This window comes from Erpetoichthys calabaricus, chromosome 8 (assembly GCF_900747795.2).
Source record: "Erpetoichthys calabaricus chromosome 8, fErpCal1.3, whole genome shotgun sequence".
NCBI lineage: Eukaryota > Metazoa > Chordata > Cladistia > Polypteriformes > Polypteridae > Erpetoichthys > Erpetoichthys calabaricus.
The window spans coordinates 762,794-831,050 of NC_041401.2; the positions used below are offsets into that span (position 1 = coordinate 762,794).

At 54.0% G+C, this 68,257-nt stretch overlaps 4 protein-coding genes across 7 annotated transcripts in view; 2 read left to right on the top strand and 2 right to left on the bottom strand.

The window, feature by feature from the left end:
• The first annotated feature begins 4,261 nt into the window (after positions 1 to 4,261).
• glsb (glutaminase b) lies at positions 4,262 to 35,252 on the top strand. Of its 3 annotated transcripts, none has more exons than XM_028806098.2 (18): positions 4,262 to 4,778; positions 19,512 to 19,608; positions 20,129 to 20,250; positions 21,045 to 21,174; positions 21,814 to 21,893; positions 26,380 to 26,543; positions 30,991 to 31,049; positions 31,135 to 31,167; positions 31,255 to 31,313; positions 31,491 to 31,557; positions 31,637 to 31,687; positions 31,777 to 31,953; positions 32,098 to 32,229; positions 32,321 to 32,413; positions 34,326 to 34,387; positions 34,476 to 34,552; positions 34,635 to 34,698; positions 34,778 to 35,252. In XM_028806098.2, the coding sequence occupies exons 1-18, from the start codon at positions 4,468 to 4,470 to the stop codon at positions 34,932 to 34,934; spliced, it is 1,935 nt and encodes a 644-aa protein (XP_028661931.2). In that variant the 5' UTR covers positions 4,262 to 4,467; the 3' UTR covers positions 34,935 to 35,252. The 3 variants fall into 3 exon arrangements, with proteins under 3 accessions (XP_028661931.2, XP_051787314.1, XP_051787313.1); XM_051931353.1 differs by having other exon boundaries at positions 4,331 to 4,778; positions 19,518 to 19,608; XM_051931354.1 differs by lacking the exons at positions 34,326 to 34,387; positions 34,476 to 34,552; positions 34,635 to 34,698; positions 34,778 to 35,252 and adding an exon at positions 33,067 to 33,560 and having other exon boundaries at positions 4,330 to 4,778.
• Positions 35,189 to 44,869, bottom strand: LOC114655250 (signal transducer and activator of transcription 1-alpha/beta-like). Its single transcript, XM_028806095.2, has 24 exons — positions 44,732 to 44,869; positions 44,337 to 44,468; positions 44,113 to 44,257; positions 43,931 to 44,029; positions 43,726 to 43,815; positions 43,576 to 43,654; positions 43,402 to 43,493; positions 43,011 to 43,162; positions 42,765 to 42,923; positions 38,072 to 38,164; positions 37,938 to 37,997; positions 37,832 to 37,861; positions 37,656 to 37,749; positions 37,540 to 37,581; positions 37,124 to 37,207; positions 36,954 to 37,052; positions 36,725 to 36,860; positions 36,586 to 36,638; positions 36,415 to 36,506; positions 36,193 to 36,332; positions 35,924 to 36,112; positions 35,771 to 35,846; positions 35,578 to 35,680; positions 35,189 to 35,492 (listed from the first exon to the last, which is right to left on the bottom strand). Exons 2-24 carry the CDS (start codon positions 44,462 to 44,464, stop codon positions 35,469 to 35,471), a joined length of 2,259 nt encoding a protein of 752 aa, XP_028661928.1. The 5' UTR covers positions 44,465 to 44,468; positions 44,732 to 44,869; the 3' UTR covers positions 35,189 to 35,468.
• An 8,153-nt stretch (positions 44,870 to 53,022) lies between these two features.
• stat4 (signal transducer and activator of transcription 4) lies at positions 53,023 to 62,556 on the bottom strand. 2 transcript variants are annotated; one of them, XM_028806097.2, is made up of 24 exons: positions 62,490 to 62,556; positions 59,528 to 59,656; positions 59,231 to 59,366; positions 58,991 to 59,089; positions 58,645 to 58,737; positions 58,485 to 58,563; positions 58,319 to 58,404; positions 58,091 to 58,242; positions 57,009 to 57,167; positions 56,822 to 56,914; positions 56,210 to 56,269; positions 55,593 to 55,613; positions 55,399 to 55,489; positions 55,275 to 55,319; positions 55,100 to 55,183; positions 54,923 to 55,021; positions 54,714 to 54,849; positions 54,573 to 54,625; positions 54,399 to 54,493; positions 54,161 to 54,297; positions 53,891 to 54,082; positions 53,729 to 53,771; positions 53,545 to 53,653; positions 53,023 to 53,469 (listed from the first exon to the last, which is right to left on the bottom strand). In XM_028806097.2, the coding sequence occupies exons 1-24, from the start codon at positions 62,510 to 62,512 to the stop codon at positions 53,443 to 53,445; spliced, it is 2,241 nt and encodes a 746-aa protein (XP_028661930.1). In that variant the 5' UTR covers positions 62,513 to 62,556; the 3' UTR covers positions 53,023 to 53,442. The 2 variants fall into 2 exon arrangements, with proteins under 2 accessions (XP_028661930.1, XP_028661929.1); XM_028806096.2 differs by having other exon boundaries at positions 55,399 to 55,492; positions 62,490 to 62,554.
• A 3,775-nt stretch (positions 62,557 to 66,331) lies between these two features.
• atic (5-aminoimidazole-4-carboxamide ribonucleotide formyltransferase/IMP cyclohydrolase) overlaps positions 66,332 to 68,257 on the top strand; it is a 4,246-nt gene continuing 2,320 nt past the window's right edge. The window contains exons 1-6 of the mRNA XM_028806099.2: positions 66,332 to 66,479; positions 66,578 to 66,704; positions 66,786 to 66,862; positions 66,936 to 67,002; positions 67,078 to 67,166; positions 68,129 to 68,257. The exon at positions 68,129 to 68,257 is cut by the window's right edge and continues 23 nt beyond it. Of these exons, the coding sequence (XP_028661932.2) occupies positions 66,347 to 66,479; positions 66,578 to 66,704; positions 66,786 to 66,862; positions 66,936 to 67,002; positions 67,078 to 67,166; positions 68,129 to 68,257 (622 nt within the window). The 5' untranslated portion in view covers positions 66,332 to 66,346. The remainder of the gene's footprint in view (positions 66,480 to 66,577; positions 66,705 to 66,785; positions 66,863 to 66,935; positions 67,003 to 67,077; positions 67,167 to 68,128) is intronic.

Genomic DNA, 68,257 nt, shown 5'->3' on the forward strand with positions numbered 1-68,257 from the left:
ATCTGTAATGTAATAAGCCACCAAGAAAAGTAACATTGCAACAATGCTATCGACGACCCGATTGCTGTAAACAGAAGTGATAAGAAAATCGAGCCTGGTGTATTCTTTAACTGCCTTGTAGCGCAGTAGTAGTGCTGCTGCTTTGCAGTAAGGAGACTCTGGAAGATTGTGGTTTCGCTTCCCGGTTCCTCCCTGCGTGGATAGCGCTTTGAATACTGAGAACACCGCTATATCAATGTAACGAAGTATTAACTGGAAACTGCTTTCGTGTAAAAGGCAAATTATCCATGACAAACAAACTGTTTTACACGCTGCATACCAACCCGCGGCGTATTGCATAATCACGCCGCTTTTTAAATGTTTTTTAAGCAGAGGGAAAAAACTGAACATTTGCAAAATCTGTAACGCTGCTTTCAGTAAGTACAATGCACACGCGTTTAATTTGTCGGCCACTTTTTGCCAGCCATCTTTTCTGGTTTGGGCTGCTTTTGCAGTGTTACCGCTTGTGCATATTAAATCTTGAAATCCTTCGAGTAACTAATTAACTAACTAACACCCACCCACACACACAGCTTGTGTGAAACAAATGCGCCCGTACTTTCATAATTTTGTTGCAGCCTATAGTGGAGTCAGGCACAGAGAAGGTCAGCTGCTGAGAGAGCGTCTCGACTGTTGCAGGGCCTGCATCAGTGAAGCAGGTGAGACGCTAATGAAACAGAGGCACAGGGCTTATTGGTTTTTAAAGACTGCTTCCATCATTGTGTTTTAACCTCAGTTTTAAAGGATTGTTGTAAGGATCCCATGGGATACCCCCTCGCAAACTGTTTTAGACGCTGCACTCAGCAATTCACATCCACGACAAACATGCCTCTTCTTACATGGTTCTGCCGCATCCACCCTCGTTCTCAAAGCATACACACCGCCTGGCCATGTGCCCGCTTGCAAGAGCAACTCACGGAGACCCGCCCACCAACTATAAGACCATGGCGTGTAAAAGTTTGCGATGGTGGTGCGTGCGTCATAACTGAAAAGAATAATGAAAAGTCAACATGGCTCAGAGGTGCATGTGGACTGCTAGCACAGACGAAAGCGACTTACAGGGTGGTCGGTGAGTTGTTGCGTGCGGGCACATGAGCAGGCAGTGGGAATGCCTAGAGAGCGAGGGTGAACGCGGGCCAGGGAATAAGGAGTGTTGGTGGGCGGGGAAATGTTTTCCGTGTTCCTGCAGGACCATCTAAGAAGACGCATGTTTGTCACAGATGCGAATTGCTGTATGTAGCGTGTAAAACAGTTTGCGATGTTGCACGCGGTCGTGCGTCATAACCGAAAAGTCAACGTGGCTCAGAGCTGCATGTGGACTGTAGCACAGACAAACAGAAATGATGGCGTGTTTTCCGAGGCGTCACGTCTGAGTTGGTGGGCGTGGCTCTGCGAGTTTTCGTCGTATCCAATGGTCTTAGAGTTGGTGGGCATGGCTCATTCCTGCGTGCTTTCATGGGTGTCTTGCCCACTCTGGCGGCGGCTTAGAGAATTATATATATAGATGCGTAAGGTGTGACTGAAGCTGATTCGTGACTACTTTTTCTAGTATTTTAGAGAAACAGTAGATTTGAAATAGGCCTATAATTATTTAGTATGTGTGGATCTAGGTCTGACTTTTTAAGTAATGGTTTAATGACTGACACTTTTAGTGTATCAGGTACAGTGATCCCTCGCTATATCACGCTTCGACTTTCACGGCTTCACTCTATTGTGATTTTTTGTCATACACGCTTACGTCACTATGCAATGCGTTTTCTGAGAACTTTTATCTAAGCCCCACAATGGCTCCTAAACATGCTGCTTTTTCTAAGCCTTCTGACAATAAAACTAAGCGCCGGAGGAAGATGCTTACTATCCAGGAGAAGGTGAAACTCTTGGATATGATCAAAGATGGCAATACCCTACAAAAGCCTCCTAGCGCATATGAAAAGACAGCGCCAGCAACTGCCTATCAAGATGTTCTCCAGACACCCACTGCCTACTCACAGGTGGCGCAGTGGTAGTGCTGCTGCTTTGCACTAAGGAGACTATGGAAGATTGTGGGTTCGCTTCCCGGTTCCTCCCTGTGTGGATAGCGCTTTGAGTACTGAGAAAAGCGCTATATAAATGTAATGAATTATTATTATTATTATTACTCCTAGTACTCCTTCAGCGGAAGAAGACAACGACGCACCACCTGAAGACTCTCCTACTGAGCTCGTTCCTTCATTGGTTAGTGGTTGTGTGTAAGAACTGTGTGTGTGTTTAATTAAATGTACAGTACAATAATAATAATAATGATATTTGTAATGTCTAATATGTCTTATTTTCTCTAATATATTGGGCAATATGAGTGTAATGGTGACTAAAGGGCCATTAAGAAGGCTAACAGAATGTTAGGATATATAGCACGATGTGTGGAGTACAAGTCACAGGAGGTTCTGCTCAACCTTTATAACACACTGGTGAGGCCTCATCTTGAGTCCTGTGTGCAGTTTTGGTCTCCAGGCTACAAAAAGGACATAGCAGCACTAGAAAAGGTCCAGAGAAGAGCGACTGGGCTGATTCCAGGGCTACAGGGGTTGAATTATGAGGAAAGATTAAAAGAGCTGAGCCTTTACAGTTTAAGCAAAAGAAGATTAAGAGGTGACATGATTGAAGTGTTTAAATCTATGAAGGGAATTAGTGCAGTGGATCGAGACTGTTATTTTAAAATGACCTCATCAAGAACATGAGGACACAGTTGGAAACTTGTTAAGGGTAAATTTCACACAAACATTAGGAAGTTTTTCTTTACACAAAGAACGATAGACACTTGGAATAAGCAACCAAGCAGTGTGGTAGACAGTAAGACGTTGGGGACTTTCAAAACTCGACTTGATGTTTTCTTGGAAGAAATAAGTGGAGAGGACAGGCAAGCTTTGTTGGGCTGAATGGCCTGTTCTCGTCTAGAGTGTTCTAATGTTCTAAAGGGTGTTATTTCATGTCTAGAGGGCTCTAATAATGTTAAAAAACGTATTTAGAAGGTCGTAAACAGGTTTTCTATACTCTAACTGTGAACATATTTGATTTATAAATAAAGAATCCTACTTCGTGAAAATTCATTTATCGTTGTAGAGTCTGGAACGGATTAACTGTGATAAACGAGGGTTCACTGTACTGTGCCATGCAATAATGAACTACTGATAATGTTTAGAACTGGCGCTGCAAGAACATTCAGAACCACACGTTTGTTCTCTCATATAAACACAATAGTTATCAGTTGATCAAGTACTAAATCACTTCTTCAAGTAATTTAATATTTTCAAAATTCTTTCATTTACATCAAGTCAGGAATACCCATTACGCTGAAAAGAAAGTGCGAGTTTACAGACTACTCGAACAACAAATATTCTTGTTTTGTCAGATTTACTGAGAACAGCTTCAGTGGAAAAATATAAAAGAACGTAGATAAACGCAAATAAACTAAATTGAATAAAGAGAAAATTATTATTATTTTACCAGAAGTGAATTTACCACATGCATCATTTCTTACAGGTTTACCACAGTTAAGCTATCCCAATAAGAAGTCCGTTAATTTAAGAGGCTTGATGTATTCGAAATATTCAGTGGCTTATTAGTTTGCCAGGGACTGCGATTGTGGCCATCATATCATCATATTTGAGTGATAAACTGCCACTAAACGTTTATATCATTTTTAAAAACCATAAGACAGTATAAAGGCATCACAGGGCAAGGCGACCTCCAGAGTCCTCATTTCCAGAGAAAGAGCGCAGGCCCGAGCCCGTGATTTACACCCACCGTGATTTACTTCCCACACGTACATAACCAATAAACTGCAGGTCTAATTTACTTCGCATTACTATTACCTTAGAATGACAACAAATTAACAACTTGTGTTTCCCATCGTTTGAATTAAAACAAGGGCGCGTGGCGCTGCCGTGTCACATACTGTATTTATACGCTGGTAGTCCGCTGGAAAAAGTGTCTGACCCCGCCATTTGACAGCTTGTCTAACCCGCGTCCGTTAAACCAAAGTGCCATTTCGAGAAGGTAGGTACGCTGATACGCGCAACAAGCGCCCATCTCCGTCGAGCCGCCACACCGACAGACACACGAGCCCCTAAGGCGGCAGAGAAGCACAGACGCGACGCCTCGGCGTCCTCGACGTCCTGTGCGTCACACCCTCGTTCCGGCCTGTGTTCGAGAAGGTTTTGACAGACAGACTGACGTGCCCTTGACCAAACAGATTCACTTCCTCGTGGAGGCGGGCCTTGTACCGCCCAATGGGGAGCCGAGGCGGGCGAACGGGCACGCGCGCCCCTTCTGTCGAGCGGCGCTGGGGTTGACTCACTCCGTCTGTGTCTTTTTCAGGAGCAGGTGAGACGAAGTGCCCAGCTCAGCGATCGGTACCGCGGAGCCCATCAGGACGAGCGACAACAGGAAATGTTGAAGTTCAGGCCCTCGGCTGTGCTCAGGGGTCTGTTACAGGCGGCCCTTAAGCGACCATTGCGGATCGCGGCCAAAGAGAAGGCGCCAGCCTTGGCGTGTCGACTCGGCACAGATGCCAAGGCGGGGTCCACCGTTAAGTCCCAGCACGCCGAGGGGTATCGACGCCTAATGCAGCTCCCCGCCGCCGGAATGTGCAACAGCTCCAGGGGCATGTGTACCAAGACAGAGGAAACGGCGCCGTCGGAGTCTGGGGAGCCCAAGTCGGTCAGCAGCAGCTCGGCCGACGAGAAGGCGTCTTCTGAAAAGTGAGTGGAAGGATGGGCCGCGCCGCGTGCCTCAGTTGCGGTGAACCATTATTTTGCCATTTGTTCGTAGGAGATGCCTCTCGTTCAATCATAATGTACCGCGTGGTGCTCGGATTACTGCGTGCCCCTTGTTCATTGGCACCCAAAGCTGTTTCACTGTAGTCCGGGAGTCCCTGGGGACTTAACGAGTGTCAGCGTGTGGGGTGGGGACGCACGCAGCATCCTGGCAAGAGGAGAACGGGGGCATCATTTTGGAAATTGCGTTTAAGGGGGATCGGCAGACGGTACTGGCAGTGAGTTTCAGCAGTCGAATTGTACCTTTGCACAAGTGTCGTCGATTTGGCCGAGCTTGGTGGGCTAATCGCGGGTGGGTTTTAAAAGTAAAGGGTATGGCATAACTGTGTAGTGCCACTCATAATCGCGATCATTGTTTACAGGGCACAGTACAGACGATCAGACTGCAGGATTGTTTGGTGTCACTCCACTGCGCAGTAGAGGCCCACCTATGCAATGTCCGCCTCTGGCAGGTGAAGGGTCTCACTTGGAGGAGTCCGGCTGAAGGCTGAACCAGTCAGCTACCCACTGAGCACTGCCAGGAGGAGCTGTTCACCCACAGCTCAGAGTCACACAGGGTCTGCCTTTACTGGCGGGCATACTGTATCAGCATTAAAAAAAAAAGAAAAACAAGACCCCTAAAAATCACAAAGGACAGCAGAAATCCAACGCTTTCTGGACACATCATGCAACATTCATTTTGATTAAAATTTTAACATCATGAGAAAGGTGACTTAAAATGGTCGGATGGAAGTTGCAAAGTCATAATAAGACGTAAGCCCTCCTGACATCGATAAACACACAGAATGTTTAAACGTCCATCTGTCCGTCCATCTGTCTGTTTCTGGACCCTCAGCAGGGCTTGCAGGGGGTGACATGGAGTCTGTCCCAGAAAGCATAGGGACGGGGCGCCAGTCTATCAGTGGGTGAACAGACACGCACACACACCAGGACACATGGAGGAATCCCACACAGGCGCGGGGGGGACACGCAAACTCAACACTGGGAGGGCAGGGGATGTGAACTTCAGCCCCCACCGTGCTGCCCACCTCACAGCACACGTTAGGTTAATTCCAGTCTGGGCATCTTATTACAGTAAAGTTGATGTCTCGGTTAACAAACTGGCAGAGGTGGTCAGGTTGGTGGCCCAAATGTTGTCACATTTCTAAAATCCTTGGAAAAGCAATAAAGAAGAAGAAGACATCCCATTTATATAGCGCCTTTCCCACTCCTCGAAGGGCTTTACATATCTTCAGCCGCCATCAGTCCAGATGAACAAAGATCAGTGAGACCTCTCAGACCGGGCAGGTGGTGCGTCTTCTCTTTTTCTCTTTGTTTGTTTGGTTACTGTGACAAAAAGGCAGCCTTAGGGGGTCTCGCTTTACTGAGCGTTCACAGGTCCCATTTCAGGAATTGCAGTTATTGTTGAACCTTAAAGTAAGCGTTCATCGGGGGGTGTAAAGTGTGATCTTACCTGAACACCTAACGTTAGGACCATCACCCAGTCTTAGACTCGTACTGAGCAGTGGGCAGTGTTGTGCCAAGATGGATGAGTGCCCACTGGTCCTCTGGGGGTGCCAATTACCTGGCTGACTGCTCGTTAAGAGAGGGTACTGGTCATTCGTAGGATGGTGCAGGCAGGTGGCCGGTGCCACCGCACCTCTTCAATAAATGGCACTTGTCTGTCGGACTGGGTCACGTTTTTTTCTGGTTAATTTAAGGATGGGCCAGTGTGCCCTGGGATGGACTGGTGACTCTGCCTTGTGCCCGTTGCTGTCACAGCAGTCCATAACTCAGGAGTCCTCTACTTCCAAAACAGATGCTTGGTCTGCTAGTTTAGACAGTGGTGTTAATGTTGGGTTACCCTTTATCTGAGTATTAAAGTGCGCCCCCATCCACACATTCATTCATTTTCAAACCAGTTTGATCCAGTTCTATCATTGTGGGGGTCTGGGCCTATTGGGGTAGCTCTGTCCACACTCGCGCACGCCTGGCCAGTTTAGAGTCTACAGTCAGCCTGTCCTGCAGGCCTTGGCGATGTCCATAGTAAGTGGGCATACGAGGAGAAACAGGGTGAACGCTCTGTGAAGGTGCCAATGGGCTGGCACGCTTCTGTGCAGTTCTGCCTACATGTGTGAACACGCTGATCTATCTCACTTCTTATCAAAGCACATTTTTCCCTCCAACTGAAGTGTGTGAGTGTGAGTGTGAGTGTGTGTGTGTGTGTGTGAATCTGTAAAGAGAGCTCTTGAGGTTGGTGCTGCTTGGATGAGCCACACAGTCACTTTGCACAGAGTGTTTGCTAAGAGATGATCGGGCAGCATTGCCAGCATGCCAGACAGGTGGAAGGAGATGAGCATGCAGCTCATTGCTGAATGTTCCGGCCATTTGTTGTTACGGACGTTGGCACTTCACCCCTCTTCTGTTTGCACTGCACATTCGCATACGCACAAAGGCTTCGGCCACTTCCCACTCCTGACGTTTCTCTCAGCTCTGCGTCTCCACCGTCTCTGAGCGTGAGTGACGGTGCCCTCTTAAGACGAGTGGGAGCAGAGTGGCACTCGCCACCGTGAAGCTTTGATGCCAGTCCTGAGCTGCCTGCCACACACAGTTAGTTCAGAAGCAGCACTAAAGCGCAGCTGACACTCCGCAGTCTAAAAATACGGCCGACGTGTGCCTACGTGGGATCATCTTGAGATTATGCGGGGCTGTGGGCTCAGTGTGTGCTGACGGTGAAGGGAGACGTTTACGGGACGTGGTTCTTAGTTTTCTTGTTAGGCCGCAGACTGCTGTGCTTTGAGACGAGCATGACGATGCCCAGTCGGGTATGTCGTTTATATCGCCAGCTTGTTTGAGGTCCGATAGTGAGATACTTTAGTGATCCCGAGGGAAATGTAAGCGCCAAAAAGTCCTGTCGTCTTCCCTTTGCTGCCACCCTAGGCTTGGGCTACCCGTGATGCCCAGCAGGATAGGTGAGTTTGGAGGATGGGCAACTGTAGGTTTCATGTGTTGCAGTGTGGCACCCCCTAAAGAAGAGAGTTCAGGTGAAAGGTACAAGTTGGCATCATTAGTCCATTCTCTTATTGGCACTGCAGCTCCATACAGTGCCAGTGCTGGTCTGGTAGAAGGCACTGAGAATCCATGCTGTGCCATGCCACTGCCAGCAGGGGTTGCCTGCTCTATTCTGTCTTTTGAGTTCACGGCAGTTCGACATGAGCCTGTTGCAACCACCTGGTGACCAATCTGTGCCAGTCTAGCCTGCTTCAAACCGGTCTGAATGTTCTGTGGGTATTCACGCCCTGTAGGACGACTGGTGTCTACACTCTGAGCTCGTTGCCAAATCCAGTTTGCTGTGAGGGTCTGTTGCTGAGTTTTCAGTGCCAGCTTTTTGTGTGGCATCGGTCGTGGACTGGCACTGCTGTTTTAGCCACCTACCCGTGACCTGGTTGTTGACTTTAGGCAGCCGCTGACTTCAGTTTTATTGGTGATTTAAATCTGCCATCTGTCAAAACAGAAACGACCAAATCACATGGAACTGAGCGGGCAAAACAGCGGGCACATCTTAATGTGAATGCTGCTGTTGTGAATTGAATTGTTTAAATTGGAGATCAAATCGTAACAGTATGGCGCTGGCATTGCCACCACGCCCATGAGCAGGGCACTCCAGCCTGTTCACATCACTTGCTGTTCAGTCCAAAGAGCTCGAAGTCGCTTTGCACAAAGTGGGCGGTGGGAGAACACACACAAAGACTCAGACAAAATGTGCCACCCGGCCCGGCATGAACCCAGGTAGAGGAGCTGGCACTGCCAAGCAGCAGTCTGCACAGCAGGTTCAGACTTTATCAATAGGGACCCAGATGGAGACCTTTAAGGACAAATGTCACCTAAACTGGAGGGGGCTTTTCTTCACCCGGAGCAGCACAGAGCCCACGACTAGGTGACCAAACACATGGGTGCCTGGCTTGATAAAGAGGGCTGGCGAGTTCATTGGCTGAATGGCCTTCGCTTACGGGACAACACTTGATGGACGTGACTTGGCACAAGTGACCTGACCGGAGCACTTAAAAGTGACATCGGTGTCCTTTACTGCTCGTTGTGATCCGCTCTTTGAATCGTGATAAAGACTTGGCGCCCCCCAAATCATTCGCTGACACCTTTTATCCAAGGCGGCTGACAACGTTTGAGATGCAGCGAGTGACGTCTTTTGTGTCTCCAGGTGAAGTGACCAGCTCACGGTCACGCTGCGGTGTCAGGAGTGACACCTCGGGGTCTGAAGTCCAAAGCCTTGACCACCATTGGACAAGGGTCCGCCCGTGTTTGCTTTAGCCATTTCATTGTGTCACGTGACCGTCAGCTTCAGCAATGCGGGGGTCGTCATTTTAGAAACAAAGGGACCGAGGGAGGCCACTGCCTGGTGGCACAAGCGACAGTAAAGATGGCAATTACGAGCCTAGCCCATGTTACTCGGTGAAAGGTGGGATCTCTGGGTCTTCTGCAAGACGCGGGTACGTGCCCATGTGCAGCTCCTGGGATTTCCAGCACTCGGGCGTCGTTTCTTCTCCCTGATGCGCTGTGCCTTTGTGCCCCTCTGTTGGCCCTGATTGCAGTCTGTGACGCCAGCGTTTGGCACCTTAGCCAGTGGCACGTGTGAGTTTGACTTTCTCTGGACTGTGTGCGCCTGACAGTGAGGCCCCAAGAAACCAGTAAATGGAGCCCCTCCGCTGTGTCCACATGCCCGTGTAGGCCCATTTCAGGTGCCCAGTGTTGTCTGATTGCTTTGCCCATCGAGTGCCTTGTCACGTGTGTTTTGTGACAGCTGCTGTATTGGATTATGGAGTGTGTGCCACCTATGTGATGCCAATCACAGTAGGGCGTGCTCACATTGGCACAGGAGTGACCAGTTCACCCTGCTGTACTGTAAAACCCCAAGAACGGCGTCTGTAAGCGCAAGTCACATGCTAAAGGCCGGTAGTGATGTCAGCGGCGGGGAGGGACGTCACGTGACCAGGCGCTCATAAGGCTCGCTGCGAACACGGCGCCCAAAGTCCTGGGCAATAAACTGAAACGCAGCAACCGGATGGAAATAAATGAGAGGGGGCTGAGGGCGGGACACGCAGTGAGGCAGCAAATCAGAAACGAGAGCAGAAACAAATAGGGAGGGGCCGCCCAATGAGAGGGGCGCTGGACGAATTAACAGGCAGGACATGCGGCCACTTGGGGGGACCACCTGGGTGATACGACGGCAGCCATTGTAATGCCAGTGCAGTGCGCTCACCACACAGTAGGCACGAGGTGGGGGGGGGGGGGCAGAGAATGAGTTAAAGGGGGTGACCAGGGGGCTGTAGTGGACAGTTTGGACAGGACATTCTGAGTCGGGACTGCAGCAGTGTTTACAGCCCGTTGTCACCGTCACTGCACTGGGGCATTGGGCCCGACACACATACCCCACCATAAGCGCCCCTCAGCGGCAGTGCCCATGCCCACACATGCGAAGCTCCGACTGGATTCCTGTGCTGGTGAAGGCGCTAGATAAGCAGGAGCACACGGGACGTCCGCCTGTCACACTCTGTGGGGCACCGAGTGCAGGATCCCCTGAGTGTCCCGCGATTGTTCGGTTCTTCGCCCCTGCAGTCGGGGGGACGTGGTGACTGTGTCCGCTCATACTGTGAGACCCCCACCGAGGCCCCCCATGCGCTGTGTGTTGTGCAGTTCATGTTTGCCAAGGGTAGAGCGAGTGTCGCTGGTCAACTGGGCCATCATTTGTGTCCTCCATGAGCAGCGGGCACCACAAGTGAAGGTGGGGTTGTGGGTTTGACCCTCGAGCTGCTGGGGAGGACTAAAGTGAGAATCGCTGTACTGTGATGAAGATGAGGAGGATGAGGACCAGTCCGGTGCTTGGGGGGTGTGCCTCCCAGCTGTCCCATCAGGTATGGCAGTCCCCGACTGTGCAGTGGATTTGCACAAACACTCTGAGCACAGGAAAGGCGGCATATAAAGAAATGTATGGAATCAGGAATGACAACGAGGACGCGGCTGTCACGGCACACCGATAACTAAGGGCACTCCCACCGTGGCACTGTCGGCTCATGAAACTGGAGAGCAGGAAGTGCTGAGCACGAGTGTGGCTCTGGGGAGCAGCGAGCCGGCGGTCTCCATGGCCTCTGTGCCCGGCCGTGATGGCCACCTGCGCTCCTCTTACCTGATCAGGTTTCTGAAGCGGCTTTCACCTTCGATGCCCTCCAAGCAGGATGTGTAATGCAAGCAGCGACCCACTTAGAGAGGCCTGCCATGCGTGGCTGTCCATACTGGAGACGTTGGGCACACACAAAGCTCACCTGCCAGTCGCTATCAGATCCCTGTTTACTCTCTTGAGGAATCGGCTGATAGGAGATAAGCTGTGTGTGCACAGGATGATAATGGCTGCTCTGTCACTGAGAGCTGATAAGGTGCACGCTGCTTGTCACTGCCTGAGTGGCATTGTATGGACAGCCTGATGACAACATAAAACTAGGGGGTTGTTAGATTCACCCCGACCACGCCACCTCTGAAGGCACTCGTCACACACTGACGTCACTCTTCAGCACTGGACGGCAGCTGGTGACCTGAGCTGACAATGAGCGGTGACAGTTGACGGGACCCACACTTTGAAAATGCCCATTGGCTCGATACGTGGAAATACAGTGAAGACAGAGAAGAAATCCAGCCTGTCGTTCACTGTCTGCTGAACGTCCAATCTCGGGGGTCTCCAGTGGCAGGCAGCGAGGACCTAGCGGGCAGAGCTTCTCACAAACCTCTGCCCTCCATGCGCTTTAACTTTGTCATGTCAAGCTGTCTGGGAGTTTGGGACACTGGTGTCACACTTATGTGACAGGAGTCTGGTCAGGGCCTGCTCTCTTGGCATTTGAAAAATTGGATACAGCGATGGCACTGGTGGCCAGGGGGCAGATGCTGGTGATGACGTGATGTCATTCCTGGATGAACGGGTGCCAGCTGAGGGATTCTGATTGGAGGAGATGTGCTTCATCAGGCGCAAGGGGGAACCCAAATGTATTGGTCGGGGACGCCGACCAAAGTGCAATAAGGGGCACCAGGGTACAACGTAACGTAGGACAGTAAGTGGCGGACCCCAATGTCTGCACTCCCATCCTATGGCTTCTGGCCAGAACTGAAGGAAGGGACATCGGGAGGAAACGGCCTAAAGGCCCCCAGAAGAGCTTCTTATTGCACTGTGGCTGAAGGTACTTGAGGAGGGCACCTCCTGGAGGGGGTTGCCAGACTTGTTCATCCTGCCACCCTGGGTGTGCGGGGTCAGTGCTCTCATGGAGGAGCCTTTCCTGATCAGTTTGGTCAGCGGTTTGCATCGGCGGGATTCGAGTTGCTTCCCCAGGAGACCACCGCATAAAAGAACACACTGCCCCCCCCACCGAGTCTCCCCAGTAACTCCAGTCTATGCTGGCTGTCTTTGTCACACCAGTCGAGTTGCTGGTCACTTGAACCCCCAGGTCCTTGTAGCTCTGCACCACCCTGTGGAGTTTACACCAGCAAGTCACGAGTGCCGTGGGAGGCTGACATCACCAGAGAGGCTTGGCTGGCACAGGGGGTCCCATCGCCTCAGCATGGGGGCACCGGTGACTTTGCTGTGCAGTCAAATGGCTTCTTTACCAAAAACTTAATACAGTTAGGAGAGCACTTGAGCTTTGGACAGTTTGGACTGGGGGTGACAATGCCTAGGTCTGTGTCACGTTGATGACGTGATCTTGTAATGTCACACGCTGCGTGCCACTAGATGTGGTGGCTGTGGTCACATTTGTGAGTCTTCACCCAAGTGCTCCTTAGTTTGAGTTGACTCCTCCTGGTCTGGATGAACAGACGAGGCTTTGCTCACAGCATCCATCTTGACGTTGTGCAGTCCTGCAAGTGACAAACTGGCCAAAGTCTTCGTCCTTCCTGGTGTGACCCAAGCCCCTCTAACGTTAGCGCTTATCCATGTCCTGTCACTGGGCTGACATAGGAGGGCTGGGCTCACGTTAGGGGCTCACATTGGGCCAGTGCCCACCCTTCTTAGGACCACAAAAGGTGTCCCAGTGTCAGGCAGGCCTTAGATGGAGCTCAGCGATTCATCGTCACCTCCCAGATACACTCGCCGGCCAGACAGAGCCCCCCAAACACGTGCCATGTGTGAGACCCGGAGTGGGGGGCGGGGGTCCGAGTTCTTCTAATCCTGACATCACACCTGAAATGCCGACAGCCAATCAGAGATATGCAGCAGGACATGGAGGTTTTGTTCACAAGTGATGCTGGGGGGTCTCAGGTGTCAGGACGGGCACAATGGTGAGTGTGAACCGGCCAGTCTGTGATGTTCTTTATGTGGACTACTCAGTGGTCCAGTGTGGGTGGTCTGTCTGAAGACCGACTAGAGGACAGGCAGATAGATGGGTGAAGTGAGATTCAGTCTGCGCCAGACACACACGTCCTTCTAGGGGGGGCCATGGAGCTCGCTGGACTTTGGGTTGGTTGTCTTCTCCATCCCAGCATCTCGTCTGAGGTGTCGGTGACAGTGGAGTCAGTGGTGACGTGACCAGCCACCTACAGGTCCTCCTCCTCATGTGTCTCCTCAGTTTCTGGTTGGGGGTATCAGAAGACCAGGGAAGTGTAGGGGTCTAGTGTCTGGTCAGTAAGAAGTGGTTTGGGGGGCTTCCTCATTTCAGGGGTTTCTGAAGACGTGAAATTCATTTTCCATTTCCTTCAAGTATTTGGTGTCTTGGTGCACCGCCATTTTGTGTTCCTTGTGCTAATGCGTAACAACGGGAGGCTGCCACTTATGCTGCGACTGTTGCCGTGGTACACAGGTTGGCATCAGCCCCCTCCCTGCCCGTTGCCCAAGCTTCTGTAGTTGTAGTAACTTTGTGAGTGCTACACTTTGGATTGCGATTGTGGTTTGCGTGTCGTTTGAGGTACGTGACCTCCTGGCGTCTCTGACCTTTGCTGTGGTGTTGGTCCTCCTGGCTCTCTGCCGTGCCAGTCAGCACAGTTTACTTGTGAGCGCTGCGGCAGCACCATCTTGAACGTGATGGTGGTTCAGCCCCGAGGGGCGAGACATGGTTGGTGTGCTTGACCGATGCAGGAGAGTCGCACTTTAGGCCGCAGCCACTCCAAGTCTGCTGTGTGTGTCGGCGTAGTCGGCAGGATCTCGGGAGGAGCTGAGCTTCAGCAGCAGAGAGGTAAGGAGCAGGCCTGGGGCCTCTGGGGTGTGTGACCTTCATGTAGGCGGCCGGCACTTGCACAACGAGCTCGGCCGCGGCCCTCGTCACGTGCCTGTGCCCTCTCGGGAGTCTTATTGATGTGCTTTGCTCTCTGGCTTCAAAGAGTGACCTTCACAAGCCCTCTGCTGCTCTGACCGAGTGCGTCTCATCGATTGTCCGCCGTGGCCTCCCCTTCTCTGTGTCTTTTGTTCTTTCCTGTGTTTGTCTCTTCTGGTTTGTAATGGTGGCCTGTTTTTGTGCTGTTGGTTGTTATGAGTCTTATCACCCTAACTCCGGGGGGGTTGTTGTTGGTTTTTCTCGTTTTCTTTTCTTTTTTTAGGTCGCCCACCTCCTGTTTTCTGTTTCTCTGAGCTGCGTGTAAGTGGCGTTGTCACCTGTCTTGCCCGTGTCATTGTCTCATCCTGGATATGAATGTGCACCAGAGCGGCTTGTGGCCGGCTGCTGCTCAGCTGAATTTGGGGTCTTGTCTAAACACACTGAAGTGCCCCTTAATGTGCGTGTCGGCCATTAGCCTGTGAATGCTGCCGTGCGCGGCAACGGTGGCCTAATTGCTGGGCCTTTCACGTCGCGTTGGCTCAATTAGGTGTAAGAGAGCCTCATTTAGAGCATCAGCACATGGGGGGAGGGGGGGGGGGTCAGAGGTGCCTAATTGAACCATCTGTGCTGCCGGTCAGCAGTTGTTAATCCGCCATCCTTGGGATGAGCCCTGACGGCCCACCCTGACGGCCCAGTGTGGATTTAGAGGAGGCGCGCGGGGCAGGAGATGGCAGGCGTCTGGGCATGGGAGACTCTCTCTGTCCTATCGGTCCATTTCATGGTCATGGAAGCTGTGTGTCCTCTGCTGCCATCCGGTTTGAACCAGTAAAGCCGTCCTGGACACGTGCCCCCCCCCCCCCCCCCCCCCCCCCCCCCGCCCCCACCTAATCTCTACACAGTAAATGGCCTCCATGGTCAATACTGAAGCAAAGAAACCGGAGCGACACACGGGAGCTTCATTGTTCAGGTCAAGTCAGTTTTATTTAGAGAGAAGTCGAGTGCCAATACAAACCAGTATACACACACACACACACACACACACACACACACACACACACACACACACACACACACACACACACACACACACACACACACACACACACTATATATATATATATATATATATATATATATATATATATATATATATATATATATATAATATACACTGCTGAAGAAAATGAAAGGAACACTTTAGAATGAGAGTACAGCATCAAGTCAGTGACACTCCTGGGCTGTTGATCTGCTCAGTGGAGTAGCAGGTGGGCTTGGTCATCAGTTTCAGGGGCACTTCGGGCAACAATGAGACGACCCCCAAAACAGGAATGAATGGCCTAACAGGTGGAGGGAGGCCACTGACATTTCTCCATCCTCATCTGTTTTGTCACTCGTTTTGCATTTGTCTACGGTCAGTGTCACTACTGGTACCATGAGGTGGGTGATTCCTGGACCCTACAGAGCTGGCACAGGTAGGATGGCACATCAATACCACGTGCCATTGCCAGAAGGTTTGCTGTGTCTCCCAGTCTCAAGGGCATGGAGGATATTCCAGGAGACAGGCAGTGGGGCTGTAGAAGGTCCTTAACCCCTCAGCAGGATCCACCGGAGGAAGAGGATGAGCGCTGGCAGAGCCTACAAAATGACCTCCAGCAGGCCACTGGTGTGAATGTCTCTGACATCTCAAACAATCAGAAACAGACTTCATGAGGGGGGATCAGAGCCTGACCGTGTCCTCTAGTGGGCACCATGGAGCTCGATTGGCATTTGTCCCAAAATACCAGAATTGGCGCCCTGTGCTTTTCACAGATGAGAGCAGGTTCACCCTGAGCACATGTGGGTCTGGAGAAGCTGTGGAGAACGTTATGCTGCCTGTGACATCGTTCATCGAGACCGGTTTGGTGGGGGGTCAGTCTGGGGAGGGGGGCATATCCATGCAGGGACACACAGACCTCTACAGGCCAGACAACGCCACCTTGACTGCCATTAGGTATCGTGATCAAATCCTCAGACCCATTGTCAGACCCTATGCTGGTTCCTCCTGGTGCAAGACGATGCCCAGCACACCTCATGTGGCAGCTCCTGGAGGAACCACCTGCTCAGGTGTGCTGGGCCCTCGCTGCTGTATGTGGCACTTCACAGTGTGCCACACAGGTCAGGACTGCCAGTCTCGTACTCTCTGCTTACACCATCATGCACTTGTAGCCTGGGTAGAATGGGGTTTGGCGTCTACCTCACAGATGCCAGGTCCGCTGGCACACCACATACCACGACAGACGCTGCCCTTCAGGCCCGACCCTGATATTGGTGACTTTTCGTCGTTGAAACGACGTGAAACGTTTAGACATCAGATCACGAGACTCTCTATCTCCGATTTGTCCGAGCTCAGAGAAGTCGGTGGCCCCTCTGGATGTCACTGCTGTGTCTCCTCAGCTTTGTGTCATTAAAGCCACCGTGACTTACAGCTGTGAACGGAGCTGACTGGCAGACGAGGCCATATCGTGATATCCGTTCAAGTCGCGTCTGAGGGATCGGCGACCTCCGCACTGAGATTTGCTTGAACCTTTTAATTGTGTGCTGTAGAGGCTGAAATGCCCGAAGTCCTGGCGACTTTTCTTTGCCAAATCGCCAACGTTGTTCAGATTACCCGCCGATGCCTCTCTTGGCAAATCGCTCATCTAAATTAGGACCCAACGCCTCTCCTGCTTCACGTTGTCACCTTTTTGTTTCGTTATTAGTCCTAAACCGCCCTCGCCCGACTTGTTTGGAGTGTGTTGCAGACAATGAGCCCCCTCAGAAAAGGGTGCAGCGTGGCACACCTTGTCTGTGGACCAACCCAACGCTTTTGGAATTTGGGTCGTAGGTGACAGTTTAGGGATGGCGTTTACTCAAAAGAGAGACAAAGGCAGATAGGGTTTTGGGGGGATCCACCCCACTTATTGTACAGAACTGCAGTTCTGCAGAGTGGGCACCACCGCCTGAGTCCAACAAAGGAAGAGGAGGGATAACGAGGTCATCGTGGGCATGGTGAGCAACAGGAAGAGGAAGATTAGGTCTGACAAGTCACTTCAGAGGATCTGAAGAAGCGGAAGAAGAAGTCTTAGTCCACTCGTTTAGCCCCCGAGTTGCCTCATTGTGAAGATCTAAACATGCAAAAGTAGAGAAGATCAGGAGGGGGCAAGCAGTGAACTCCAGCTGTGTGTCCCTGCAATGTGATGACGTGAGTAGCCTTGGAGCGAAGCCCCCGTATGACGACACTCACCTGGCGCCAGTGATGGTGGTCCAGCCATGCCCACCTGCCTTCTGCACAGGCGGAGTGGTGGCTCAGAGGCTGCCAGTTCGAATCCCGTAAATGCCAATAGAGACTCTGCTCTGCTGGGCCCTTAACCTGCCATTGCTGAGCGCTTTGAGGAGTGAGAACAGCGCCATAGAAATGCAAAGAATTCTTCTTCTTATCACAGATGGCAGCATGAGGTGTTGTCCAGGTGGGTTTCAGAGGTGTGTGACGGGCTCAGCTCGCGACTCCAAAGGTCATTTGCTTTGGTTTCAAGCTACAGAAGGTCAAGCGAGGCTTGGCGGTGGTTGCCAGCCTAATGTGTTGGTGGTGGGCTGGCAGGCCGCTGGCCTTTTCTTTGTTGTTTGTCATTCATGGCCATCATGTGATTTCAGCCGCTCCAGGGCACACTTCATACGCATCGGCTTTGGCTGGGACTTGTGTGTCTTGCTGAACTCGGTGAGACCTCGAGAGGCGCTGTGTGTGTGTGTGTGTCTTGAGCGAGTGGTGGGGACGTTAGAGGACACGTTTGTCCGAATGACCAGGACGGGAGCTGCTGCTGGACTCGGCTGTTTATTTATTGCTCGTGAAGTGTCAGAGGTGAGAATGCGATGTGACTGTTTGATAACCGGCGGGCACAGAGCGAGCACTAGACAGGGGGCGCCACTTCTGCCTAAGAGTCACATGATGGGAGAGGGAGGCCTGGAGTCCCCGAGCAGCGTGCCCACCAGCCTCTGTGGTCATCCCTCTGAAACTTGAAGTGTGCCAGAATACTGAGGCTCACCCCGTTTCATAAGGCGTGCTCGGTCCTCCTGCTAGAATGGTGTTTTCCAGCGGTGCCACTCCCTGCCACGTGGTGTGTGAGAGGCATACGAGAGACTCGTCACGAACTTCAGGCCGTAGTGAACTGCAGTCTGGACGGTCAAGTGGTGTAGTCAGCAGGACTTGTTCGTTTGAAGCGCACACCTCTCTGTGTCCCCTGATCGCTGCACCTCATCTCTTTGTCTGCGGACCCCCGAATGGTCGATTCCTGCCCTCCTTGACATTTTGAACTGGCTCCTGTCTCTCTGTATATGCCGGGTGGAGACTAAGCCAGTTCCAGCAGCGGGCAGACCGTGGACGGGATGCAGGAGGAGCTTTGGGGGTCAGATGTGAGCCCCCGGTTTCCGTACCCTCCATTTTTTTCAGTTATTTGTCACCTTGATGTCACAGATGGCACACTGTATTTATTTTTGCATGTAATCTCTTTCTCTCTCTCTCTCTCTCTCTGGCTCTCTGCTGACTTGTGTTTTACGTTTGTAAGTATCTTCATCTTCTTCCTTTTCCATCCTCCACATTCCCTGCTTTTAGTTGGTTAAGTTGGCCTCATGAGGGTATGAATGCTCCCCCCGCCCCCCCTACCCCATGGCATGGATGTGTCCAAGCGAGCGGCCGTCATGGGCACCTTGTGCGGCCTGTGAGCTGAAACCTCGGACAAACTGTGACCACCAGAGCCCAGGGGAGCACCAGGGGAGAAGGCCACCACCAGGTTGGTAGGGCAGGCCAAAGGGACGATGAAGATGAGGAGAGGCCTCCTGTCCACCAGGGTCCATGTCTGAGAATGGCCTGCAACTGGCGCCGTGCTCAGTGCTGGGGGGCTGCCGTCCTATCACGTCACCCCCGAGTTACAGAAGCTGCCGGTCAGGAGCTCTGACCTGACCCGGGTGGCCAGTATGTCCCTAGCGTCCTGCTTGCTGTCCCTATCAGCCCCTCGGGTCCCCTCCTGTTACCCTGTCTAGGTGGTCCGCCGCAGTTGTGCCGTTGTAGGCGAGACACTGCAGGTAACCATGGCGACACACAGTCACTTCAGACTTGCTTGTCTACTCATCCCTGCGTCCTTCTGGAAGCTTCTTCTAGTGAAGTGCCATCTTTATCCTTCTTTACGCCTGCTGCCCTGCCATCCATGCCAAGACTTGTGAGTGAATGGCAGAGGCCCGGGCAGGAGGCCGCCGTGTGAAAGCGTCACCCCCCAGGTGTCTTGTTGTCCCTGTTGTCCTGTGCTGTGCTGTGGCGCCGTGCTGTGTAAAGCGACTTTGCCTAACGATGACACGCATCTTGTCTTTTTAGGAGAAGGCAAGCGGGCCTCTTGCCAAGCCTGGAGGATCTTCTCTTTTACACGATAGCCGAAGGACAAGAGAAGATCACCGTGCACAAGTTCATCACCGTAAGTAACAAGGGACCCTTAGCAACACAAACATGGGTCTTAGTTCATGGAGAGCAAAGTGACAGCCAGAGCGGGGGCCTTGAGGACCTCCAAAGCCGGACTCGTGATACGTGTGTCACATTTCAGGATGAGGGACATGAGGCTGGCCACCCACAAGGCTTCCCTCTCGGCCCAAACAGGTAAGGTCAGCTGACCAATGCCAAGTCCATAAATGCCACCTGGTGGAGCTGACCTGGCGCCCTTGAAGGTTTCTGTTCCTCTCCTCTGTTTGTTCATCTAATGACTGATAAAAGGGCCGCAGTCCTCGATGTTCTGTCTGGTTGGCACGTGTTCCTGGGCCGGGGGATCTGCTCCTGTGCCACCTGCCTCCAGGGCCACTCCAGACTCGGACTGGGCACTGAGGTCCAGGCTAAGCCACACCTCTCGGTGACCTTGGTGCCCTCCTGTGACCCATCAGGATGGCCGGCGCTGCCCACTTAATGACTGTTTAATACTCTTGGTGCTCTCTTGTGTCTCACAGGCGTTGAAGTCTACAGGGCTAAGGACTGGAGACCCCCGACTGAAAGAATGCATGGACATGTTGAGGACCACGCTGCAGTCCACTACAGATGGTGTGACGCTGGACAAAGTGCTCTTTAAAAAGTAAGAGGTGACCTTCAGGGTCATTGCGAGTCTTTGAGTTCCTCTTTCTTGTGATTGGATTTGTCTTCATGAAGTGAGACCCCCGCACACCCCCGTCTAGTTGTGTTTGAGAGAGGAGGAGACTTCTGAACTAGAAGGGACATCTGAAGCCCCTGCTGACCCGAGGGGCTATGGACTGAGCGCCTCAGCAGAGATGGGCATCCCTCGTATTGGTGACCATATTAGCCCCTCAGGCCAGGTCACCTCTCTGTCTCATGTCCAACAGTGGACCATCATTAGTAGGTGGATGGGGGGGACAGCTGATCGTTAGACTGGGCCAGAAGAGTCAGGGCTGGCATGGCGGGAGCCAGGAGTGACCACAGGGACGAGTGGTGGGACAGGAGTGAAGGTAATGAAGGGCAGCACAGGGAGTGGCAGAAGGGACCAGCTGGCTCGTCACAGTCACAATTGTGTCACCTCCCCCTGGTCATCAGGACAGCATTGCATCACAAACTCTCTTGATGGGCGTGCAGATGCGTGTTCACGGTTAGTGACGGCCGTGTGAGGACGACGCCTGAAGCTGCAAACTCGATGTGCCCCAAAGTATCCTCGGGGTGCCCAGGCTAACGCAGTGGTCAGTGGTGCCCACCCAGTGTCCTCATCAGGGTCCCTTTGTAGACTCGCTGGCCTGTGTCCGTCTCCTAGGTGCTCAGCTCAGATGTCATGGGTCTGTGACGTTTGTCTCAATGGTTTGTGCAGGTGACGATGTGTCACTGACGTTCTGCCATGTTGTCATTCTTCTGTCCCCTCTTCAGGTGTGTACAGAGTAACATTGTATTGCTGACTCAGGCCTTTCGTAAGAAGTTTGTCATCCCCGACTTCGCGTCCTTCACGTCGCACATCGACGAACTGTACGAGAGTGCCAGGAAGCTGGGAGGTGGCCAGGTGAGCGTTGCTGGGTGACGTTTGATGCTCTCGTCTGCTCAGTTCCTTCATTGTGTTTGCTCTGGACAGATGGGGCGGGGGGGGGGGTGGCGTATTTGGTGGTGCTGAGCCGGCTGGCCCCCCTGCTCTTCACACGTCTTTTCTTGTATTCACGTCCCTGCTGGTGTGCAAGCAGAACGTCCTGACGGCCCACCGAGTGACTTGTTTTAGTGTGGCGCCCTTCACCGAGCGCAGGTTGAGAGGGCCAGAGCAGGTTTACAGATGATAGCTCATAATACACACACACAGCCCCTTAGTGAGTCACATAGAGGGTCCTCACGTCATCTGGGCGCTGACATTACCGCACAACTATGGCCAGTTGACATCAAAGGAGAAGGAGAACCAAAACGCAGTGGAACGGACCCTCAAGACGTCACTTTGACACCCAAGCTGATGCCCCAGCCACCTCTTGCCAAGTTTCTCGTCATGGCATTGTCCACCACGGTTACTTGACACTAAAGACGAGCGTCGTGTGTGTCCAGATGTGCTGCTGGCCTCCCCTTTGACACTCTCTGCTTGTGTCACTCGCCTGTCCCCCGTCTTCTAGCTCTGTGATTCGGTGCTCTCTCTTTCTGACACGACTCTCCCCTCTTTACGCAGGTTGCAGATTACATCCCCCAGCTTGCCAAATTCAGCCCGGACCTGTGGGCCGCGTCTCTGTGCACAGTGGATGGCCAAAGGTAAGTGGGACCTGAAAATGACGAGGACGGCACGGGAGAAGGAGTGCTGGCGGCTGCGAGGGCGGCGGGGTTACTTGTAGACAATTTGGGCCGTTGAAGACGTCGGCAGGCGGTACACAATACAAGACAATACCATTTATTGTTGTGTGGCCCAAACTCGCACAAGGGGGGCCGCAGTGGGCTTTAACAGGCCCTGCCTCCTGACAGACCCCCAGCTTTGACTCTCTAAGAAGAAAAGGAAAACCCCCCCAAAAAAAACCCTAGTGGGGAAAAAAATGGAAGAAACCTCCGGAAAGGTGGTACAAAGAGAGACCCCTTTACCAGGTAGGGTGGGCATGCAGTGGGTGTGAGATAAAGACAATAGACAGAACAGAACAGAAGTCATCCTATATATCCCATAATGCCATTTGGAGACCTCGGCCATCAAGCTGCCTCCCCCTATTGGCCGTTAAACAGCTGAATCAGCCAATCCGATGAGAGGACCCCTCCACTTGGCGATTCTCAGTTTGCTGTTAATGATTCGGATTTCAGTTCCACAGATGGGCAGAACGCAGTGAGGTGTGTTGACACATTAAAGCTCAAGAGCAAAGTGAGCCACTGGCACAGGGCATGGGTGACGCCGTGACTGTTTTGGACGCTAGAGGCGCTGTTGCCCCGTTAAACCCACCAGACAGATGTCCAAGACACACGTTTAAAACACCAAGAATAATTTCTTTAATGATTTCTTCAGTTATTGTGCACAAAGCACCGCACACTCCACAATTCTCAACAATAATAAATCAATAATACAAATCCTCCACTCCCAGCTCCTCCGTTCCTCTCCTTGCTGGTATTCCCAGAGTCCTTTTATAGTCCATGACCCAGAAGTGTTCCTTCTCCGGGTCAAACGCCACATCATCCTTCTTCATGGGTTTCTGTCCTCGTGACTCTGAAGTACTTCTGGGTTGACGTAACCATCATAGTCCCCGGGTTCTTGGTGAGCTCCCCCTGGCGGCACCCACGGCATCCAACAGGGCTAAAGAAACGGACTCCATGTCCCATGTTGCCCTGAGGGAATCCGGGGAACCATTTCCGTCCAGGTGAGCTGCCATCTCGCGTCCCGGGGGATGTAGAGCCCTGAACAGGCTGCTTTTCTTCCTTTTCTCTGATGAGGGACGTCCCGGCCCAGGCTGAAACGCCTGCCGTCCATCACACTGTCCTATGCGTTCCTTACATGCTTAACGTGACCGGGCACAGCTGCACTTTCTGCCACCCAGCCACTGTCTCTGGCTTAGCAGACTGGCCTGCCAGAGCTGCCCCGTGTCCCGTAGGAGGGCCAGGATTGTCACCTGTGTGCCTGGAGCAGTCTTAGCCACACGGTGACACATTTGTGCACAAAAATACAAGTGATGAGCACCTTGCATGTTCCAGCCCACCCCTGCCATTGCGTGGCACAAAATCAGGGCCTGAGATTGCTGTGGCTATTTTTAAACAAATCAGCTGTGCCCTCGCCTCTCTGCTGGGTCAGCGAGCATCGACAGGCTGGCAGCTCCCGTCCCGTCACGCTGTATGGGTGATCAGTCAGCAGGTTTTATTTTTTTTTTTTCTGCCAGGCTGCCAGGCCTGTGTCTTTTCAGGCCTGCGCATCACCACTTTGGCTGAGTGGTCTGTGGGGTGCCCAGTCGGCCTTTTCTGCATCATCAGCAGCTACTTACCTGACGTGCCATCTTCAGTTTTGTGTCTCACATTTGGTGGATTTTGTGCAGGAAAGCCGCTTATAGAGATTAAACAGAGCGGCTTTGTGCGGCTCGGCCAAATCGAGAGAATTCTGCCCCAGATTGCTTTCACTTTTCATATTCTTTGTATTCCCGATGTCTGGATGTGTTTTCCTCGATTGTCCAATTTTAGGTACCCAGCTGTCCAGTGGACGTGGCCTCTTTTCTGCCTCAGCAGGGTGTCACTTGAGCCTTTCCTGTTTATCACTTTGTTGGGACAGAATGAACGCCCGTCACTGGCACCTCTGCTCCAGTTTGGCTGCTCCTGATGCTTAACCGTATACGCAGCTCCACCTGCCATCCACTGAATGAGGGTAGTCCTGGCGGTATTGAGCTGTTGGCACCACCCAAGTGGTCTGCAGTCAGATGTGCCCTTCTGACCTCTTAAAGCAAATCCTCGCTGCCCAGAGCCCACCGACAGCTGTCTTGTCCATTTGTTCGGCTGTTGGCTGTCATGTTTGTTTGATCTGATCTCCCACTGGTTTGACTGGCAGAGTGCGAGAATGTTGTTAGCTTGCTTCAGGGGTCTGACACCCGCGTACATATCGACAGTTTATCGATCACCAACAGCAAACTGCTTGGTGTTGCCACCAAACTAAGCCTTTGGTTTTCGTGAATTGCTTTAGCGCTGAGCTCTTGTGAGGCCTTTGTGCTGTTAATCCATTTATAATGGCTGGGGGGGGGGGGGGGGGGGGGGGGGGGGTGAGGGGGACATAGCAGTCGCATGTGATTGGCACGTGATTAGCAACAGGCCCTGCCCACGGTAGAAACGATGCATCACTCATTCAAGAAACGTCAAACAAAATGGTGGCACAGTGACGTCACAAAAAGGTTACAATTGAAAAGCTGGTCAAGTTTGAGACGCCGAGGACACTAAACGATGTGGCAGGGCAGATGATGAAGAATCAGCGGAGACTGATATGTGGAGATGGAAATGTAATGTGAATAAATGTAAAGAATGAACATACATAAAGGGGGTCTGCAGTCTGGCATGAGAAGGACCTGACTGGTCACCACCTACAGCCAGACAGGACAGGGGACAGGAGGAAGGTGACAGTTATGTGAAAACACGTGGGCTCCCCATGTAGTGTTTTTACGTTTTGTAACACATGTGGGCACATAGATAAGGATAACGTTATTATATTCAACCAAGCAATGAACAGATGTGCCGTTTCTACCTGTGGAAAAAGTAAGTCCACCAGGGGCTATAATGGCCCCCTCAAGCTGGCATCCACCTTAATAAAAAGAAGAAGTGTCTGTGTTTGTCTGGTTTCTGTGTCTCTGTCATTCCAACAGGTGGCGCATCACAAACATTAACCCGGCTTTTAGCAATCCCATACCAAATGGCATATAACTGAGACCTGTGCATCACTTTTGTCATTCCAGCAGATGGCACATCACAAACGTTTGTAGTAATACTACAAACGTTTGTGATGTGCCATCTGTTAGAGGCAATGCCCTCTTATCACTAAACGCATTACAAACTACATGTGAATCGACGCCACACTGCATGTGTTGGTGCGGAGGTCCACGTTGTTCAGATCTGAAGCCGTCTTTGGCGGGTAGCACAGCTACTTCCCTATGACTGTCTAGCTCTCCTCGATGCAGCTGTGAGGTGACTGAGGGGTCTCCTGCATGCACATCCTGCTGCAAATCCCCCCCAACTGCATCTCAAAGGGGTTCAGATCCAGGCTTTGACTTGGCTGTTGCCAAAGCCTCAACTTCTTTCTTTTCAGACGTTCCTGGGGGGCTTTACTGGTCTGTTTCGTGTCATTGTCACCTTGTAAGGTCCTCTTGTGGTTGACAGATGGTCTGGGCCAGTGCCTAGTGGGTTCTGTGTAGGTGGGCTGCCCAGGCTCTGATGCAGCAGAGCAGCCCCCAAGCCCAGTCGCTGTCAGGTCCTTCTGGTGGTATGGCCACACAACTCGGCCTTTGCCTTGATTGTGCCCTCGTCTTTGCCCGGGTGTTCCTGGACACATGCCATTCTTGCTCTGATGTTCTTTTGTGTTTCCCGTGCAGAGCTCATTTGTGCAGCCTCCTCCTGATGGTGGACTCGTGCGCCCATTTTGAAATGAGGGGCTTCTTAGAGGCTTCTTTCGGCGTCTTGCCTTCTCGCTGGGGCGGCCATTGTTTGAACTTGTCCGTGGTCTTCTGGGCGGTGGAATGATTGATTTGCACTCGTTTGGAGGTCTTTTAAAATGCATCCCCAGACTCCAGGGGGGCCTCAGAGAGCTCGTTCAACCTCAGCATGGAGGTGACGCACACTTGAGACCAAAGTAAGGGAGCAGGTCCTCTTGGGGATCTTCTGATTTGAGGTGTCTGAGGTCGTGATACGTGGTGGGCTCCGTTTGTGTTTATTATTTAAATTCCAAATGCCAGCCTGGTCTGAGGTTTGTTGTATTAGAGAGATACCCTCCATCTGAAGGTTCTGTCTGAATGAAGATGACATCTGTAGGGGCCCCAACGTGTAGGGTGGTCACACTTCGTAACACACCCCTGAGGTGAGACTCTTGACTGGTCACATGACATTGAGGTTGTCACCTCCAACTCTTGATGTCTGTGTTTGTGCGTGACAAGCCTGTGGTTTATCGAGCACAGGTGAAGCTCCATGAGGGGGCCGCTTCCAATTTCTGTGTTTTTAGTCAAGGACCACCGGTGAAGCTCGGTGGATTTTGCCTTCTGGTTGCACAGACGTCCTCGTTCAGCGAGTCTTGTGTTGCTTTCTGTTTCAGACATTCCATCGGAGACACCAAAGTTCCCTTTTGCCTGCAGTCGTGTGTGAAGCCCCTGAAATATGCCATTGCCGTGAACGACCTTGGCACCGAGTACGTGCACCGCTACGTCGGCAAGGAGCCCAGTGGCCTGCGCTTCAACAAGCTCTTCCTGAATGAAGATGGTAAGTGTGCGTGCGCGTGTCCCACACTCCTCCTCACCTCCAGGTATGCCCGACTCCCTAATCCTGAAGTGGCCTGTGCGATGGCGGCCCTTGGCTGAGAGGGAGACTGGCATGTGATCTTTTGACCCGGGGTCTCCAAAGAGGCCTTCAGATTACGAGACAGACAGCCATCTTGACTTGACGGCAGTGAAGGGTCAGGCCAGCCAAGTGAGCCTCGTCGTGTGACAGTGACAGATGACATTGGGCAGAGCGCCGTTACTGGCAGCACCCACTGCTTTATGAGAAAACACAGACGCCTGAGGTGGAGGGTCTTAGCCCACGGCGCCCGGAGACGTGCAGTTTGTTATGCCCGTGAGCAACCAGCACGCTACAAATAAAGTAAAACGGGAGAACTGAGAGGACAGAAAGACGAGAAAACTGAGCGAAGTGCAGAAAGGCGCCGCGTGTCCGAGAAGGAAAGCCGTCAGCTGTCGGACCCCCTAGTCTCGTGCCAAGTTCTACTCGGAGCTTCTCACGGTAGTTTGGACTCCAGCCTAGCAGGTGGCATTAAATCACATGGGGCCCACCGTCAGACCTGCCACCTCATTGCTGAGGGGCTCTCCTGCCTGGCGTCACGAAATCCAGCGTTGAGTTGCAGATGGGGGGCACATCAGCTCTGATCACGTAGTGCCAGGATGGTTTTGGGGGAGCCATTTTGTTAAGGCTGGGGGAAGAATCCATAAACCGTCCCTCCCCACCAGAACCAGAAAGACACCATGAAATGGTCTCGGGGGCTCAGAATGTTCCCACGTAGTCCACCAGTCTAAGGTTTGTGGTGACTTCCTTTGTAAATCGCTTTGGATAAAAGAGCAAATTTATGGACGTGGGAGATGGCCGTCTGTGTCCTCCATTACTGGCGTTTGCAAGCAATTTAAGACCACCAAAGAAAAGGCTGGCTGTTTGGGATTGGGACTTGGGGCCGAAGACGTAGCTGCTGATGTTCTTTATAGAAATACGCCGCCCAGCAATGGTGTCTGCCACCTCGTGAAGTTTGTACTGAGAAAGAAGGTGAAGGGTTTCATGCAGAGCTGAGATACTCTGGTAGAACAGGCAGCTATGGTGGGCAACGTCAAAAAGTCTAAGAACAAAAGACAATACGAGGAGGGCCGCAGTGGGCTTTAACAGGCCCTGCCACTTGACAGACCCCCAGCCTGGACTCTCGAAGAAGACGAGGAAACCCTTGTAGGGGAAAAAATGGAAGAAATCTCCAGAAAGGCCGTTCAGAGAGAGACCCCTTTGTAGGTAGGCTGGGCGTGCAGTGGGGGTCAGTAAAGGGGGTCAATGCAACACAATAGACAGAAGAGAACACAAGTCATCCTCCATACGATAGAAACGTTACAAGCACCGAGCAGAATTCCACAGGAGATGACATCCCATAATAGGATTTGGAGACCTCGGCCATCAGGCCGCCTGTCCCTATTGGCCGTTCCACAGCTGAGTCAGCACTGGGCCAGCCAATCTGATGACAGGACTCCTCTACCTGACGATTCCTGCGATCCTCCATCAGAGACGACTTTACCTTAGGCAGGCAGGTGGGCCGTGGCACCGAGTGGCACATTTGAGTACCGAGTAGAGAAACAGAAGAGGTGAGGGTGAGTGACACATTAGAATGGTGACGTGACTTCTGTTTTAGTGCTAATGACAGTCTGCACGGTTAATCAGCAGCTCTAGTCAGGGTGTGCTGAACTGAAGTCGAGAGTCTTGAAAGCTGAGACCGAAGGGGCATCTCTTATAGGCAGGCAGACCATCCCACAGTTTAAGGGGTCCTGTAACTAAAAGCTCGACCTCCCACTGTTGACACATTACTCGTGTTACATACTCCACGTGTCAGGTGGTCCGGTCGTGTGCTCTTGACCCTCACATTGGTTTCTGCAGCACATTTTCTTACAAGTGGTGCAGCTCAAAGCCATTCAGAAGATGAAGAAAGAAAATCAGATGAGGCAACAACAAATACACTCCTGGTGGGCCACAACAACAACATTTATTTCTAGATCACATTTTCATACAAAAAGTAGCTCAAAGTGCTTTACATAATGAAGAGTAGAAAAATAAAAGACAAAATAAGAAATTAAAATAAGACAACATTAATTAACATAGAAAGGAATAAGGTCCGATGGCCAGGGTGGACAGAAAAAACAAAAAAAAACTCCAGAAGGCTGGAGAAAAAAATAAATCTGTAGGGGTTCCAGGCCATGAGACCACCCAGCCCCCAGAGGGCATTCTACCCAACATGAATGATCCCAATCAGCCCTTACGGCTTTCACATGAAGGAATTTGATGATGACGACGGTTAAAGTGAAACGGAGCGCGCTCAGACGTGAACGAGCATCTGAGGTATAGCCCCGCCTCCCGCCGTGACAATCCCCCACTGGAGGACCTCAGCAGAGGTGAATGGACCCACCTGGTCAGGTTGTCACTCGCCCTCAGTACATGTTGATGTCATGTGATGCGCAGTGTTAGCCAATGAATAAGCTGGGCCTGAGTGCCCGAGTGAGTCTGAGCGCGCTCCATTTTCACTGACGGGTTGTCCAGAGGAGACGTGCGGATTATGTGACACGAGTAACAGGACTTGTTTTCTGGTGTCCTCAGACCGCCACTCAGTCAGGACCTTTCGTTATCGCCGTTCTCCGTGAGATCACTACAGCGATGCGTGCCTGTGGGTACTCGAGGGTGAAGCTCTGGGTGTGCGCCCCATGGCCACTGAATTGGAGCACAAAGACCCCCGACTGGTCTGCAGGTGAGGGGCCCTCCGTCCCACTGCCGCTCCCCCCTCCCTCGGTGATCGTCTACGGGCCCGGCCACTCCAGGTCACGGGCGCTTCGCTAGCTCATAATGCAGGCCTGCAGTTTTATTTTTACATTTGATGTTATTGTCGATCTTATCAGATGAATTTAGAGCTGACTTTCATGGTACAGCGGGCACACATCGGGCGTTTAGCATCGGCTTGAATGTTCTCCACAGGATGGGCACATGCATCGGTTTGGGATTGAAATGGCAGTGGCGGAGGTCCCAGGGAGGCTGTGTGCTCTCAGGCCGTCCAGAGCTGACCTCCATGTTTGGGCGCCGTGCCAGCTGGGTCACCATAGCTGAGTGAAGCTCAGACGCCCCAGTTACCGCCGTCATCGTATTGTGACACCCTCAGCCGCATGTCGGACTGACGCGTCACCACCCAACAAGAAGGGACTGTGGCGGTGCGGGCCAGCTCCATGCTCCCTCTTCTTGAACCCGAGGCCGGATGAGCTGAGCAGATGAGGACAAGCACACACCAAGCAAGGGGGTGAATGTGCAATGAAAAGAGCCAAAGGGTGCAGGGTGACGGGGTCTGTGAGGAGGTTCAGATAATCCGTTAAAATGAGCCTTAAAACCACAGGGCAGCAAACTGGCCTTTAAAGCCTGGCGTCTCCTTAGCTTAACCCAATGCGGGGCCTCGCAGCCAAGGAGGTGCCCATCTGGCAGTTCAGCCCACCTTCCATGCCTCCCTTCTAGCGCTCCCTGGCTCCAAGCTGGGCACCCCTTCGAGCCACCGACACCCACTGCCAGGCTTGTGGTCCATGGCACCACCCACAGAACGCTCCTCTTAGCCTCTCCTAAGATGTCACTTTATGTACCCAACGTGACAGATGGCTCACAGGACGCACGCCTTACCCTGCTGGTTTGCCATGTTTGCTCTTCGTCTTGAGTGAGGCTTTCGTATCTAAAAATGAGATCTACGGGAGCGCGGTTTACGTCACTTAACATCGATGTGTTGCCCTTAATGCCAGACGAACGTTGCTTCACATTGGCGTCTGAGGGCGTCGAGCAGCAGAGCCAGCATGGCCTTGGTGACAACCCAATGACCGAACTCCAGAGCTGAGCGCCCCTTTTTCTGACACGTGAGGTCAGTTAATGCCAGTGCCTTGGAGTGTTGGGCACATGTCTTGAGGGGCTTTGTGCCATGTGTATACTGGCATCACGGCTCACAGCGACGTAAGCCATGGCGTGGGTGTGTTTGGTGGCAGAAAGCTGCCCACTGTTGGTGGCCTTTCCTGAGTGGAGGCCTCAAGCCTGGAATCTGAGTTGGATTTGCCTGGATGGGGCAACAGAACCTGACATCAGGAGAAGTGAAGTGGGCAGGTGCCACGTGGAGGCACATCTCACAGACCTCAAGTGCCTGCAGCATGTGGTAGGCATCATACATAGAAAGACCTCCGCAGACCATGCTGGCATGTCTAGGGTGCCACCTTAGTCCAGGATGAGACTGTGTCTTCCATTTTGTTAGCAGTCACTTGCTTTTATTTCATCTGTGGGCTCCTGCCAGGCCAGCATGGCGGAGATTGCAGGAGACGAGATGAAGGAGGAGGTGGGCTTGAGCTTGAGCTGGCACAGTGTGCCATGTCAGTGACCGTTACACTTATGTTTCTCTTTGCAGACAAGCCACACAACCCCATGGTGAACGCGGGAGCCATAGTGATCACCTCGCTCATTAAGGTAAACGTGGGTTATTTCTGTGCTGTGCCACAATGCCAGCCACTGGCGCCTCCTGTTGCACTCACTGAGCGTTCTCTCTTTACAGCAAGGGGTGAACAACGCCGAGAAGTTTGATTACGTGAGTACGCCGCTGCGGGGCACCACTCTGTGTGCGGGTGGCACTTTGTCTCCACTCACCTTTCATGGACTTCTGCTCTCGTTGCAGGTGATGGACTTCCTGAACAAGATGGCCGGGAACGAGTATGTGGGCTTCAGTAATGCCACGTAAGTGAGAGGGAGCAGCGGGAGCAAAGCCCCCCCCCCCAGGTCTCCACGCGTGTGCCCAGGCTTTGGCACCCCCTCCTGATCTCTGCCATTCTTTGTCGGACTCTTGAGAGAGTTAAGGTGAGCGCTGCGTGGCGAGGGTGGCCGTCTGACGAGTTCCACTTCTTCCCGTTTCAGGTTTCAGTCGGAGCGAGAAACGGGGGACAGGAACTTTGCCATTGGGTATTACCTGAAGGAGAAAAAGGTACGTGGGCCAGTCGTACGCTGGCACAGCGCCCGGCGCCACATCACTGCACCTGCTCACTCGCTGCTTGTCTCCACAGTGTTTCCCCGAGGGCACAGACATGACGGGGGTGCTGGACTTTTACTTCCAGGTGAGTCCGGTGGGCTCAAAGGGGTCTGCGCCGTCACTTTGGGGGTTTCCCTTTCATCCAGTCTGTGCCCCCCTCTCTCTCTCCCACAGCTCTGCTCCATTGAAGTGACCTGCGAGTCTGCCAGTGTGATGGCTGCCACCCTGGCCAATGGCGGCTTCTGTCCCATCACGGGCGAGAGGGTGCTGAGCCCCGAGGCCGTCAGGAACACGCTGAGCCTGATGCACTCCTGTGGCATGTACGACTTTTCTGGGCAGTTTGCCTTCCACGTGAGTAGACGCGCTCTCTCTGGGGGGCTCCGTGCCCGCACTTGTGGCTCCTGGGCCCTACTGGCAGTCCAGGGCAGAAGGCTGAAGATGCCACCTTATGCCAGCCCTCATCTAAGCTCCTTTGTTTTGGGTGTTCTGTCTCAGGTGGGCTTACCAGCCAAGTCAGGGGTTGCCGGAGGGATCCTGCTGGTGGTGCCAAACGTCATGGGCATCATGTGCTGGTCTCCGCCGCTGGACAAACTGGGCAATAGCGTGAGGGGCATCCAGTTCTGCACAGTAAGTAGCGGAGCAGGGCGTGAGCTGCCTGGCGTTGGCCGGTGCCCGGCTGGGGTGTCTGAGCGTCTCCATGAACTCTCGTGTCTTGCAGGATTTGGTTTCCCTCTGCAACTTCCACAACTACGACAACCTGCGACATTTTGCAAAGAAGCTCGACCCTCGCCGAGAGGGGGGAGACCAAAGAGTAAGTAGAGCCCGCTGCATGTGTTTGGGGGCGCGGGGCCCACTGAAATCGCTCCTGTCAACGCCAACGCTGCTGCTGCTGCTCACCACTAGGGGTCGCTCTCATAGCCCGGCGGTCCCTGGCGTACGTCGCCATCACTGGCTGGCCGGCATGTCAGGTGGTCGGCCTGGCCAGGTCCTTTTGACATTCGTCCTCTTCTCGCTGGCCACAGGGCCTCCCCTGGCATTGCCAATTAAAAATTGTGGGAGGGCAACACAAAACCCCTCAAATACAGAAGTCGGTGCCCATTGAACCACCTGTCGGAGAGCAGCGGCGGCAGCGGTGGGGAGCACAGGAGCGGGTTCGAGCTAGTGGACGGACGGCCCCTCGTGGCTTGTCCCACAGCATCTGTCACTTCTCAATGTCATCCAAGCCACGTGACATCCCAGGCCAAGCATGATGGCTTGTTACGGCGGCCAACTCAGCTGGCAGCGTATGAGGAGCGGGCACTGGGCTGCGGCTGCTTAACCTCCCCCCACCGGCTCTCCAGCGGCACTAACATGTCACCTGTGCGTGCGCTGCCCGCTTGCTGCCCCCGCGTGCCTCTTGTGTCTGTATGACAGGACTTGTCGTGACCACAAACTAATTTGTTCTTCATGTCGCTTGAACACCAGCATTCCTACGGACCAATGGACTATGAGAGCCTTCAGCAAGAGCTCGCGCTAAAAGACACGGTGTGGAAAAAAGTGTCACCCGAGCGCAGCGAGGACACGTCCACCACTGTAGTGTATAGGATGGAGAGTGCGGGGGAGCAGGCGTAGCGGACGAGCGAGCGAGCGGCTCCTCTCTTCTCTGGACTCCACCACGAGTATCCATGTTTGTATCGCTTGTGCCGCCGCTGCCCATGTGTGCTGTCAGTTATGTGCCCGCCCGCTGCCACCGGGGGCACAAGTAAGTATGAGGAGCAGTGAGCGCGGGCGACGACGCGGGCTCCAGGGGGCGCTGGGCAGCGCAGCTCACACCACCTTGTGTCTCATTTGTTCTTTTTGTTCTCCATTTTTGTTCCTTGGCATTGCCCGCCTGCATATTTTTTGTATTGTTTCTAATAATAAATTAATTTGCCATCCCACTCCCTTTGGTTGTTTTTCTCTTTATTTTGATTATTTTATTTTTTTGTTTGTTTTTACCACCCCCCCACCCCCCCCCCCCAGTCCATTTGTCTTTTTGTGTTTGTCAATTTGCTGGGTCCAGGTGTGAATGCCAACCTGTGCGCTCGTGCCAACATGCTGCAGGGGGAGGCACGCCTTCACTTAGGAGTCTGGGGATTCTCTCGTGGCACTCGTTTATATGTCTTGTGACACTGCTGGCCGTCTGCTCTCTGACCGTTCACCCATCTCATCGGCGCCAGCTGCTGCCAAGCTGGACGTGGCTGGCATCTCAGCCTTAAGTTGTGGAGGAGGCCACCAAACTTGCACCTTTGAGTCCCGCTCACAAGGGGTGCCCCCCCGCCCCAAATCCCAGGTGAGGAGAGCCCACTCCTGCCATAAGGGGGTGCTGTGGAGGAGGCCACGGTTACTGCGATGTGTTGCTGTGCACCTCTGGGCCCCGCCTACAAGGGGGTGCAATGGTGGAGACCACCAGTAAGTTGAAGTGGAGCTTTCAGCCCTGCCCAAATTCCCAGTCGGCCTTCACAGTTATGCCCACCATTGCCATGATTGGGGGGTAGGGGGCTATGGAGGAGACCACCCATAAGTTGAAGTGCACCTTTCAGCCCGGCCCCAAATCCCAGTCCATCTTTACCTTGACATGGTGAGGCAGCTGCAGGTGAGTTGTGCCCATTCTTGACATAAGGGGGTGCCACCGGGCCTTGGACTTGCCCCCCACATGTGGCCTATTCCTGTGAGTGACCAAATGTCCCCTCGTTTCATTGCAGGTCAAGTCGGTCATCAATCTTCTGTTTGCTGCTTACACCGGTGATGTCTCGGCCCTCCGGAGGTGGGTGCCCTGGCCGCTTGGCCCCCTATGCCCGGGCCGGTGCTACTTGGGGCATTTAGTAACTCCATGTTGACTGTGTCCCTGCCAGGTTTGCCTTGTCAGCCATGGACATGGAGCAGAGGGACTACGACTCGCGGACCGCTCTCCACGTGGCTGCCGCTGAAGGTAAGCAGCACCCATCTCCTTGGCCACCCTAGATGCCAGCTGTGCCCACCAGGCTCTGACACTTGCCACTCTTCCTCTGTAGGTCATGGGGAAGTCGTCCGCTTTTTGCTTGAAGCCTGCAAAGTGAACCCCGTCCCTAAGGACAGGTATGTTGGGGGGCATTGGGGGGGCTGCTACCTAATGAGCAGCGGGCAGGGCCCACTCACCTTGTTCTTCATCTTGCAGGTGGGGCAACACGCCACTCGACGAGGCCATCCACTTTGGACACCACGATGTCGTCCAGATCCTCCAAGACCACCACAACAAGTACGTCCCCCACGAAAGCCCGAGCAGCGAGAAGCAGAGCGAGACGGCCGAGAAGAACCTGGACGGCCTGCTCTGAGGGGCGGAGCCTCCTCTCTAGCTTTGCTTTCTATTGGTTGTCGTAGCGCTCCGGTCCGCGGGGCGTAGCTCTCGTGTTGGTCCCGTGACATGGCGTAGTATTCATCTCTGTGTCTGTGTGTGGGCACCCGCCGCCCCATGCCAGCCCCCCGCTCGGCCTGGCGCCCCCTGCTGGCTGGCTGGCCTCTGGCGGCGACTCCTCTGAATGTAACTCTCGATGTTTGGATATTTATTGAGACGCGTCGTCTGGCGCGCGGCAGGCAATCAGAATCTTTATTTTGATGATACATGTTGAATAAAAGCACTGCTTCAAGGCACAGTGACGCGTCTCGCTGGTGAGCCATGTGTCACTTGGTACCCGCCCACATAAAGTGGACACCCCCCCCCCCAAAAAAAACACTACTGTCCCAAAGAGGCAGGTGCGCCCAGTCCTGGCATCGTGAGGTGAGGCAGACGAGGTTCAGTCCCCTGGTACTGGAGGACGTCACACGAGGAGTGTGGCATTCGAGAGCACCCAGTGGGGGGGCCGCCTGGCTCAGCTGGTGTAGGTGGCGCACATCTGCAGGAAGAGGACATGGGCATTAGGGGCATGGTGCCTGCTGCCAGGACACGGGTGTTAATGGCATGGTGCCCAGCTCACGTACCACAGTGTTGATCTCTGCTGGGTTGATGAACTTCTCCAACTCGCCATAGTCCTCGGGCGACATGGGCAGCAGGTTGTCGGCACCCTGGAGTCGGGACGGGTGTCTGAGGGGGGCGAGAGGAAGTGGAAGACGTCTCCTTACCGTGTGCACAGTGCCAGGGGCGGGCAGCTGAGCGGGCGGGTGCCATACTTACACCTCCGACACCGAGATGAGCTCCGTCTTCATGTAGCCGCCCCCCTTGGGGTTGTCCACATCCATGGGCTCGGAGGCTGCGGAGGACAGACGCAGTGAGACAAGTGTGCCCGGCGCCCCGACGGCGGCCCCCTGGGACGGCGGCCCGACTTACGCTCTGCCGGCCGCGAGTAGTACTTTCCGAAGGCGTTGTCCTTGGGGATGCACGGGTACAGGAAGCGCAGGGGGTTTTCCGGAATGTTCTCGGCGGCCATGACTTTGTAGTTGCGGATGATGTCGGGGAACGTGACGGCGGAGAGCTCCCGCTTGGTGTAGGGCTCCACGGCGTGGAACTGGGGCTCGTCTGGAAGCAGTATGCAGGTGTGCCAGTGAGCCCAGTGCAGATGGCACGGTGCCCCACCCACCCACGCCCACCACACTCACCGTTCTGCGAGCGCTCCACCCAGGTGAAGGTGATGGCGCCGTCCCGGCTGCTCTCGCTGAAGCGCAGGAGGAAGGTGCCCGGCTTCTTGTCCTTCAGCAGTGCCCGCTCCCTCTCTTTGCTCACAAAGCCCATGATGCACCTGTCAGAGACACGGCCAGCGGTCACCCAAGTATGCCTGGCATGTGGTGGCCCCGTCCAGCCGCTTGCCCGCCGCTGCTTACCCATCATTCCACAGGGCCAGAAGGTGCCTCTTGATGAGTTCCAAGATCCCCTCAATCCACAGCCAGAAGGGGAAGGCCTTCTCGTTGATGTTCTGTTTTGAGCGACAAAGGGGTACAGCGGGTTCAAGCCCAGTGTCCAGGCGGCACCACCACCACCACCCGCACACTCACCTTGCAGAACTTAGTCCAGGGAATGAGACCCTCGGGGTTACTGGCGTGGGGACCTGGCGGAGCAGAGAGGGCGGATCAGGGTCACTACCTCAGCCACCCTTCCCTCGAGATGCCCACCCCCTTCCCGTGCCAGCCTTACCAAGCAGCTTCTCGCCCAGCATGGACAGCTGCTCAGTGTTCAGTCCGCGCTTGGTGACCGATGAGAACTGCCAGCTCAGCACCTCGGACAGCTGACTCCAGCGGGCGGCCGGTGGGTTCAGGAAGAACGACAGATTCTGAGTGGGGGAAGCGTGCCAGGGTCAGAGACGGGCAGCTGGCAAGGGGGCCTGACTGCCTACGAGGGAGACTCGGCACACACAAGCACTTACCTTGGGCTCGCTGGTCAGCATGTTGTACCACAGAATCGACGCCCAGCCGCTGGGCAGCTGACTGACGTTGGAGATGACCACCAGGGGCAGTGACGACGTCTGAAAGAAAGGAGTGACCGGTGAGTGACCGTTGAGTGACCGGTGTGGCATCATCTAGAATGACCACTCACCTCAAGATCAATGACCAGCCCTGGCTGGCACAGCTGTGTCTCAAAACTGATGGAGTGAAGCTCCTCTGTGACGATGAGGGGACCCTGAAAAAGAGAGACGGACGGTGACGGTGGCACAGCGAGCAACACAGACGACGGGAACGAGGGGAGACAGTGCGCTGGGATGGGCATTCAGATATCTGCTCAAACTGTAACCACTGCCAGTAGCTGACAGAGGATGGCACCATTGCGTGACTTGACATTATGGGTCACTGTGCCACATCTAACAATTCCTGATAAACCCGAGGCCACGCTGCCCCTCGTGCCCGCAGGATGTTCTTTCTCTTTGGATTTTCTTCTTTAGTTCCCAGAATGCCCTCCTCCTAGGGTGGCATCACAGATTCTTGTTTGCCCACAGGTGGCACACCTGCACTCACCTCATTGGTCCTGCTGCCTGTGTTCTTCTGTTCCTTCAGTTGCTGAAAGAGAAAGAGCCCAGATTTAGAGCCATGCCCGTGTTGCCTGAGCCAGCCGCAGAGGGCAGAGAGCTCACCAGGTGCCTGAATTCGGCTGCCAGGCTGCCATTGGTTGACTCCTCCATGTTCATGACCTTGGTGCTCGTCCCCAGAATATTAAACTTGCGGAACCTGTGGGTGGACAAGCAGGTGAGTGCGGGCAAATGGATAAAAGCGATCGGGCGCCAGGGGCCCGGCGGGTCATCCCTCTTACCCTTTCACAGTGTTCTTTTCATTGACGTCCCTGCAAAAGAAAGCAAAAGGGTTTAATGTGGGCATATGAGTTTGAGGGTGGGCAGTGCCACAGTGTGCCAACCTACTTGTCAAATGAAGCCTTGACACGCAGCTGGTAGTTCAACTCCTGAAGCTTCACTAACAGCCTAGAAACAGGTTGGCCACCGTTAGAGGGGTATCTGTGCCAGGCCACTCCACCCCCAGTGCCCCCAACACTCACCTGAGCTTCACCGTGAACTGCACTCCCGTCTTCAGGACCAGCGGCCTCTGGGGGTGAGTTGGCATGCACGGCTGTCTCTCCACTACAAAGGAGCTGAAAGGCAGAGACAAACATGGAGCAGGTGGCACTCATGATGACAGGCCCTGGGCGGACACCTGGTTATCTGTCTGCACAGTTGAGTCGAGGGCATGGCAAATGAGACTGGGCATTCAGCGGGGCTGAGCAATGGGCATACAAACTGCACAAAACAAAAAAAACTACAACCATTCATAATCAAGTCAGGGGGCCACAGGTGGCATTCACACTAGAAAGAGTCGAGGGCAAAGCAGGCAGTACCCAGGCGATAAGACCATAAGTGAATCTATCAGGGCAGCACGTGGGTGTGAGAGTCTGATGGTTGGTAAAGAACAGGCAAAGAGTGCCAGCAGGGTGACGCCCACGACAAGTTATGAACAGTGGACACAGACCAATGCAAACCACATTTAAATTCAAATGGGTAAAAATGCCACCCTGACACCAGTGCCAGCCCTGCTGCTGTTTGATGCCAACTATCAGAGCAGCTCAACATTTAGAAGACAAGCAGAGGGACTCAGCTACTGTGCCCACCTAGGGGGTGCTAGGCTGGACATCAACATGGGCAATGCCCAGAGCACCAACCAGCCATACGGCTCCAGTAAATGGTGACAATGGGGGTCTCAGATCCTAAGGGCCAGACACAGAGGTCGGCTCTGGTGACGTTGAGTCTCATTCAGTGGTTTGCCCCCTCTGTGCCACAAAGTTCTTGTTAGTGGCAGCCGTTGTGGAAAAGCAAATGAAATGGGTATGTGAAATCAGATAAGTGGGTGAGGCTGGCAATGCCAGGGGAGGCAGGAAAAGAGGAAGACCCAAGTAGTGCGACTATGAAGAGAGAAAGATAAGAGGAATGTAGAGGGGAGGTGGGCACATGCCCAGTGCTGCCAGGCTGAAGAAACAGAGGAAGCAGAACATGCAGCAGCCTTTCTGGGCACCCAGGTGAGAAGCTCCCTGGCTGTGTGGACGGACCCCTGGCCAGCACTGAGATACCCACAATGCAACAAAACGCACAAGTAAGGGTGGGCTGGCAGGTCTGCAGGGTGAATTTAACAAGCAGCTCTGAGGCACGACTGGCAAGGTGGTCTTCAGATCAGGTGCCAGTTCAGTATGAAGGAGTAGATGCCAGGGTCTGATTGACAGCCAGGATCTGAGGGGGCACAGAGGGAAGAACAGCACAAGCAGCGGCATTAGCTAAACGGGGGCTGAATGTGTACAGATGTGACTTGGGCATCCAATGACCAGTCAGAGGTCTGATGCTCGTCTTGTAAGACCCCCTGCTGGCGTTGTGTAGGGTCCTCGAGGCCACAGCTTGGTCTCCACATCACAGGATGGACACGGTGACATAGAGGTGGCCCTGTGCTGGACATCTGGGTTTGCCACTTGCACTGTCCCCCAATGCTACTCCGGACCCCCAGGACCCTTAGCAGGATTATGCGGAGTTCACAAGGCTGTTGCTGGATGAACGATATGAGGGGACGCCCCTAAATAACCAAACTCGATACCCCAGCAAATAAACGTTACGTCGTTCTGAATCACTCTGTGCCACTTACTGGGTTTGACCCTGAAAAGGGAAGACCAAGAGGTGGGCACTCAGGCCTGCCCAGACTGGCCCTGCCAGCAGGCCGTACAGAAGGACGTCACATTCGATCCTGTAATGTCATTACACTGGCCAAGCAGTTGGCACAGACCATGTCACCTAATGATGAAGAGCTGGCATGTGGGCAGAAGCACAGCAGCCCAAATGCTGGGATGTAATAATAAAACACAGCAATGCATAGGAGATGCCACCAGCGGGCACACCAATCACAGTGTCACACCCGCTTCAGCTGACACGGTCCACGCTGAACGTGGATGGATGGAAGACCCTCGGATTTTGCTGCACCACCAGCAAGTGACATGATGGCCATCGAGCAGGCTGAGATACGTAGTGAGTCAACGAGAGGGGACCAGGGGCTTCGCTCCTCACGGTCCAAGTGCCCGTTCACTTGCTAGGGGTTGTGGCTTTTTGTCACCCTGGTCCGCAGTGCGTGCACTTGGCCGAAGAGTGGGTGGCACATGTCACAGTCCATCCCACTTCAGACATGTGTGCCATGATAACTGCTGGTGGCCAGCTGTGACCCCTCGACATCATGAGCCTCAGCAGGGAGAGCACAGCACAGACAGGCCACTGCAGGTCACAAAAGGGACAACCACGACTCACCCACACATGCTGACCATAACCTAGGAGGGGCTTCATGCCCCCTTCATATGTCTGATCAGGCTTAATGAAAGCTGCTGTTGTGCCAACTCACCCCCAACAGGAGGTCCGACTCCGTGTACACAAGTGAAGCAGAAGTGTGGGGAGAAACTCGAGCCGATGCCCAGGGTGCCAGAAGTGGGAGTGTGAAGGGCAGCATGTAGGTGGCATGGTGACGTGAGCCAAGTGCCCAAACCATGGAGTGCCGAGTGGAAATGGAGACATCAGCCATGGCGTGCAGCTGGAGGAAGGAGGGACGTCGTGATGGTGGTGCGGGCACAGCAGGGACTGCCAGGGGCAGAGGGGCATAGACAAAATGCCAAGGGTTGCCCACCATTCTGACTTCTGAAGGAGCCTCTCTGGCACCGAAGCCTTGTGAGGAGGAGTGGGAGTGTGAGAGACGGACGATGAAGGAGGAGCAGAAAGAGGCAGAGATGACAAGGACCAGCGGGATGTGTGGAGTGGCACGGAGTAAGAAGAAGATGAAGAGTTAATAGACTGAGGTGGGCACCAGAACGCAGAGGAGGAGGAGGAAGATGAGGGATGACCAGGACTGCAACAACAGTGGAGGAAAAGGACTTGGGGGGGCAATCAACTAACCTGATAAACCTGGAAAATGTCCAGTGAACCTGTGACAATGACGATGACGATGAAGTAATGGGGCAGAAGGCTCTTCACAGGCTAGGCAGGGCAGTGCCCGTCCTTTGACAAGCCTCCAGAACTTTCACAAAAAAGGGGAGACTTCCACAGAAACAAATGGTAAACTGAAGCCCCCTGACACAAGCAGTGATGTGAGAGTGTGACGGTGGGCATCAGAAAGTGACGCAGATGGCTGACCTCACCGCGTCGCGTTCCCAGTTTGCGTTTATCGCTTTGGAGGTGTGGCTGGAGTTTATAACAAAAGGAACTGTGATGCCCACAGTCCTGCCAGGCCCCGTCTGGCACACAAGCCCCCTCCACAGCCCCTCATCTCAGAGTTCACCACCATGAGCTCAAGTTCAGGGGTGACCCTCAGGACATTTCCTTCTAATCTACCCTGCTTCACCCTCGAAATGCCACCCTTCTGAGCAACCCACAAACTGGAGCTGCACTGCTGCTCTGTGCCAGGGTGACCACAATCTGTGTGGTGAAATGGCTGTGAAAAGTGGCAGCAGGGTGTGATGCTGCTCCAAAGTATGAGGTGCCATCTTGTCTGTGGTCTGCGTATCCGCGTGTGACGCCGTTCACCTGCTTTAGATCCACAGTAATATTTACACTGGCACAGCAGCGAGACCCCCCAGTTACCGGGGGCTATTTCACACACTGGTCACGTTACGACCAATGAAGAGAAACAACGCCAACGAGCAACCTTAAGAAGTGAGGAGGTATGGCGGGCTTGGGGGGACGGGACGGGGGGTCAGCCTGCATGACAAACAACTGGCACAGGAGTACTGGGGGACGGGGGGGGGCGAGGTCAGAGGTCACAGAGCAAGCTACACACGCAACGAGTCATTAGGTAGTGGGGCACAAAGTGGCAATCGGACCTCAAAGTGAGGTGTCAGACGTCAGGTCACGGTCCTTATGATGAGGGGGCACTGTGTGTCACGACAAGGGGCGGAGCTCTGAATGGGAACGTGTGTGTGTGTCACAGTACGGAGAAGTGGTGGGGCACCAAATAGGGTTCATGTGTCACCATAAGGTGGGGGCACCGAGTAGGGATGGTGTGCCATTGTAAGGGGTGGGGACATCGAGCAGGCATGGCGTGCCACGGCAAGGAGCAGGGCACCGAGTAGGGATGGTGTGCCATGGTAAGAGTTGGGGGCATCGAGCAGGCATGGTGTGCCACAGTAAGGGGTGGGGGCATCGAGCAGGCATGGTGTGCCACAGTAAGGGGTGGGGCACCGAGCAGGCATGGTGTGCCATGGTAAGAGTTGGGGGCATCGAGCAGGCACGGTGTGCCACAGTAAGGGGTGGGGGCATCGAGCAGGCATGGTGTGCCACAGTAAGGGGTGGGGGCATCGAGCAGGCATGGTGTGCCACAGTAAGGGGTGGGGCACCAAGCAGGCATGGTGTGCCACAGTAAGGGGTGGGGCACCGAGCAGGCATGGTGTGCCATGGTAAGAGTTGGGGGCATTGAGCAGGCACGGTGTGCCAAAGTAAGGGGTGGGGGCATCGAGCAGGCATGGTGTGCCACAGTAAGGGGTGGGGCACCGAGCAGGCATGGTGTGCCATGGTAAGAGTTGGGGGCATCGAGCAGGCACGGTGTGCCACAGTAAGGGGTGGGGGCATCGAGCAGGCATGGTGTGCCACAGTAAGGGGTGGGGCACCGAGCAGGCATGGTGTGCCACAGTAAGACGCAGGGCGGAGCCCACATTGGTCCTTGAGCGTTGGTAAGCGGGCACTCACCTCTGAATGAGGCTGCGGAAGAGGAAGTGCACGCGGTCCTCCAGGAAGTTCTTCTTCTGGGTGATGGGGTCGTTCTCGTACGTGTACTTCTGCTCCAACTCCTCCAGCTTCTTCAGCTGCTGCCGGATCTGCTGCAAGCTCTCAGCCAAGATGGTGAACCTGCAGAGAGACGGAGGGGCAGGTGTGTGGGTGGGGGTCCTGGACGAGCACTCGGTTAGCCACGTCCAGAGGCTCGCCACACTTTACCAGGTCTGCAGCTGGTCCAGGCACGTGTTGGGCGGACCCCCGATGCAGGCGATCTGCTGCCGCCGTTTCCACTCCACCAGCTCGTCTGTAATCAGGGCGCACTGGATCTGCTCCGTCAGGTTCAACGTCTCGGCTATTTTACAGACCACCTCCTGAGGAGCCAAGCAGAGTGACGGTGACGGCCCTCTCTCCACACGCGCAGTGCCGCTGACACATTGTCACTTGGTCGCTCCCACCCTGAGCTACGAGAAGGGGCTGCTCAGTCCGACACTGCACAGCACCCTGAACTCAAGGCCCCAATGTGCCACCCTCACACCATGGCCTGCTTATCGTGGCACTTACCAAGCGACCCGTGAGAAGGCGAGACCCCCGTCCCACCACACTGCCTCACCTCCCTCTTCATGTTCAGCTCGATGAACATGTTCCTGATCATCAGCTCCTCTCGGCGGATTTCCAGCTGGTTGGCGCAGTTCGCCTCGTGCTCTGTGAAGACAGACAGATGTTCAGATGCGGCGCCACCTCAGCCACACTGCCCCCCAGTGGCCGACACCAGTGGCCCGCTCACCTCGACTCTGCAGGGTCTTGTACTTGAAGTCGTGCTCGTCCTGCAAGTCCTCCAGCGACTTGATTTTCTGCTCCGTCTCCTGATAAGTAAAGCAGGCCGTGAACGAGTGAGACCCCCGGAGAGGTGCCCAGCGCTCGCCCCAACACGTACCTGCACCCTGTTCTTGATGTCCCGAACCTTCATGTCCAGCTCCTTGTGCTTCTCCACCATGGCCGTGTTCTGTGTGCTCCCGATGTTGTCCTGTTTAGCACAAAGAGGACAGGCAGGTGTGTGAGTGGAGGCACACGAGAGCAGTGGGTTCATTTGGAGAACCCCCCCCCCCATTGCCCACGCCAGCTGTGGACAGGACCCCCACCATTTCAGCCTTCTTGGCAGTCGCTAGGATCTTGGCCTCTTCTCGTAAGCAGTTGCTGATGATCATAGCCATCTGGACGGGGTCCTCCTGGAAGTGCACCTGAAGAGACGGACAGACATTTGACTGGGACGCACGTCCTGGACCACCCTGCCTGCCCACCCACCTCACGTCCTTCTGCTCACCTGCAGGTTGCGCTTGATCTTCCTGATGTTGTGCTGCATCAAGAAGTTGTTCTCCAGAGCAAAGCGGCTGTACTGGTCATCGAGCTGGGACAGCAGGTCGTGAAATCGCAAGGTGGCCAGGGAGTCGTTGACCGCCGCCATCTCCCTGCAACAAAGACGGGTGAGTCTTAGAGACGTGGTAACTGATCAGGATGTGCCCAAGCGGACCCCGACATGGCACCTACCAGTCGTGGCTTTCGATCCACTGGCTCAGATACTGACGGATCTCCATCGGGAAGCTGTCATCGTAGAGCTGGTCCACTTGCTCCAGGAACTTGGACTCCAGCTGCTGCAGCTGATACCACTGTGCCATTGTGCTGCGGGCACAGCAGACAAGTGAGATGGGCACCCAAAATGTGACAAGTATAAACACCAAGAGCACTGATGCCAGGGTGCCAGCCAACAGCAACACAGTGCCCGGCTGGAGCAGGTATGCCTGGGAGACCAATACACAGTGCCAATCACAGACTGGCACAGCAGGCACATGTAAACAGGCCTGACGCCACCAGGAGCTTCACGGAATGACAAGCCGTGCGAAAGACGCCAGCTCAGGAGCTAGGAGTCCCCGGTGTCCCCTTACCTGCCGTGCGTGTCCGACTCGCCGCCTCAGCTCCCCGCCCGCAGCCGCTTGCCTGCAAAAATGAAACTCAGAAGGCGAGAGTTCGACTTTAGGGGATCTGCGCCGGGCCGGCCAATCGCGCTGCTCGTCGGTCCTGTCGTCCCGCCCCCCTGGCCGCCGTTCTGCCAATCGCAGTGACCAAAGGGCAGCGCTTCCGGGTTCAGCGACAGGCGCTTAGTTACCGGCTCTTCTGAGCAGTGCGCCCCCTCCCTCCTGCCGACTGCAAACGGAAGCCAGCAGTGGGCGTGGCCAGCGAGTAACCCGAAAGTCAAAACAAAGACCGGCGGCTGTGCGCGTTCTTGGTGCGCGCGCTCCCTCCACCTCCAGCGCCACACCGGGCAGATGGGCAGCGGCGGCGCTGTGCTGTGCGCATTGGGGACAGTAAAGGGAGTCCCCGCCATTTCTACTGTGATGTCTGGTGGCGGAGAGCATCACACGTCGGGTCAGCCCTTCACGGAGTTGAACCCGGGGTTGCTAACCACTGCGCCCCCTTCTCGTGACGTCTGAGTGTGGAGTGTGATCTCAGGACTGCTCGGAAGATGTCAGTGGGTGCCAGTCGGTGCCATGAGGGTCACAGTCGGGCATCTTCATAGGGCATGTCAGGTGCTGGCACAGCGACAATGCTGCCCCTCAGCTCAGGGTTGGCTCTCAGCCTGGACACTGCCTGTTTGACACGGGCATCTTCTCCCCTGACCCGTGGGCTTCTCTCCACGTTCTTATTCTAACTCATCATTTGGCCGTCGCCTTCAACCGCTTGAGACTGAAGTGACCTGCTAAGGGTGACACGGTGCCAGTACCAGGATCTAAACAGCCTCAGGGTCTGAAGTCCAAAGACTTAACCACTATGCCACACTGCCTGCTTTAATAAGAGTGAGTGTGCCCTCCGATGGCCTGGCATCCAATCCATGACTATGCCCTTCTCCCTTATGCCCTTATGCCACCTGCAGCTCTCTATGACCTAAAACAGACAAAGCAGGTTCAGAAAATGGATGGTAATCTAGTCAGTATGATGGCACAGTGCCACCCCAGGTTCAGTACCCGCAGTGAATGCCATCTTGAAGGTGCCTGCTCTCTCCCAGCATGTCATTGCAGTTTCTTCACTGAGTTTTCTAATTTCCTCTCACATCTCTAAGACATGCCAGTTAGGTACACTGGCGTCTCTAAACTGTGCATGTGTGTGCCCAACACTACACTGGCATCCTTCCCAGTGCTGCCCATTACCTTGTACGACAACTGGAAAGTTAAATCAGAAACAATTGGAAGGGTGGACCACTGATGGCCCCTTGGTGCTGTGCCCCACTCCAAGATGGATGGCACTTGGCAGGTTTCATTTGCAGACAGGAATGCAGGGTGGCAGGCAAAATGAGACTGACCACTTGTGATGCCCGTCAGGGTGTGGTGCTCTTCACACACCAGAGATTTAACAGGAGGCTGACGTTGGCCAGACCGCATACCCAGCCTGATGCCCACCATGCCACATACATAAGTGGTGGCTTGAAAACTTCCTAAAACATCAGAGAGGGTGCAGCACGGGCACTGGGCATGGACTATGTGGTTCATTTAAGGCACATGGCACCTCTGCCATCAGGCTGGCACTTGGCACTCCTGGCACGTTGGTGGTCTTCATCCTTTCAGATGTCCAACTCAGGCCTCTTTTTCAGGTGCCCCCCCCCCCCCAGTTTCTATTTTAGGTCCACGTAGGAATGTCACGAATGCGTTTGGGGTCTTTTGATTAGAATGTGCCAGGCTTTGGTGTTTTACGTCTCCGTCCTCCTCCTGATGTTCCTTCTGCGTGCACGACTCATGGTCATTATTAGGTGACAATAAGGGGGGCAAACTACACAAAGAAAGGGCAAATATTAAGGGGGGGGGGGTGAGTATTAAAGCTGCAGCCAAGTCACAAACTCGCCTGAATTTCTTGGAAGGTCACTGAGAGGAAACCATCCGGAAACTGGGGGGACAAAAGACTGAGCTCCAGAACCCCCTCGAAGTGGGCAGACAGACACCTTTGGCTCAGCTGGTGAGGGCACGACAATTCAAGTGCCACCTCAGCCGCGCGTGCTTGTTTTATAGCGCCTTTCCGACTGCTCCCAAGTACGAACACTTTCACGAGACGCCAGGGGTTGCCCAGGCCAGTGATGGCACAAGTGCGCATCAGATCCTTGAATCCTTCACTCAGCCCGGCGACTCGTCTGTAACCACAAGCTGTGCCCTTGTCGGCCTTCACTTTCTATAGCGCCTTTCACAATGAATGCGAATGAAAGGAAAACGACGAGCACGCGCGGAAAGCACGACAAGTAAGGACAGCTCGCGCCTCGGCCACTGCGCGCCGTTTGTTTTTCCTTGTCGTCACGATGACGTCGCAATACATGAAGCGCGATTGGCGCCGTGAAGTGGAAGGGGCGGAGCCGAGCGCTAAGGTCGGAGGAGGGAGGGCGCGCGACACAAAGAAGAGCGCCGGCGGATCACGGGGTTTCCGAGAAAACGCGCGTTTGTGGGAGGCGAGAGTCCTGAGAGGAAACCGAGAAACGAAACGGAGGCGGCGAGCCGCTGGAGGGCGCTGAGGAGGGCCGAGCGAGCCCGCGTCACACCGGCGCCACCTTCTGGCTGAGAGAGAAGCCGACGCGGAGGCCACGCGTGCCTGAGGGGCTTTGATGGACCGTTAAAGCTAAAGTGCGGGTGAATAAACACAAACGTGCAGATAGAAGCGTCTGCCGCCCCCGTCCTGGCAGCGAGTCGCTGCTTTATTGTTCTCGTCCGCTCTTTTCACTTCTTTATCTTCAATTCTCGTTCGTGTCAGCACCAGAGCTGCTAATTACTCGTCATGAGGGCGACGGGACGAGGGGAGGAGTGAGGAGCGCAGACTGAAATCACAACGGGAGGGCAAAGAAAAGGCAAAGAGACCCCCAGTGGAGAAATGTCAGCTGGGAACTGAGGAATAAACAAACAGCGCGGCTGGCATGGAGGAACCGCCAGAGACCAGAGGTGAAGTCGGACGGCCCAGGAGACGCTCTGATGGCCCCCCAGTCCCATGATCAGACGTGGTCACATGATCACCTGCTCAGGTGGTCTGACAGCCCCATGATCAGACGTGGTCACGTGATCACCTGCTGAGCTGGTCGTGGTCACGTGATCGCCTGCTCAGGTGGTTGTGGTCACGTGATCACCTGCTCAGGTGGTCTCACAGTCCCATGATCAGACGTGGTCACATGATCACCTGCTCAGGTGGTCTCACAGCGCCATGATCAGACGTGGTCACGTGATCGCCTGCTCAGGTGGTCTCACAGCCCCATGATCAGACGTGGTCACGTGATCGCCTGCTCAGGTGGTTGTGGTCACGTGATCACCTGCTCAGGTGGTCTCACAGTCCCATGATCAGACGTGGTCACATGATCACCTGCTCAGGTGGTCTCACAGCGCCATGATCAGACGTGGTCACGTGATCTCCTGCTCAGGTGGTCTCACAGCCCCATGATCAGACGTGGTCACGTGATCGCCTGCTCAGGTGGTTGTGGTCACATGATCGCATGCTCAGGTGGTCTCACAGTCCCATGATCAGACGTGGTCACGTGATCACCTGCTCAGGTGGTCTCACAGCGCCATGATCAGACGTGGTCACATGATCACCTGCTCAGGTGGTCTCACAATGCCATGATCAGACGTGGTCAAATGATCACATGCTCTGATGGCTCCCCAGTCCCATGATCAGACGTGGTCACGTGATCACCTGCTCAGGTGGTCTCACAGCCCCATGATCAGACGTGGCCACATGATCACCTGCTCAGGTGGCTATGTGGTCACATGGCCAGATGATCACGTGGTGCCATGATTGTATGTATGCTGAGATGGTCACATGGTCATTGAAGGCCATCTATAGCCCGATGGTCACACAGCCAGGGTTTGTTCCACGTCTTTTGGTCTTCTCATTTTCTTGTTTTGGTGCGTTTTGCTCTCGTCTATTCCTCGGCTCTCTTGTATTGCTTGTGTTTTGTGGGTGGGGCCCCAGGAGGCGGCTCCAGCTCAATGTCACTGCTGCAGGCTCCGCCCCCGGCACTGTCCCGAGTCAGGGGGTGCAGCTCAGCGGCGGGTCATCAGTGGGGTTTCTGCGGGTCGCTGGATTTCTTTTTTGGATTTCGTTTCCATTTCTCCCACCTGAGGTCCTGGGGTCTGCTGGTCTTTCAGTGTTCTCAACCTTCTTGGCGTCGTGTCCCACTTTTACCCTTTGTGGGGGGATTGTCAGAGTGGCAGCCCACTGAATGGAGTAGAGGTGCGAAAACAGCTGGCTTGGCACAAAGCTCAACTCCAAGTTGGCACAAATGTAGACAAATCCAACGGATGACAACAGTGGCTAAGTGACGGGCACAGAGCTTGTGGTGGGCGCTTTACGAGTCTGGAGTTTATACATTGTAATGGTGGACACAAATCTGTGCCCACCTTCACTTCCTTTTTTTAATTTCTCTGTCTTGTTGGGGGGTTGACGTCAGATGTTCAGAAATGACATCACCGCGGCCCCCTTACTTTCTATTCCTAATACAATTCACCTTCAAAAGACAGAAGAGCAAATGCAGCAGGCCCCTTGTAGTCGAGGGAGACACCAGGAGGTCACATCAGTCAGGGCTCCGTGCTGTCATTTCAACTCCATGACGGTGAGGGGCTTTGCCGTCCGATTCCCCAGAGTGGACTTCATTGTCCCACAGCTGTGCTCAGGTGATCCTCCTGTCACTTCGGCAGACACGGCGTCCTCAAGCGAGCCCAGCAAGTGCACGTGGCTGTCATTGATGGAAAGAAAATCACAAGCAGTCAGAGCCCCAAGTTCAGGAGGTCCACATTAACAAGAACGTTTATCAAGTCGAGACCTCATAGCAGGAAATGTCCACCTGATGTCTCATCTACTGGACCAGCACAAGAAGAAAAGCACAGGTGACCTCGCGAGGTGACATCGGCACTCAAACCATAGAGTGTGACGTGGCCGAGGTCTGCCAAGCCCAGATAATCACAGAGTGTGCAGACCTGGAGGTTGCCCTTGTGGACAGAAGGTCCATCTTCTTCATGTCCCCTGGCCGCCGACTCCAGGCGTGTGTTAGACGCTTCAGTGCAGCTCCGTCCTTCCTCTCCACTTCATTGTGCTGTGCCACCTGACGTCGGGCACCTGCCACTCTCACCCGGCCAAGTCTGGTCACTTCAGTCTGAGGCTCTCAGCCTTTTTAATGAATGAAACCCCTTCTTGGTCTTAGAGTTTCTCACAAGACGCCTCTGTGGAGGCTCAAATGGCCGACTTACAAAGACAAAGCAAATCCAAATCTCCTGCGATTTCCAACACTTGGCGCCAGCGGCCACTCAGCCCTTCCACACCCCAGACGTCTTCTCGTCCTTCACCTTCTCACCAAACTCAGACTGTTGCTCTGCTTTCCTGCTTCAGTTTGGCCCCTCAACCCCCAGGTTTTCTCCACATTCCTGCACAAGGCACCCCCCCCCATAGCCCCCCGACTGCTGCTCTTCAGACGCTCGATGTGAGGCACAGAATGGGATTATTAACAAAACCCCCATAAGCAGGCCAGGCCCCCAACTCCATAGGCAGGCTTCAGGCCCGTCCAGGCCTACCAAAGTGGGGGGGCAGGCCTCAAAAGTTCAAATTACTTGAAATGTCCCATTAAGTCCCGGAAAAGGAAAACCATAAGAACTCTTTGACTTGAGAAACAAGCCCACCAGGAAGAATTTATTTAAATTAACACCAGGGGAACAGAAAAGGCAAAAGGGGGCAAACGACTCCAATGTGTGGAACGAGAGCGAAGAACACAAATAATCTGAGGAACTGAACCAGACATCTGGTGGGCCCCTCATGTGGACCCCCTTTATGGGGGATGTGACCTGCTCCACAACTGCAGAGCCTGTGGGCCAACCACCTCCAGACAGAACCTGAAGAGGAACCAAAGCACCTCAGCCCTCTGATTGTGGTGGCGAACCTCGAATGGCATTAGACCACAGGGGGCTTCAAGTGTGGCGCGTTGGCACCGTGCTACTCTCCAAGCCCACCAGCAACGAGATGTCACTTCATCATCAACTGGAGCTGAGCTGGTCAGCTTCTCAGCAGCTACTGAGTCAGTTCAGGTGGCGACTCCTTCACCATTTACTGTGAGACTGGCACAAAGTCCTTGCCAGCTTTCACCAAGCAGATTCACACTGAATGTCCCGTGTCCCTTCATTTCTTAGGTGGTCTTGTGCTCCTTTAAACTTCTCACAGCCTTCCTTAACCTGCAAGACAGACATTGTGGCCCAGTAGTTAATGTTGTGGACCTCCAACCCTGAAGTGCCACCACTCACACCACTGGGTGACCCTGAGCAAGTCGCTTCACCTGCATCTGCTCTGACTGGAAAAACATAAAATGATGGACCTGATTGCGTTTCAGATGGCACGAAGCACCCATGGTGTAAATGTGGCCCACCCTGCTGTTGCTGTCTTCCTCGACCAGACATATCAAATTCCATGATGTTGAACCCAAAAGTGGGACCACCATTATGAGCTTCTGCATTTCATGCCTTCAGTTTTCTGATGCTTGATGTTCTGCTGCTGTTGTCCGGGCCAACTCACGGAATACGGACCTCCAGCTCTTGAATTCACAGTTGTCCTGACCACCGGTCAAAATGACCCCTAGTGCCCACCTCCAGAAATGCCAGTTCAACCACTGCCCAGAAAGGAAACCACAGATCTCACGCCTGGCACTTCGTCTGCTAATCAGTGCACCTCATGATGGGGGATCTGCCAAGTGAAACATTAAACCCGAGACCCCAGAAAATGCAGAAAGAGTGTTGGGCTTCGTCTTACATATAAAGAGGGAAATGGCCGACGTCCTGCTTACCTGTCTGATGAGCAGGTGATCAACTGGATAGTGAGAGCGAAAGGCGCGATAGATAGATAGATAGATAGATAGATAGATAGATAGATAGATAGATAGATAGATAGATAGATAGAAATAGGTGAAAGGCGCTATATAATAGATAGATAGAGATAGGTGAAAGGTGCTATATACTAGATAGATAGAGATAGGTGAAAGGTGCTATATACTAGATAGATAGAGATAGGTGAAAGGTGCTATATACTAGATAGATATTGTCGATGGGGGCACTAAGTTCTCTTTTCCATGACAGCCCCCAGCATCCCCAGAGTGGGCCCTGAGATGGTGCAGTGCCCCCCTGACGAGTCTCTTCAGACTTGGTGAGTCTTTTGGACTCAAGCTGCTTCTCCAGGAGACCACCATGTAGCTGCTATGAGCTGGCTGAACGTCTACCGCTGCCTGTTTATTATTATTATTGGATGTTTCAGTTTGAGGTCTCCTTAAAGTGGAACCCGAGGAGGGAGGACCCCCCAGCTCTACAAAGGCGCCACTTCAGTTTGTAGGCGAGCTCAGCACAGCCCCCCCGATTTGATTTTTGGATTTGTTCCTTCAAAGGTCCCGTCTTTTGTTTTGTGATGATGGGTCTGTTGGCCCGGACTTTGCCTTCTTTCTGCTTGTCCCTCCCTGCCTCGCCTTTGCTGCTCCTTCACTTTGAATTTTTACTTCTGTCCCTGTGGGCCTGCAGCCTGACGAGGTCCTCCTGGCCTTCCTTATAAAATCTGAAGCCATTTTGGCCTGGTTTGGGCCTGTGGGGGCCTGCAGGCCTGCCTCTTGAGTTTAGAGTGTGGCTGTCTGGGGTGAGGCCTCGGTGGATGCCAGGTTTGGCTTTGTGTGGGTTTGTCCTCCTTAATTCTGCTGCTCAATTCTCAGGGTCCCCGCCAGTGGCCACTCCTGCCCGTTGGTCCTTTCACGTCTTTCTTTTGCTGGGTTTCCACTCCTCTCTTTTCTTTTTGTACTTCATGAAGTTTTAAATTGCATTTTACGTGGGCATCCAGTGACAAGCGCTGTAGAAATCCCATGAGCTGACTGTGACCCTGTGGCTGGTGGGCTTAAGTCTCAGCAGGCGACTCCCCACTTGCTCAATGCTGAATTACGCCTGCAGGGGGCGCTACACATGCCCTCACACCGGACTCCTGTGGACCACGAGGTCCTGAAACTCGGCCAACTGACCACTTGAGCCCACCTGACCCCCATGAGACCAAATGCAGAACGTCCGCAGGTCATCTGGGAGTGGGTCATTCCTCACACACTAGTGACGGTCACTCGCCCAGAGCCACAGCTGACAAGAGCCCTGCCAGTTAGGTCAGTGTTGGCATGTGGCATCATGTGCCCACCACCCCAGCAAACACAGGCAGCATCTTCATCTTAAAGGTTTATCGTACACATAAACAGTGGAATGAATATTTACAGCCAAGCACCTTTAGATGTGTATACAGTATATATATATATATATATATATATATAGAAACATATGGTGTATATAGCGCCTTTCATGGTGAACACCATCTCAAGGCACTTGGACATTGTTAGCTCCGGGCTTGAGGAAGTGTCCTGCCCTGTGCCCATGTCCTGTCTGGTGACCCTAAATGGTCAGACTGGCATCACTCAAGAGCTGTAAAGGACATGGCACCTTTGTCAGTTGGCAGCAGAAGCCTCATGAGGAAGTGCAGTCAGTTGGGCACTCGCTCATCAGCTCAACAACCCCACACCAGGCTGGCACATCGGGCTGTTCCAAGTGGCTCTGCCTCTCCTTAGCAAGGGTCGCTGGCATTGGCGGGCTTACTCAGCATAGCAGGGGGAGTTCATCTGAAAATCAAAGCCCAGATTAGCCAGAGGAAGACTTGCCCACCCACTGGGCCACCCCGAACCTGCCATACGTACCGCCGTCTCAAACTCCACTGGGCTCAGCTGCTTCTTGAGCACATCAAACTCTCCTGGCGACATGGGCAGCAAGTCCAGCGATGAGAAGGGTGCCGCAGACACATTGGTGCTTAAAACAGAAAAAGAAAAGGGCGCTAGTGGGGGCGATGGGCACAGGGGGTATAGTGGTGGCGGTGATACTCACAACTGAGAGACAGGAATGAAGACAGAAGAGATGTACTGGGAGTCTGCAAAGAGACAAGTGGCAGGTGGTTAGAGCCGAGACCCTCAGCAGTGGGCACCTCCGCCTGGCCAGCAGCAGGCAGTGAGAGCGGAGACCCTCTGTGGCAGGCCTGCCAGGGCTCACCTTTACATGGCTGGCTGTTGTAGTGCTTCCCAAAGGCCTCATCCTTGGCAATGCCCGGGTACAGCAATTTCAGGGGGTTTTCGGGAACATTCCCGTCCACGATGACTTTGTAGTCGCGAAGGATGTTGGCAAAGGGCAGCGCTGCCAGGCGGCTCTTAGTGTACGGCTCAACTGAGTGAAACTTGACCTCTCCTGCGGAAAAAGGGACATGGCACATGAGGCGGCAAGCTGGGATGGGACATCACTGGGCACCAGAACAGGCAAACTAACCATTCTCAGAGTGGTCCACCCAGGTGAATGTGATGCCACCCAAGTGGCTCTCACTGAATCGCAGCAGGAACGTGCCTGGCTCCTTGTCCTTCAGCAGCGCCCGCTCCATCTCCTTACTGACAAAGCCCATGATGTACCTGAAGAGGAAGGTGCCCACAGGGGGCATCAGAGTCAGCAAACACCATCTGAGCAGTGGCGCCCCCCAGAGATCTGGCAGCCCCTTGACTCGTCAACTCACCCATCGATCCAGAGTGGCAGTAGGTGCTTCTTGATCAGTTCCAGGATGGAGTCAAGCCACAGCCAGAAGCTGAACGGTTTGCCCGGGATGTTCTCCTGCAGGCAGAGGCAGAGCTGAAGCACCGGCTACCCGACTGGACGCCCCTCACAGTGCCCGGTGGTTGCCCAAACTTACCTTGAAGAACTTAGCCCAAGAAAACTGGCAATCACTGAACGCGGCTTGCTGGCCTGGAAACAAACACAAAGACAAGGAGCGTCAAATGCTACATTGGCACCGGCAGCCTTGGACCGCTGGCATCCCATGTGGCCCGCATACCCAAGAGCTTCTCTGCCAACATTGCCAACTGCTCCGCATTGAGGCCTCGTCCCACGAAGGAAGAAAACTGCCAGCTCAGCACCTCAGACAGTTGTGACCAGCTGGCGGCCGGTGGACTGCTAAAGAAGGACAAATTCTGGAAAAAAAGGCGGGACAGTGGTCAGCAGGGCAAAGCGGTCAGGGGCGGGTCAGACGGAGGTGACATCTACCTTAGGGTCATCAGTCAACAGGTTGTACCAAATGACGGAGGCCCAGCCTCCGGGCAGCTGGCTCACGTTGGAGATGACCACTATGGGCAAGGAGCAGGTCTGGAAAAGAAGCAGAGAGCAAAAGGTCAGAAGTGATTGGGCAGGTCACCTGCCAGGTGGCATCCACAATGCACTGACCTCCAGGTCTACGGTCAAGCCCTGAAGACACAGCTGGGCCTCGAAGCTGAAGGAGTGGAGCTCCTCTGTGACCGTCACCGGGACCTGTGGACAGAACGGCCGGTCAGTCGGGCAAGCAGCAAACATCGGGCAGCTCTTCGGCAGCGGGCACCCCAGGGAGCCCACGCTCTCTCACCTCGTTTCCCTTGGACCCGTTGCACAGCTTGCGTTCTTTCAGCTGCTGAATAAGAAACACACAAGTTGAACATGAGAGTCGCGAGTGAAAGGCGCCATATAAGCGACTGGTGGCACCTCATTACCAGGTGTCGGAATTCGACGGACAAGCAGCCATTGGATGAGTCCTCCAAGTCCATCGCCTTGATGCTGGTCCCCTGGATGAAGAACTGACGACTTCTGAAATAAGCAGAAAAGAGTGACCAGCGGGCACGGGGAGACCCACTGCCCTCATCACCCGCTGTGCCCGACAGCACAAGACAGACAAGGAGCTACTCACACTCTGCCAGCGGGAAGGTCCCTGCAGGAGAGAAAAAGAAGGAAAGATGCCATCAGGGGGAGCAAGAGGGCACAGCCACCTTCACACATCAGTGGGTCATCAGCAACCCTCGAAGGGAGCCCAAGTGTGTCACCCGCTCCTCGCTAAGGGACCACCAATGTGTTACTGGGAATCTTCAGTGTGTCAACCACTTCCTACTAAGGGTCCATCATTACCTCCCCTGTACCCTCTATGGGACCCCCAGGGTGTCAGCCATTCCACTCACGCCTCCTCCCAGTGTGCCACCTGCTCCCCTCCAATGGCTCCCACGTTGTCATTTGGCCTCTTCAGTGTCACACCTCTCTGGCTCTCCTCTAAGGGACCCACCCCTGTATGTCACCTGCTCCCCTCTAAGGCTCTGAGACTAAGTTCAGGCAGGGGCCTGATGGCGTGACTGAGGGGTATGTGGGCAGACTGGTGCCATCTACAATACTATGAGTGGTGGGTTATGTGGGACCACCATAGGCAGTTGTGTGGCCTCCCCTGCTAAACTTCTGGACTTCAAACCACATGACTACAACTGGCACTATGCGACTGCTGTGCCCCCTGGATTACGAAAAGGCGCTATATAAACTCACTTGTCAAAGATGGTCTTGACGTTCAGCTGGTAGTTGATTTCTGGCAGTTTGACCAACAGCCTGTGGAAAAGCAAACAAAGAGATTGGCAAAGCTGGAATATTGCGCCCCCCGCTGGTGTGGACTGGCCTCTATACAGATACTGTATGCTGTGCAGTCGGAGACATTCAAGTGGGCACTGCGGATGGCACAGATCCATCACCGTTTAGCTGCTGTAGTGCCACTCTTATGCTTACAATGAACTTAAAACCGAATAAAATGAGACATGAATATGGCCGATGCCAACACAATACCAAGTGTGCCCATTGTGGAGTGTCATTGTGGCTCAAATTTGGAATCTTCTACTCCCTTACAGTCCTAAGATCACTGACATCAAGATGCCCCAAAAGGCATTCTACTGATTTATCATCTGTGGGTACAAAGGGCACAGATGGGCAACATGTCCAGGAGGTGCCCAAGACAAGACTCATCCCAGATCTGCAGGTTTGGCACAGCATGCCATCCAACTTCCCAGCCTCTTAGAGGCTTCCGCCCCGCAAGAGATGCCACACAATCAGCATATTGTGGGCCTTGAAGGTCTCATAGTCACCCGTCCAGTGCCATCGGGCACTTACCTCAGCTTCATGGTGAAGAACACTCCAGTTTTGATGACCAGCTGCCGCTGAAGATGGGTTGGCATGCAGGGCTGCCTCTCGACCACGAAGGAGCTGCAGAAAAGACAAATGGAGACAAGAATGGTGGCAAAGTCCCGCCAGTTTCACCCCGGGGAGGCCCCGTGGCCACATGCCCCAAAAACGCCACCTTTTGATGAGATGGTAGATCAGGCACTTGACGCGCTCCTCCAGCTCGGGCTTCTGCAGAGGAATTGGGTCGCCGTCGTACGTCACCTTCATGACGAGCTCCTCCAGCTTGTCTAAGTGGCGCCTGATGTAGAAGAGGCTCTGTGCGATCATTGTGAACCTGCAGGGGGGCAGAGTGGGGCGTCTTAGGACCCACGCTTCCTGTTTACGAATGGAGATGTGAGAGGTTCTAGAGCAGAGAGAGCTGGGTCTGTGGCTTCTAGAACTGTCCCAGCACCTGAGAGGTGACCCCAAGCGCAGACTGTTCTAGAGGAATCTCCCTGGGTGGGAGACAGGAGGCCCAAATGAAGATGCTATTCTCGTTGTAGACCGCGGTCGACTGCCCAGACGTGTGAGGGCCGTGGATCCTTCAGGTGCTGGTCTACTGTCCTAGAACAAATTCAAATACACAGAAATTTCGGGTCTCTGGGTTACAGACTTCTCTGACCAGGAGATATAAGGCAGAGGTTCTAGAGCGCAGTCGCATGGGGCCTGGAGATGTAAGACAACTGGTTTACTCAAATTGTTTTAGAACACTTCCAAACACATTCAAGACTCATCGGTATACGACAGGCATTGATCCCAGTGAGCAGCTGAAAGCTAATAATGGGCCACTGTTCTAGAGCTTCTTCAGTTACAGGTAGATGAGCATGCCCAGGAGACGGTCTAGACTGGACTCAAGCTTGGGTTCTGGAGATGTAAGACAGCTGGTCTGGGAGTTCTAGAACTACTCTAGAACATCTTCAGATCTGCCGCTGATCTGACCAGGGGGACTGCGGGTTCTCGGGGGTCACCCAAGTGCAGAAACGGGGCTGGTATTCTAAAGCCAGAGAATCCGTCAAATGGTGGCAGGTTCTAGATATCACTTGAAGCTGTTCTGGAACCCGAGATCCAGGTCTAGATTATCTGTGACCTACAGATGAGGCTGTGGGTTACCAAGACCATCCAAATGCATCAATAAAGCCACAGATTCCCACAAGATGCCCACCTCTGGGCAGTCTTTCTGGACTCTCAGGCCTGTGAAGCTCTAGGCTGGCGCCTTACCAGTTCTGCAGCTGGTCCAGCCCTGTGAGAAGCGGCCCCCCAATACACGCGATCTGCTGCCGCCTCTTCCAGTCCCGCAGCTCCTCGGTCAGCTGGGTGCTCATGACCGCATCGATCTCCTTGATCAGTTCTGCAATCTTCCCGAGCGTCTCCTGCGGGCACACAGAGGGAACAGTGAGAAGTGCGTGGCCCGCTGGGCAGAGTGGTGCCCTCCTTCTGCTGCCCTACCTTTCTCTTGAAGTCCAGCAAGTTCAGCATGTCCTGAAGTCGGACCACCTCCAGCCTGGCTTGCTCATTGTTGCGTTCGGCGGGGTCTGAAATGATAGAGCAGAGGGCTAGGGGCACAGAGTGACCGGGGTCAGCATCGGCGTGACAGACAACGAGTGACACCCACCTTTGGACTGCAGTGTTTTAAAGCGGAAGTCAAACTCGTCCTGCATGTTCTCCAGAAACTTGACTCCCTGCTCGACCATCTGTGGAAAAACAGGGGCGCTCAAATGGGCATGGGAGCTACTGGGTGACCGGACCCCCCTCTCCACCTCTCTGGCACCTACCTGCACGCTCCTGCGGACCACCACCACCCGGTTCTCCAGATTCCTCTGCCGCTCAAATACCACGGAGTTCTGCATGGACTTCTCCAGCGGACCCTGCAACGGTCAGTGTGGACCTCAACAGCCGGACTCCTCTATGGACAGGCGAGTACAAATAGCAAGGGGCACACTGGCACCCCCTACACTTACCTTACCCACCTGGGACAGGTGTGTGTGTGACCCACCTCAAGGCAGCGCCCCCTACAGTCCCTCCACCCACCAACAAGCCACTCACATTCACACGAGAGGCGCTCTACACTGTGGCCCAAAGGGCGGTCACCTGCCAGGGACGCCCACCCCGTGCCACTACCTGCTCCACCATGCTGGCAGCAGCGATGATCCTCCTCTCCTCCCTCAGGCAGCTGGAGATGACGGTGGCCATGTGCAGCGGGTTGGTCTTGTACTTCACCTGCAGAGGAGAGGCGGGCAGAAGTGACGATGGCAGAAATGTTGGGGCGGGGGGGGGGGTATCACATGACTGCCACACACCACCAATCTGTGGCTTTGTGCGCTCGGTTCACTTCAACCACCTGGCCCGGCGCCCGCTCACCTGCAGCTGCTGCTTGATGCGTTTCAGGTTGTGTCTCTGCAGGAAGTTCTTCTCCTGGACATACTGGTCCTCCAGCTGAGCCAGCAGGTTTTGGAAGAGGATGGTGGACATGGCCTCGTGGTTGCAGGCAACATCCCTGTGCGAGAAGCAGACGAGTTCATGCGTGCGCCACCCGAGCCCGGGGGCTCCCCCGGCGTGCTGCCCTCTGCCGCCTCGCCACTTCCCGGTGACGCACACGAGTCAAGGCGCCGCTTCTCTGGAAAGCGGGGGGATTCCCGAGATGAGCGAGACACCTACCACTCCTGGGCCTCGATCCACTCGGCCAGGAACTGACGCACCTCCATGGGAAAGTTGTCATCGTAGAAGTGGTCCACCTGCTCCAGGAACTTCATCTCCAGCTGCTGCACCTGCTTCCACTGACTCATGCTGAGAGAAAACAAGAGCGTCAGGGCAGAGCAGGGGCAGCGCCAGGAACCGGGACTCTGCCCGCCCTCCACCGACTCTCTCTGGACCAGACAACAGCACCGCGGTTGAGACGGGGGGCCTTGCACCCGGACCTGGGCTGCTGTGACGCACCTGGAGCGCTAGGGTGCAGGCGTGTGGGCAGCCACTTCCTGCTCTCGCTGCGAGCGCCACCGAGGCAGGAAGCAGGCAGGCTGCGCCATGACAGCCTCTACTGGTAAGTCACGTGGCCGAGCAGAAGCAGTGGCACTGGCCAGGTGGACGGAGGGGCCAGGGAGGGGAGCGACTCTCGCATGCACCTCACCAGCCACATCCTCAGCCGAAAAAGAGGAAGAGACGGAGGCGGCCGACGAGAAGACAAACAGGGGGTGGCATGGAGGAGGAACGGCATGAACGGGCGGCAGACAACACGCCCACGAGCGGCACCCACTGCTGCTGACTGCCTGGTGCCAGGGACCACTCACTGCACTGGTGGGTCTGGCCTGCCGCATACAGACCGCCGTCGCTCAGGATGTTCATTCACGATTCCCAGCATGCACTGCCTTTTCTGACAGGGGAGCCCATCTAAGACCACCGAGTGTCCTTCCCAGTCCTGTGAGATGTTTGTTTGTTTGTTTACAAAGCGACTTACAAATCACACGTGGTTGTGGCAGGTCACGACTCCCTTGGTGTCACATGGGGTGTCCCATCACGTGGCACCCGCAGCTCAACACCTTAACCACTGATGGGTTACACCAAGCCTGGCACCAACATTCTCCTCTACAAGACACAACCCATCTGTCTTATATTGCGCCATTCCAAGGCACTTTACAGTAAAAGAGCTTCTGCTTTGTTTTGGGAGGATTTGAACGTCCTTGGCCACTAGAGGGCCGCACTGCTCCCCCAGACCTCCTGGCCTGTTACTTGTCAAGGATGGAGAACCACCCTGCCTGTTCATCACCACCGGGCACACTAATGCTCTCTTAATATGCAGTATCTCTCTGGGACGTCCAGGCACTGGCACCAGCTTACTCAGTGCCAGGAAAAGAACAATAAACCAGTGGATACTGGAGTTTCACAAAGTGTCCACTCAAGGTCTGTGGCTTCATTTTTGTCCCTTGCTTGTTCCCTCATAAAATTCAAAGACTCTTATGGAAGGGTCTGCTGTTACCCCAGAGTGGCACCTGCTAGTGTGGCGTAACCCGTTACCCGTGCTGTTTCTTTTATCATCTGCATTCCTTGTCACATGTATGCTATCTGCACGTCTGCATGTTGTCACCATGCCTCCATACTTTGGTTCTGGGTGCACCTGTGCTTAGACCAGGGATAGACTGGCACCCCCTACAAATGGGTTCCTGCTTTGCACCTGTGGCTGCAGTCTGCATGGAGGTTTTCAGGTTTGGGTGCCAACCAGAATGTTTCATTGAGATTAAGAACTGGCACTTCTCACAGTGCCACTCAATGTCATTGTCAGTCCATCCATCTATTGTCAAAGCCACTTATGCAGAGCAGGTCACAATCCCAGCAAGCATCGGGTTCAAGGCAGGAACTACCCCTGGACAGGGTGCCAGTCAGTCAATGTCACTGTCACTGATCTCAGGTCCTCAAATGTGCAGCCATCGTCTTTGTGTGTCTGGGGTTCATTTTTCAGTTCAGCAGCCCCTCTAATGCTCAGAAACACAACAGGTCGGGGGTCTGAGGCCTGTGGCGTGGCACCGAGTCTGTAGCTGTGACACTGGGCTGAGTGTGCCAGGCAGTGTGCCCTAGTGGCTCAGCAGTGGACTGTAGACCAGAAGGCTGCTGGTTGAGACCCTAAGGGGGTCACTTCATTATCATGCCTGCTTTCTAGACACCACCTGTTGCCTGGCACCTGATGTTCTTTTGAGAAAGGCGCTATATAATGTTTACACAGATATTCCATGGGACCTTTACAGCCATTTCTATATAGTGCCTTTAAAAGAGGGGCTTGGCCTAATGCAAAGGGACCAGGATGCACTGCAGGGGCCGTATCCTGTACCAGTCTAGGAATTCCCTGCAATAGCAGGAGATATCTGGTCCAGCCTGCTGACCGCGGCCCCAAGTTATAAATGGACAACCGATGGGCAAACACACACACACACACACACACATGTCACAGCAACGTCTGGAAGGCAAAGGAGAAGAGAGAAACAAAACCAAACCACTGGGGCCCCACAGTGCCTGGCATGAAACCATACTGGCGCACTCAGGCCGGTGGGCACCTCACAGAATAACTGCGCCCCGCGCCCGAGTCGCCGCCCTAAAACGCCAAAAAACGGGTGAGCCCAAAAGTAGGTCATGTGACTCAACCCCCTCACTCCGACCTCTACAACAATATCACGTGCTCTGACATGTTGATCCTCCTGCCGACACGATGCTAGACCCCTGGTGGCATCACGCAGACCACTGTGCCCCCTCAAGTCGTCATAAGTGACTCGGGCTCGTCGTTCTCAGGCGGCGGCCGATGGCTGTGGCGGGGATCCGGGGCCTCCTCGGGTTGACATCCCCGGCCGCCCGCTTTCACTTCCTCCGGCACACCGCAATGACAACGCGTGCCAAAAGCTGAAGGTGCGATTCCCCGTCCTCGGTACCACTTCGAGCCGCGGGGACGAACGACGACGACACTCACCTGCCACCTGCTGCTCGCGCCCGCCTGCGCTGTGAACTCCCAGGTCGTCTGCAGCCGCACGCTCGGACTGCCGCTCAAATAGGCTTATTTGCATAGATTTAAATACTTTTGCATAACCACGCCCATCTCCTCCGCTAAGGCGGCCACGATCCGAGACGCGCAAATTCTCACCTGAGTTCACAGCCCGAGCCCATTGGAACGAAGGACGGGAGGGATGCCTGTGTCACGGGGGTCGCAGCCGCGACGTGGCTTCACAACGTCTCAAGCCACAAAACCGGTCGGGTAACGTCAGCGCTTCTTGGAAACCCGACGCACCTGCTAGCGCATTTCTTCTAAACCTGGAAGGTGGAAAAGGAATCTGCAAAATTATAGGGCGAGCGCTTGAGCGGGGCAGTCCGGGGGCAGACGAGCAGGAAGGCGTAGGTGGCATCCTGGGCAGTAACGTCAGGCAGCAGTTATTAAAATGAAAATAAAATGAAAAATGCCAACGCATAAGCGGGTTTGGAAAATGGAAGGCTAAAAACATAAATAGAGGTGCATGGCACTATATGATAGATAGATAGATAGATAGATAGATAGATAGATAGATAGATAGATAGATAGAAAGGCAATATATGATAGATAGATAGATAGATAGATAGATAGATAGATAGATAGATAGATAGATAGATAGTGAAAGGCACTATATAATAGATAGATAGATAGATAGATAGATAGATAGATAGATAGATAGATAGATAGATAGATAGATAGATAGAAAGGCACTATATGATAGATAGATAGATAGATAGATAGATAGATAGATAGATGAAAGGCACTAGATAATAGATAGATAGATAGATAGATAGATAGATAGATAGATAGATAGATAGATAGATGGATAGATGTGAAAGGCACTAGATAATAGATAGATAGATAGATAGATAGATAGATAGATAGATAGATAGATAGATAGATAGATAGATAGATAGATAGATAGATAGATAGTAATAATTCTTTGCATTTATATTGCAGGTTAAGGGCCTTCCTTGCTTAAGGGCCCAATAGAGCAGAGTCCCAATTGGCATTTACGGGATTCGAACCAGCAACCTTCCAATTGCCAGAGCAGATCCCTAGCCTCAGAGCCACCACTCCTCCAATAATAATTATAATAATAATTGCAAAGGAGATTGCAGGGTCACCACAGCAGACACAAAGCCACCTGTATGAAGACCCCTCTATACGTCGACTTCCCAAAGTGTGTGTGTCACCGAGTGTGTGTCACCGAGTGTGACCTGAACAGAGTTGCTCGTCCTTATCGGTTGCAGTTTCGCAGCCCAGGATGTCAGTGATTGTCAGCGTATTTTGCACGCGGCCGTCTTGTTTGTTCAGATGTCTGCTGGACCAGCCCGGTACCTTTCAGCACACAGAGGGCACAAGACCACCTTGGCCAGAGAGTGACTCGTCATAGAGCCTGATGGCTGAGGGTCTGACTGACCTCACATGGCACTCCTTGGAGCACCACAGTTGTCTCAGTCTGTTATTGAAGGTGCTCCTCGTCCAGGGGGTGACAGCCTTGTCCAGGACAGCCAGCAGCTCCAGGAGTGACCGTCTGTTCCACCACATCCCCCAGTGAGTTCAGCCTGACTGCCCATCCTTTTTGATGAGTTAATTGAGTCTGCTGGCATCGTTGGCACTAAGGCCTTTTCTCCATCACACTACTGCACTGACTGCTATGGACTGGTTGAAAACTTCTAAGAGTGGCCTCCATACACCAAACAGCCTCCACCTCCTCAGGCGCCTCTGACCCTTCATGGATACGGAGGGTCTCAGTGTTGGTCCCCCACTCCAGCCTGTCGTTCAGATGCACCCTGAGGTAATTCTAAGTCCTCACCACCTCCACATCTTCACCTTCACCAGTGAGAACTGGGGGCAGACTGGGGGTGACCCTCCTGAAGTCTATGATTGTCTCCTTTGTCTTTGTGGTGTTGAGCTGCAGGTGGTTCAGTTGGCACCTCTGCTAGTGTGTGCCCTGTGTGTGCCCTGTGTTCATTCTCCTGAAGTGAGCCAGCCAGTCCAGTCCAGTATGCATACAGACTGCAGTCAGCCAGTTTAGGTTGTCGTTTCAACCCTCATCGACTGGAGCGTCTCTTCTGGTGGTCCGGACCGTATGATGAGAATTCATAAAGCAGATCCCCCAGATGGTAGTTGGCTCTGATTAGCACATTAATGAGACCACCATCATCCACCCCTGTGTGGTCCTGGCAGGCAAACAGCAGAAGGTCCAGTGATGTTCTCAGCAGGGGTAACAAGCATCCCAACATTGGCTGTTCCAAGGTCTTCTTCATGGGTGAGGTCAGGGCCACCAGTCAGTAGACATGCACTGTCATGGTGACCACTCACAGCAGAAGCCACTTGTAGGATCAAAGAACACAAACTGAAGATGTGCTGAAGAAGTCAGTGGTGCCACCATCAGGCCCGCAGACTTTGCTTTGCTCGGCTTTCTGTAGTTCATTGCTCACCTGGTCTGCTGTGAGGGTCAGTCCTGGGTACCTGGGGGGCTGGCTGAGTGGTGGGTGTAGGTTGTGGTAGCTGGGGCATCAGGATGGAGACCCTGGCAGTTGGTATGCAGAAGACCGAATAGAAGGTGAGCGTAGGGACGGCGTGGCACAGAAACGGTAGCCTTTCTTTGCAATTAGTCAGCAATGTGTGAGGAGCTGAAATGTCCTCGAGCTCCACGTCACTTCTCATAAATAAGAAAGGCCTCCATCACCGAGCTCTCGTGGGCGGTCCGGAGGGGACGCAGTGTGGCACATCTCTGGGCTCTAATTAATAACAGCCAATAGCAGCATGGTGGGGGTCTGCCCTGAATGCACTCAGTGTCACAGTGTCATTCCTCTGCACCACTGGCACTTGTTCCTGTCACACTGGCATGTCCCTCTTCACGCAGCACTCATGACTCCATCTCTGTTTGTCATTTTATGAATTTGGTCTTCTGTCCAGCGCAGAGGTCAGCAGGGTGCGGCCGGTGACACTCATGTGTCCTTCATCCGGCACCACGGGGGCCACATCAACGACAGGCACTAGACACGTCATCTAACATGAGGGCCTGAGGGGCAGGATGAGAGTGGACCACCACTTGTGGGCATCTCCATCGTGCAGCACCAAGGCTGACTCATGAAGAGATGGCATGAACTTGCGGGCATTGCTGTGCCCCTCCAGTGCCCAAACACACCTAGGCGCTGTCTGTCTACCTGCTATATAGCGCCTTTCACCTCTCACAGATGGAGGGGCTACATGGCGCTCTAATAACGGGCTCCGTTGGCATCGATGCTTGTCCTTTTGCTTTTCGGTTTCGTTTTTCCTGCTCTGCTGTAGCGTTGCCCCGCAGGTTAAATTTCTCAACTCCCTTTTCAGGAAGATGGAGGAAAAATAAGAAGACTTGGACCATTATATAGTGCCTTTGCCAGCATAAGTATCTGTTATACAGTGTCTTTCATCTCTAAGTGAGGCTGACTGTGGCCTTAGGTGGCACTAGGCGGGGTGAACCAGTGACTTCAATCAAAGGCCATCTCGAAATGTAAACATAAAATAAAGGCGCTATATTAAACATGCAGAGATCCCTCCTAGTGGCTGCCTGGTAACTGGGGGCTTCGGGTGGCGCTTTGCTGCCATTGCCCAGTATTTCGACTCAGACAATCCCACCCTTTATTTTATAGCGCCTTTCGACATACAAAGCCCCGCCAAGGCGCTTTACAGTCACCGGGATGTCACACAGTTGTTTCGGGGTATTGCGACTTGCTCAGGGACTGAACTGGCAGCCTTGACTGGGGCTCTGCGTAGATGCTGAGATCAGGGCGCTATAAAGTGTGTGACGGAGAAGGGGTGTCCGTTTGTGATATCTGGGAGCAGAAGCCCCCTGAGCCCTGCACAAAGAGAGGCGCTATATAAAGTCAATTCAATACGCGCGCGCCTCACTTCCCCGCACCAGCGCTTTGTTGTCTCGTTGGCTGTGCGCGCGCCCGGCTCGTGACGGCGCGTTCGGGCGGATGACGAGGTGCGTGCCGTGGCGCCCCGCCCACTCGGACTCCCATCATGCCCCGCGCCGGAGTTTAAGTGACCACGAGTGGAAGGCGCGGGCTGCTGCTGGCGGGCCTGTCGTCATGGCTTCTGCGGAGATTGGTGAGTGGCAGCGGGGCGCTAGATGGTCGTCTGAGTTGAAGACCCCTCCGACCCCCTTACCCGCAGCCCCTCGTTGACATTTTGTCATTTCTTTTCAGCCCTCTTCAGCGTGTCCGATAAGCGCGGCCTCGCGGAGTTCGCAGGGCGCCTCGCCGCCGTCGGCCTGTCGCTGGTGGCCTCGGGGGGCACCGCGCAGACCTTGCGGGATGCTGGCCTGGCAGTCCGGTATGTGTCCTGTATGTGACCGTGTGCTCAAACCCCCCCGAAGCCTCCGTTTGCTACTTTTCTGGGTCTTTTCCCCTGCAGGGACGTGTCGGAGTTGAGCGGCTTCCCCGAGATGCTGAGTGGTCGAGTGAAGACCCTCCATCCCGCCGTGCACGCAGGTGAGGTTTGGGGTGGTGGGGGGGAATCGTGTGACGCCCCCTTGTGACTAACGCTAGCTCGTGTGTCATGCAGGAATCCTGGCGAGGAAGACCCCGGCGGACGACAGCGACATGGAGAAGATGGGACTGAGTCACGTGAGGTGGGCAGAGGCGGTGGTCCGCGTCTGGAGGTGACCCCGATGTCGCGCTGACCCTTGTCTGTTCTCTGCTCTCAGGGTGGTCGTCTGTAACTTGTACCCATTTGTGAAGACCGTGGCGTCGCCAGCGGTGACCGTGGAGGAGGCGGTGGAGCAGATCGATATCGGTGAGTCAGGTGACCATCGGCCCACACACGTGGCCCCCTGCATGTCCTGGCACAGTTTACCCAGTTGAGACTCGTTCAGGTCACGCCGGTGGTCCGACCTCCAGTCTCTTCAGTGGCTGCAGGCTCCACAGACTGCTGTGTTTTTATAGCGCCTTTCACTTTCCTACTCCAAGCGGTGGTCTGTTGTGTAAAGTCCTGAGATTCTGTCACTTGAGATGTACTGAGGCCATTGTCACCTGCAGTGTAGAAAGGCACTATAAAGAGTGCCAAGCCCTCGGAGTTTGTTTGGCCACGCTGTCCTTAACCTAGTGACCCGAGTGACATTTCACGGAGCACTAAACCGATTGTATGCTGTCTCGCTGTGGGCGCCATATAACTGGTTCTGTTCCTCGCTTAATGCTCCCTCTTAGTAACGCCTTCGCTTGGCACTCTGTTGGATGCCAGGTTAACATTATGTGGTGTGCCCATCATGGATGCCATCCATGAATCCCATCTCACTGCCACTTTGGGTGACATTGGGAGTCTGATGTAGACTTTAATGTGCGAGGCCAACATGATGGCGGGCAGAGTTGGTGCCATTCAGGGATGAAGGGTATGCCACTTGACTGATGTGGCACATGCCTACTGCTCACACAGCTCTTCTCCATTTGCTTTGTGCTGACGTTCTTTGGAGCCCACGTTGAAGTGCAGCAGGAGAGACCTGGCACAGCAAAGCCTGTAGGGGGCACACTTGCAGGTATGTGGAGGGTGGCGCTGCCCGGACCCAGGGTGGAAGGTGGCAGTCTTGTGGCCCATCATCTGTCATCAGTATAGCACCTTCTTATGTTGCAGTGCTGGTGGTGCTCCCTCATCCTCAATGTCCTCGTGCCATTTCGTTTGTCACCGTCGCTCCATGCTAATGTTGCCCAGCGTCCTCCAAGTAGGGGAGAGTCTTTGATGGACATCCTTCTTCTTTGTGGCAGGTGGGGTGACCCTTCTGCGAGCTGCAGCTAAGAATCATGCCCGTGTGGCTGTCATCTGTGACCCAGAGGACTATGCCACTGTTGCCAAGGAGATGGAGACCTCGGAGAACAAAGACTCGACACTGGAGA

Coding starts and splice junctions, on each gene's coding strand:
- LOC114655250 (XM_028806095.2), bottom strand. CDS start 44,464: ATGGCACAGTGGTATCAGCTGCAGCAGCTGGAGTCCAAGTTCCTGGAG. Junction 37,998..38,071: donor CAGTTCACGGTGAAGCTCAG/GTGAGTGTTGGG, acceptor ACCTGTTTCTAG/GCTGTTAGTGAAGCTTCAGG. Junction 35,847..35,923: donor CTACTCGCGGCCGGCAGAGC/GTAAGTCGGGCC, acceptor TGTCCTCCGCAG/CCTCCGAGCCCATGGATGTG.
- stat4 (XM_028806096.2), bottom strand. CDS start 62,512: ATGGGCTCGGGCTGTGAACTCAG. Junction 59,090..59,230: donor GCATCAAGCAGCAGCTGCAG/GTGAGCGGGCGC, acceptor TCTCCTCTGCAG/GTGAAGTACAAGACCAACCC. Junction 54,083..54,160: donor GGTGGACCACTCTGAGAATG/GTTAGTTTGCCT, acceptor CTTTTTCCGCAG/GAGAGGTCAAGTTTCACTCA.
- glsb (XM_028806098.2), top strand. CDS start 4,468: ATGTTGAAGTTCAGGCCCTCGGCTGTGCTCAGGGGTCTGTTACAGGCG. Junction 26,544..30,990: donor GCTCTTCCTGAATGAAGATG/GTAAGTGTGCGT, acceptor TTCTCTTTGCAG/ACAAGCCACACAACCCCATG. Junction 34,388..34,475: donor GATGTCTCGGCCCTCCGGAG/GTGGGTGCCCTG, acceptor TGTCCCTGCCAG/GTTTGCCTTGTCAGCCATGG.